General features: G+C 45.4%; 1 protein-coding gene across 1 annotated transcript; it reads right to left on the bottom strand.

Moving 5' to 3' along the window:
- Positions 1–38,056: 38,056 nt before the first annotated feature.
- LOC146170650 (riboflavin transporter 2-like) lies at positions 38,057–62,623 on the bottom strand. Its single transcript, XM_084586870.1, has 4 exons — positions 61,881–62,623; positions 56,264–56,524; positions 40,949–41,179; positions 38,057–38,277 (listed from the first exon to the last, which is right to left on the bottom strand). Exons 1-4 carry the CDS (start codon positions 62,619–62,621, stop codon positions 38,074–38,076), a joined length of 1,437 nt encoding a protein of 478 aa, XP_084442996.1. The 5' UTR covers positions 62,622–62,623; the 3' UTR covers positions 38,057–38,073.
- Positions 62,624–72,089: the final 9,466 nt, after the last annotated feature.

Below are 72,089 nucleotides of genomic sequence, written 5' to 3'. Positions count from 1 at the left end.
TCGCCAGTGTGAACCAGCCTTTACAGGCCCAACAAGCCTTAGTCGGACGCGCCCGAGCGGCGGCAACCGCCACTGGGGTCCCCAACTAGGGACCTCCACCTAGTGCTTGTAAGGACCGGGCCCTTATGGGCCGATCCAAACATCCTTGTGTAAATAAATGTTCTTACCACCACCACCACTAGACTAATAGATACTTGCAATACACTTTCACCGTAACTTATCCAGGAACTACGCGATCATTACTTCTTCAAGTACCCTTCTATACGACATCCCGACTATTCAGGGCCCCCTAACGACTTCCTCGATCAACCCATCACAGTATCAGAGGTGTAGACTGAGCTTCAGAGGTTTAACACATCAGCGCCCGGTCCAGATAGAGTACACAATAAGGCACTCCGGAATCTCGATTCCCAATCTATTACCACCCTTACCGATTACTGTAATAAGTGCTGGCAACGGGGAACCCTCCCACCACAATAGAAAGAGGCCAAAGTTGTGTTTATACCGAAATCTGGGAAACCTCTGCTTATTTCAAACCTTAGGCCCATCTCTCTCACCTCTTCTGTCGGCAATCTAATGGAGCATGTACTCCAGACCAGAATCTGTCAAAATGTAGAAGGAAAAAGTCTCATGCCCACCTGCGTGTTTGGATTGCGTCCTGGCCTTTCTACACAGGATGTCTTCTTACAGCTAAAACATCACATTCTGGACAGTCAAACCTATGACACCAAAGCCATCCTAGGTGTGGATCTGAACAAAGAAATAAAGATTAAGCATTTGATAAAGTTACACATTCAGCAATCCTTCAGAGTCTTACACCCCTGGGAGTCGGCGGAAGGTTGTGTAATTACGTGCGAGACCTTTTCATTTAGCGCACAGCTACACTTATCTTTGGCGATCACTGCCTTCCGAAGATCACGCTAGGTGCACGAGGTGCGCCCCAGGGCGCCGTCTTCTCCCCTATACTATTCTCATAGCACTTCTTCACCTACCTGAAAAATTAGCTGAAATCCCCGATATTTATTTCAGCCTCTACGCTGACGACATTACTGCTCCGGCTAACCGCGGCGACGATGCCGAAATAGAGGAACACCTACAAATTGCACTAAACCCCACCGACGCCTATGTAAGGGAACGTGGCCTAACTTGTTCCCTTTCAAAATCAGAACTCTTTCTCTATCGCCCCAAGCAATACGATACAGGCAGTCCGCCTATTTCCCTCAAGCTAGATACCCATTCGATTCCACTAGTGTCCAAAATCCGTCTGCTGGGTATAGTTCTTCGCTCCCATGGTGCACAAGGAGAAGTCATAAAGACACTCCATACACAATGTCAACAGACCACCCGACTGATTCGCCGCATAGCTAACAGCCGAGCAAGCTTACGTGAGCGAAACACATTTCGCCTCACCCAGGCTTACATTATAAGCTGCGCCACATATGCCCTCCCATATCTCCCCTTCAAACTAAAGGAGAGAGACTGGGTGAACGTGCTCCTACCTTTTTTCCTTTAGCAGGGAGGAGGAGGAAGATGAGGATGAAAGGCAGGGAGGTTAATCAGTAAAAGCAACCGGTTTGCTACCCTGCACTGGGGGAAGGGGATGAGTGGATATAAAAGTTGTGAGAGAGAGATAGTTGAAGTTAATACAGTCACATAATAGACACGCCACATCACATCACGTTACAGTCATGTCATAGCAAACTCACAGTCTTTCGATTAGGCCTGTGCTCCTCATAAAGCGGAGCAGTGCCTGGGAGGCCTTCGCCGCCGACGATCGCCGTGGCCAGGGACCTAAAATCTTAGTTTCACTCAATTGGCGTCCATCTAAATGCTCCAGCGAACGGCACATACACTTCCTTTCCTCCCTGTATATAGGGCACTAACAAAGAATGTGGCCTATAGACTCATCGCATCCACAGTTTGTACATGTACATGTCTTGGTGGGCGGTTCGTGCGACTTCGTCCGCCCGAAGATTGCCCGCTATGCCGCTGTGTCCTGGAAGCCACTGGAAGGTGATGTCATGTCCCCCAGTAATTGCACAGCGATGAATTTGTCGTATTTCCGCAACGAGTTGTTCATGAGTTCCACGGTGAAGAGACGCTTTTAATGCTTGCAGGGCTGCTTTTGAGTCTGTGGAAATAAACCACCGCTGGGGGCTCTGCTGACTGATATGCCTAATTGCGACACGAAGAGTGGTTAGCTCTGCAACTGTTGAAGAAGTCCGGTGAATTGTCCTAACTTTTATTTCAGTATTAATTGAGGGTATGACCATGGAGCATGAAGAACTCACGGCATTTGAACCATCCATGTAGACGTGCAAACGATTTGCATGGTACTCATGGAAGTATTCAAGAGTGCTTTATTTCAGTTCTGACGTCGATAGCTCGACCTTCTTCCTGATCCCGGGTATTGAAAGAAGCACGTGGGGTTTATGCAGGCTCCATAGTGGAGAGGACGGTCTAGATGCGGGTGTAAACTGGGACGGCAATATAGCGCGATGCGCATCAACGGTCTTTATAAATTATGTACGCGGCCTGGTAATGGGAAGACTGGCAAAATGATGACAAGGAACCCCAGAGATGTGTCGGAAATGTGCCCTCATGGAGTGAACTGTTAGGTAGGTAGATATGGGATGCTCCTGTGCAATTAAAATGGTAGCATTCGTAGAGACACATTTCGGCAATCCCAGGCAGGTTCGCAGAGCTTGAGCTTGAACGCTCTGTAGAATTCCTAAGTTGGTTTTCTTGATATTTTCAAGTGCAGGTAAGCTGTACCGAAGAAATCCCATAAATAATGCACGGTATAGTTGTAGCATCGACCACACGGACGCTCCCCATGACTTTCCCCCAATAAAGGCAATTACGTGAGTAATTGCTGTCAGCCTCTTTTTCATGAATGAAATATTGGGAGTCCACGAAAGATTTCGTTCGATGATAACTCCAAGAAAGCGATGGCTGCTTTCGGAGGGTATTGTTTTTCCATCAATGCGTACGGTTAAGATGACATGTTCTTGCGTGTAAATGCAACTAGAGAACACTTTTTAGTTGATATTTGTAGACCACGCAGGTGGAGGTAGGTCGCAACTATACTTGCCGCCTTTTGAAGCCTCGCTCTAACCTGTGGGCGCGTAACTCCTGATGCCCAGATGCAGACGTCGTCTGCATATATTGAAAGTTGCGCCGATTGTGGTATTAAGTAAACAAGCCCGACAAGAGTAAGATTTAAAAGCGTTGGGCTTAGTACTCCGCCCTGTGGGACTCCACTGGAAGTGAAATGAGAAGATGTTGGGCCATCATCAGTCGGCATAAAGTGGGATCTGTTGGATAAATAACTGCGTATCCAGCAAAAAACACGACTGCCAAGCTCGGCAGTTTCCAGAGCGTCCAAAATGGCCTGGTTAGTGACGTTGTCGCCGCGGGTAAGCGCTTCAAAATTTTTTGGTGTTGTACAGATGATGCCAGGTCCACCTCATTGTCAATCGAAGAGCGTCCAAGTCGAAACCCTGGCATAATATCCGGATATATGCGGTAGCGCTTTAAGCATTTTTTCAAGTATTTTACCAACGCATGATTTCCTTCAGCGAGGTTTCCTTCAAACCTTGCTTTGGCGCATGATGACCTTAGTTGCGTATGCGCCATAAAGCACAACACACAACACACACAACAACAAGCGCTCCTACGAAGTAGCACGAAAACAGTTCTACGACTTCCCCCAGTATATCTAATGCCCGACTCCTTAAACTCGGTGTACACAAACTTTCGAGGAACTTAGAGAAGCTACATTAACGGCACAATTATCCCGCCTATCCAACTCGGCGGCTGGCCACACTTTATTATCCCACTTAAACCTTAGCCCAGTTACACACCCCATTGAGGGTGTCCCCCTTTTTTCTAACTTCCGCTCTAACCTTGTCATACCTCCCAACCCTAAAATCATGCACCCTGAGCGAGAGCAGGGCCGCAAAATAGCCAGGGCCCACGCCCTTCACTGACAATATAGCGATGACCAAGAGGTGGTCTACGTGGGCACAGCGGAATATACGTCAGGCTCCCGTATGATCTCGGCTGTAGCCGGCAATCAAGAAAAGCTGCTTACCTCTGACTGTCTCTATCTGATTATCTATGACTCCAAACTTGCAATTCTAAATTACGCCAACGGCTATATATCCTGCACCACTGCTCGCATATTATGCTTCTGGCAGCCCCGGAACCCCATAAGCCTCATCTGGACGCGAGCACATGACAGCCTCCCTGGCAATGAGGAGGTTAATTCCCTAGCTCGAGGTCTTACTTTCCGGGCTAGATGAATGGAGCCTCTTCTACGTGCTAAGGAGCGCGTGCTCTCCTTCCGTGATATTCGCTTGTACTACCGGGACAAATGAAGGGAATATACACCCCCAGCCCCCTCTCTCACCATAGCCCAGGTTGTACACTTGCGAAGCTTGCAGACTCAGACTGCTCCATACTCTACACTACTGCATGCCCGATACCCAGACCAGTTTTCCTCATCACGCAGACTGCGGAAAACCAGGACACTTCCTACACATCCTTCTTACATGCCCCACCTTTCCTCATCCCCCATCACCGAACGTCGCAGAGTCCTACTGGGAGTCTCTAATGAAGAGAATCCTAAGTCAGGACCAACGGAAGATCTCTTCCGGTGCTATGAGGAGGATTGCTCTTTAAGGTCTTCCTTTTGCATTATAAGGGTGTCTCCCATGCAGTAAGGGAGCACCCAAGTGCCATGCAAGGGGCTTCGCCCTCACTATTCGTTCCAATGATAATAAATGTTTCTACCACCATTTTCTTTTCCTTCATCCTAGAGCCACAACAACAGGAAAGCCGAGCAGTAAATATTTCCTAGCCCCGCCGTGGTGGTGCAGTGGTAAGGTACGCGGCTACTGTGTCACTGTGAACCAAATATTATGTTTAATATTTCTTAGCACTAAAGTTCTTTTTTTTGCTTGAGATAGCACTATCAAGAAGCGAAAATTCAACTGTTAACTCGGAAGCATTGCAGTGACGAAAATGGAAGAACAAGCTTCTGGCATGTGCCAGTAGGTAGCTGTTATGGCCTTGCATTCATTTTAAGGCGAATGCTTTTCTAGGCTCTTGGAACGAAATCCCGTGCGCGAGATTTGTGCTCGAGATCCGTGCAAGAGATCTGTCATATTCTACGAGATGAGTTCATGTCTAGTGTTCCTGCCGTCTGCACTGCCACACCTTAACGCGTGCCAGGGAATGCCACGCGACAAGAGAATACCGTTCAAACACACTTACCGAAGAAAGTGTGACAGATACTGCGCCTTTCTTTTAATGTAAACCAGTTATATTTACATGTAACATTGCAACCAACGCCGATAAGAGGCAAACAACGAGAGGCAAATGATAGAAGAGGAGGGTTAGCCTTTCGGCATTCTCCTCTTTAGACACATCTAAGAGACCCTCTAATTCTATCGGAGCGAGCACTGCAGCGGCTAGGCTCAGTTACCTTCCACTTTTGAGCGTAATTGTGTGCGAAAAAAAAAAAGCCATCTAAAAAAGATCTCACTAGTGGCCTCGTCAAAATAACTTGAGTCCTAATACATTCTTTACTATGAAGGGTCTCATGCACTCTGAGTAATTTATCGTGTCTCTGAGTGCGCTTCATCAGCGAGTGTGGGCATGGGCAATCTTGCGTGCGTGTTTGTTTTTTATGCATATGTATGTAGGTTCTACCGTCGTGCGTGTCAGTTCCAACCCTTTAGCTCAAGGCCTTCCTGTGCGCTCTCCCCGAAATAGTACTACTCTGAAGCTCTTGCTCACGAGTATGTCATTAGTACATTTAAAGCCTATGGAAGCTCGACGGAAAACAATTTAGTTTTTTATCGTGCTTAAATACAATTCTTGAATGTTCTGTTTAGCTTTTGTTTAGTGGATGTAGAAATTCTCGTGTGCGACGTGTTGTAATAGAAGAAAAAATATGCAGTATTGGAAGAAGCAATTGTCAAATATTCTTCAGCTTTTCTCTGATGGCCGGCTACTCTGTCACCATTCTTACCTTTCACTCCTCGATGAAATGATTTTGTTAGATTGTAGATGCAAAGGACGTTCTTTTTGTCTTCTTTGTGTGATATTGAGCTAACTGCGGCGAAACATCACCAGCGGATGTAATAGGCACGTTAAATATAAGCAAAAACTAAGACAAATAAATTGAAATTTTTTTACATCACATAAGCCGCCGACAGAGTAGTGTCCTGCCACGTCACCTGGCAACTGTTTCCTGCCTGTGGTACAGTGGCGAAGATGACTGTGAAGGATGCTGTCCAAGTTTCCAAGAGGAACATACTATGCTAGCTTGAACGAAATCCGTCTAATTACCTGCGTGGCCTAGGGGCAGCGTGTGTTAATCGGGATCTATAGAAAGCTTGTATGTGGATTTCACGCTCCGTCTCATTGTGACGCCCGAGTTGGAAGCACCTGCCATTTCGGCCAACACAAGTTGTTTTGGAATGTCGCTAACACAGGCGGCCAATCAGCACCCGTTCATGTTAGCTGCCAACTGCCTTGCGCAAGATGCTCCACACCATTATCGGCTAATGCGGCTGCGGTACGTAGGTAGGGCCTTCGCTAAAAAAGAATATTTCGAAGCAATATGCAGTGGGCTGTCAATCTTGAATGTCATTGAAATAAAATAGGCAAAGTCTCATTTGTAAAATCTGCTGAATGCTAGGTTCGATACATATGTCAAAGCGGAATTGTTAGTTGATGCATATAAACGTACAACAGTGTAGCGGCAGGCTCAATGACAGAAAATATATACTTCCGTTCGAATCAAGTGTTTACAGTTCCAGTAGTACTTAACAGAACGCTCTGCCCTGGCCTCGAGCCCTGATGCACTTCACGAACTTGCAGCTAGCAAAATGTGCGCCCATTATTAAGCAAACTTAGGTAGTACTCGATTTAGGTAAATAGTGAAGTAGTACTTGATTTAGGTTGTTTTTCAGAGGAGCAATATTATTTATGCCCTAATCAAAATTATTGTAGCTTTATCACAGTATCATAAAGCTTTGACGTTTTTAAAACCTGAGTTCGGACATACTTTTAAGCGTGATTCGATTCTTTAATTAAGCTCAGCGCGTTGTTCACATAACAAAATCCCAGAAAAGGCTGGTCATTGCACAATTATTTGAAGTAGCAGAATCAGATCGCGCCAGGTAAGACTCCCATTTGTTTCCGAAGTTCCCTCAAGCAGCCCTAGAGGGAGAGAGTACGGAGCAGTTAGTGAAATCATTAACTTATTGGTCAAGATAGTCATTATGAGAAATGACCACGTGACCTAATCAGGAAAGGGAGCCTTTGCTCAACAAGGTGTGTTACAGCATCACACTATGCAGAAGGACAGTTGAAAAGTGAGCACGATGGCAGCAGCTGGCAAGTGACATGGAGATGCGATAATTATTTGTCTGCAATTGTAACCTTTTTCGACACCTAACCACCCAGAGTTCACAGATGGCCTGACATTAGGCCCTTTCGTGTGCGCTTGCTACGAGACATGGCTATGTCCAATCGGAATTGCAGCAAAAGTTGGTATCTGCATTTCCCATGAGCGTATAGTGTGTAGACATCTCCACGTGTCAGGTTGAAAGGAAGTAGCTATCTACACCACATTATAATACGACAGTATAAATGGGCCGTAAGTGCAGCTTATACCACGGGATGGGGCTGAAGGCATATACATCATTAGTGGCTACAAAGACTCAGAATGGGCGGCAAATGCTGAGCTGAGCGCATTTAAACATCGTCATTATCTGGACTACAACTACGGCAGGGCAAAGGCCTCTTCCATATTTCTAAAATAAATCCAATCGTGTGCTAACAGCATCCACTTGATCCCTGTAAACTTCTTAACCTCATCCGGCCACTTGACACTGTGCCGCCCCCTGCGGCGCTTTCCTTCTCTTGGTATCTAATGTGTTACCCTTTTCGACCATCGGGTATAATCTCTTCGCAGTATATGACCTGCCCATGCCCATTAGTTATTGCTGATTTCGGCTAGCATAAAACAAACTCTACCTTGCTCAGAGCCCCATTCTGCACACTTCCTATTTATTAAGGTTACAGCAATAATTATCAGTTCCATAGCTCTCTGCGTTGTCCTCAACGTAGAACCCTTTTCGTTAACCTCCATGTTTTCAGCGCCATAGGTGAGTATAGCTTAGATGCAACAGTTATGTACTCTCCTCTTCAGGAACACCGGCAAGCTGCTTGTGGTGTTCTGCGTGTTATTGTCAAATAAGCCACATAATCTCCTACTTATTTCTTTTCATGGCATGGATTTGTGGTTACTACCTGCCCTAATTAGGCATATTCGGCTAGCACTTCTGATTCTTCGCCACCAATTGTAAGCTGCTCTTCGTTCCCCAGGCTGTTTAACGTTTATTTAGTCTTTTGAATAATAATACTTAAGCCTGCCTTTCTGCTTTTCCTGTTGAGGTCATCAATAATTGCAATTCTTCTAACTTAGGAAGGCATTGCCATTCGCGAATTGTGGATTATAGATGTATTAACCCTTACGCCTACTTGTTCCCATTCCAAGTCTCTAAATACTTCCTCTAAGCAAACTGCGAATAATACTGGGGATATTGTATATCTTTGCCTAACACCTATCTTTATGAGAATTGTATTAATTTCTTTATGCATAAACATGGTTTCGTGCAGCCACTATATATGCTTCCAGTACATTCCAGTATCTTCCAGTACATTTCTACCGGCGTGAGCGCATTTAGAACTTAGCAAATATTTTTCACTGTAGCATTCTGAAAACGTTATGTGATTACGGGCATGTAAACGCTGTTCTATGTGCGCCTGTTGGATGGTGGAAACTGTAGGCACTGTGCCATATGCGCAATATAACACTTTCAGAGCGGTAGAATGTCCTTTATTGGGAAGGTATATAAGTTCAAATCGTATCTTCGTCGATTCTTACAAAATTGTAGTGTTAGTAGAACCAATTCAAATTACTAGAGTGCATCAAACATTTACAGTTCATAAATATAAAACCCTATCTGTTACATTCTATTCAACCGTTCGAGAATATTACAAAGTTAAACGGCCATTCATGCAGCCGCATTACTCGCAGCATCCCTCTTACGGTAACGACCCCTTTTTTATACGCTAAAATGTGGTCAAATCTCAGATTCTGAGTAAGTACTGCATCAGCCGTATTTCCGTTAAATCTATATCTTTGAAAGCAACAAAGGCTGGCATGTGGCTTCGCAAAGAACATCACATAAATGCACTCTTCTGCAGCTCTAGAGAAGCTCCCTGTGGCGTTAGAAGGAAACTACGAGGTCTTGATGGCAACTGTCACCTGTGCGGTACTTAAAATCAGTGTCATGGTGAGAGGTAAGGATGTTTTGTTTGCTGCATAAAACAGAAATATTTCTGAAACAAACTTGCACTCTGAATATTTCAAAATATCAAATAGGTAATCAATCAATATTTGGCGACAACTAAGCGTTAACTTAGTTATAAAAGCACATCTGCACACGTGCGCAGAGAAGACGAAAAGGATATTGTTGAATAAGAAATAGGCACCTTAGGACACACGTGATATCACATAATTTCTGTGTTGTTTCGATGAGCTAAACAATTCCGTTAATGAATTCATTATTTCAACGAGAAAATATTTACGTACACTAATATAAAAATTAACGTCTCCAAACACTCTGGAAAGACCACAATTTGACCCGTTCAACGTTTATATTGCGTTTCAATAAGATTAATGTTGTAAATATAAAATTATAAACTACTATATGGGCAAAGACAATTATGTTTGAAATGATTTTGTTGAAAATGTATGTTTTTTTTTTCTTACAGAGCATAAATAAGCCAGACAAATCTTTCAGTGCAAAAGAGCAGTAATATATAGGAGCAGCAATTACAGTAAAACTTGCAGATATGTGCTTACCCTAGTCGACGTGGTCACTCAGGACTGTTGACAATGTTCAAACGGTGGATGATCTTTGAAGATGTTCTCGTTGTATATGTTCCCGAGGAAACTTTTGTGTGACCGGGGCTCAAACTTCACGTCGGAACTAGTGGAGGAGGTTAACCGCCTTTTGTAAGTAAGGCAGTTAGTAACAACGCCAAAAAATCGCATGTAAAATGGGCTCGTGGAGCGGTTAAACGGCACCCTAAAATATGATCAAGAAATGTGTCAGGAGAGATTTATTGATTGGGTTAGATACCGCCCCGCTCTTTAGTTCGCTTACCGTGAAGTGCCTAATGAGTCTTGCTGTCTCGCCCTTCGAGATGGTGTATGGCAGAACCGTTAGTTCCAGTTTGATTACTCATGAAGCTGTGGGCTGATAAATAGATTTCGTCAGATCTCAATACAAGGTACACGTACGTTCTTGAGTTGCGGGTCAAGTTGGAAGAAACATGCAGGCTTGCACATGAAGGGCTGAAAAGAGTGTGCAAACACTATAGCGGGTTAGTATGACAAGGAAGCATCTCGCAGAAATATGAATCCGGGGGACAGGGTTCTCATCCTGCTACTCCGAGAACATAATAAGCTACTGATGCAATATAAGGGCCCATACCTTCTGACGCAGAAGAAAAACGACATGGTTTATGCATTATTGACAAATAACACCAATATGGTTTTCCAAGCAAATATGTTGAAATATATGAAGAGTTCAAGCACAATATCATTCCAAGGTAGCATGCTCGGTAGTTGCAGAGGAGACATGCTATTGCCGAGGTGCCCACGTTCAGCGGGAACAAAAGTGTAGGATGGGACAACGTACCGATAAATCCCCATTTGAACGAAGGCAGAAGATCACCGATAAAGGCTCTATTTCAAATCACAGGGGATGTGGTTTCAAATGTGGCAGGCAAAACTGATTTTATATATTGCCAATTAGATCTCTCTAGAGATCGACCAACTAGAGTGAAACAATCCCAACTACCTTTAGGAGTTCAATAATCAGTTGAACAGGAAGTGCGGGAGATTGTGAGGCTTGGTGTGATTGAGAAGTCGTGCTCAGCATACAATGTCCCTCTCGTGGTTGTCAAAAAGCCCGATGGTACTATCTTATTGTGTGTAGATTTCCGTCGGGTAAATAACAGTACAGTACCCTATGCGGAACCTGTATCAAAAGCGGACATGGTGTTCGCTAAGGTCAGTTCAGTTCAGGCGTTCAGTCGTGTCCGACTCTTCGTGACCCTATGGACCATGTGACGCCACGCTTTCCGGTCTCTCACTATCTTCTTAACATCACATAGCTTCATCTGCAATGCCTCGAGAATGCCATCTAACCATCGCGTTCGCTGCCTACCCCTTCTCCGGCGACCCTCAACCTTTCCCACCATCAAATCTTTCACCAGCGACTCCTCTCTTCTCATCAGATGACCAAAGTAGCTGAGCTTTAACTTTAGAATTTGACCCTCCAATGAGCAGTCAGGGTTTATGGTCGACAATATCGACTGATTTGATCTTCTGGCAGTCCAAGGAACTCTTAAGAGTCTTCGCCAGCACCACAATTCAAACGCGTCAATTCTTCGGCGGTCAGCCTTTTTCGCAGTCCAACTCTCGCATCCATACATCACAACTGGAAAGACCATAGCACGGGTTATACGGATCTTGGTTGGCAGACTAATATCTCCGCTCTTTACTAGGCGGTCAAGGCTAACCATTGCTCTCTTTCCCAGAAGCAGGCGTCTCCTAATTTCATGGCTGCAGGTAGCTCACAAAAACTTTTTTGCTCAATTTGATTTACCTGAAGGAATTGGCAAATGCCAATGAAATATTTGTTGAAAGAGAAGACTGCCTTGCTCGGCTGGATAAGTTCACTTTAAATTCTTGACTTTGGTTTGAAGACAGCATCCACAATATTCACGAAGCTGATGAGGAAGGTATTGGATGGGCTCCAAAATATAGAAGACTATATTGATTCATCACGATAGCTAGGTGGGCGAGTTGGTGATACATTTTCCAGCAAATAACAGCGCGAAAGGGAGACGAAGGGTAGAAAAAAAAGGACGAGTGCGGACTCTCAACTAAAGTATACTCATAAGAAACACGCCTTTATAAGGGAACAGGCAAAACCTGAACCACAAAACCAGAAGGCACGTGCTACTACGTTAGGTTAAGTTAGGCAGCCTCACCGTCACGCCGGAAATGGTTGGTTGAAACAAAATCTCGGTTTCTTTCTCATTTGGTAAGCGTTGACAATTTCCCTTGTTACTTCCCTTATAAAAACAGGTTTCCTATGATTAAACGTTAGTTGAGTGTCAGCGCATGTAATGTGCTTTTCTGCCCTTCGGCCCCGTTGTTCGCGCTGTTAGTTTTGGGGAAACTATATTGATAGCATCCTTGTGGCAACAGATACGTATGAAGAGCACGTAATTAAGCTGGAAAACTATTTGAAAAAACTCATAAAGCAGCTTGACCATAAAACCGGACAAATATGAGTTCGGCTTTGAAGGCATTTCTTTTCCCGGACACAAGCTGGGTTTGGGCCGCATCGCGACGAAGTACGGCATCGTGACCAAAATACAGAAAGCCCAGACACCGACGACCAAGAAAGAAGTAGAGTCGTTCCATGGTTTATCGGGATACTACAGGGACGTTATTGCCGATTATGCCCACATGCACATCCGCTTGTCGAACTCAGCAAGAAGGGTGCAAGCAATAAGCAATAAGCTGACCATGAAAACGCATTCGTGATGTTCAAAGGGCATAGGGCCAAATCGCCCGTTCTGCTTGCTTCGATCTTGGATAAACAATTTATTCTTCGCACTGATGAATCAGACGGAGTATTAGAAGCCGTACTTTTGCAAGAGAATTGCATGCTATATCCGATATTTTGTACCAATAAGAGATTATCGGTTAATGAACGCATCTACTCCACTGTTGAAAAGGAATGCTTGGCGGCTGTATGGGTAGTAAATTCATATCACATTTATCTTTATGGGAGACATTTCATAATTCAAACGGATCATCAGCCACCTGAATACTTAACAAAGGCCAAAATGAACAATAGTAAAGTCATGAGATTGGGGTTGGCCTTGCAATAATACTTATTTCAGGCTGAGTACATCAAAGGCAGAGGTAAAGTTGGAGAGGACTTCATGAGTAGAGCCAACTAAACGGCTTTAGTTATCTATGGAATGTGTCTTTTTGTTTTTGTTTTTGTGTGCTTATACAAGGAAGTGTGTTGTGGACATTACCGTGTTTATTAAGAACACCATACGGACAATGACAAGGGTGTGTTAGCGTCATGTAAATGCAATTTGGTGTACTTTCGGTGTGTTCTTGACATTTGCAATGTGGGTCCAAAATCGCGACAGAATATGATTGGCTGGAAGGCTTCAATATGGGTTGATGTGAGCAGTTTTTATGGAAAACCTCTTAAAAGAGTGGACCCTTGTCATTAATAATAGAAAGTTTGAAATAGAAATATGAACTAAAGAAGTTTGGAGAAGGCGACGGGAATGACGATAAGCATGACGTGTGTTAACTCAAGAATAAAAAAGATAAAGTATTCGGTGGGGTGGTAACAGATGATTGGTGGAGAAGAGAAGATGACGACGACGACTAGGATGACTCAACCAACGCCAAGTTTATAAAAGCGCGAGGGATAACGTGGCACGGAAGGGAAGAACGGAGAAGCGAGGGTTCCGGCGGCTCAGGGACACCTCGGCTGGAAGAGAGAGCAGCGCCGGCTACTGCTCCAGTGATCTCGAGTTCTACGGCGTCGCCCCTTAGACTTCCTGCCATTCCTGCCCGTTCCGGGAAGTGAACTACTAACGCAACCACCTGCTACGTCTGGGGTGGCTCCAGCGCTGTTATCACTAATCCGGGTGTTGGCCATAACGCCAATGTCACCAGCATCTCCTCCATGGGCACTCTGACCGGAAGCTCGTACGACGTCGCCAGTCACGTCAGCCTGAGCACTTCGAATGCCACCTCGACTCCGGCTACCTGGTTGCCACTGACTGGATCCATGCAACGCTTCATCAGTACCGAACCGCGAGCCCAAATACCGATTGCTAGTAGACAGGGTGCTCCCGGGTCATGTGTGTTGGTAGTCTTTGTGTTTTTGGTTAGGTTTGTGTCGTAGTGTTTGTGTCGCATAGGCTGTATAAAAGGTTCATACACACTGTGGCTAGTTCATTCTTTCGGTCCGAGCTTTCTGCGGGGACCCGTAACATTCTTCCTTGAACGTAACAGTGGTAAGCAGTTGGTTAACAGTTAAAAAGCCAATAGTTACTACTACGACTTGGAGCAGATAGTAAAATCTCCTCCCATTGCTGCACAGCACAGCAACTGCTGAAGAGGAACCAAAGAGCTTTTGTATACAGCGATGCGCTCCATGATTAATAAGAAGCAAGCATCAAATAGTATGAACTGTCAAGAGCCTCAGAATGACTAATAAGTGTTTGGGCATTTTGTGACGATTCATTACATTGTTGTGAGCGGATTTAGCAAGAAAGCCTGATTTCTGTTGGAAATCAAAAACAAAACATCAAACTACCATTGAATATTAAAATGTGACAATAAAAAAAGAAGTGTACACATTTTCATATGTCGGTAACATATTATATTGCATAATTTTCATTTATACGAAACAGATTACACACATTTGGGGACCGTCAAAAATCATTTTGCAGGAAGACCTCTCTGTGCGTTATGGGGAACAGAGGATGCAGAATGTAAAGAAACTGCGGAGGAAGCCTACTTGAAGAAATGATGCAAGTGTGTATGCAACCAGTCATCTTCATGCACACAGAAAAAACGGACTGCGGTGCAACGTCGCCGGCAGCTGTCAGGGAGACTCCGACCACTTAATGCGGACGATACAAAATGTTACATCTGATTCTGCAATATGTGTGTGATGCTACATGTCAATAATGCAAGCTCCACAAAACGTTCGTGATATTTTCAATGTTTCAAATAAAGAGGTTGTTTTATGTGAATAATTTATAGACTTCAGTTTGCACTTGACGGCCTTGTCGCATTTAAAGCGCAAGTGCTTTAAGTAGTATCTTTCAGGGAGCTACGTCTGCATTTACAAAGATAAAGACGAATGTTGTTCGAGCCTTCGAACCAACCATGAAATTCTCATCGATCCGTCTTTCCTAAGCATTTGAAGTGTGAAAAACACTTATATTATTTATCATGTTTATTGTATAATATGCATCGTTTTATTATTACAGCGACTATGAGCGTTTCTTCTGCTATATAAAGGTTTTCACGACGTCGTAATTAATCACAGTCAACTCATTACGATATATAGACTACTGTTACGTTTCTCCACCGACAAGTGGGACAGCTGACGCGGCCACCGCATAGCAACAGGCAGAACCGCGAGCGGATCGGCCATTTCGACGCCGTTCATCGGCCGCGCGACGCTTCCTCCCGCCGACAAGTCTCAGCGTGTTCCTGCCACGCGCCAAATGTGTGTGCGTGCGTGTGTGTGCAAAAGCTGGCCAAGCCTGGAGATCGAGGGAAAGTGCGTCGCCCTCTCCTGTCTGCAGGAGGTGGAGGAGATGAGGTCGGAACACCTGCGATTGAGTCATTCGTCGTGAACCAACATGTTTGGCTCTCCCTTTCCTGTGAGGGTTTACCCTTTCCCTGTGAACTGGAAAAACTATAAAAAGCAGCGGCCGACTCCGCTGGGACAGAGACTACTTTGACGCGCCGTTGGCACGACGCTAGACACCAGCTGTGTGAGAGTGTCTGTAATCTCTCCGGGTCAGCTTCACTGCCCGTTTCTTCCTGATGTTACAGTAAAGGTTGTTTCGTTAAAAGACGCCTCGTCTTTGCTGGGACCGTTCATGCCGTCCGCCGTCCACGGAGCCGCCAGGCCAACGCCACCGAGGGGCGCGCAAACCCCAAATGCAACAATTGGTGAACAGCGGTGGGACGACGACGACCAAGCCGTAACCGTGGTTGGAGGGACGAGCCAGGCGATACCGTCGTCTAACAACTGTTGAACAGCGGAGAGACGAGGACGACCAAGCAGTGACCGTGGTCGGTGAAACGAGCCAGGCCTGACCGAGGTGCAACATCTGGTGGGAAGAGCGGAGATGTCACAGGCGTGACTCGTGAATCAAAGCAGCTCAGCGGAAAGGCGGGAGCAGTGCAACGAGCCCTGTGTGATGACTGGTTGCCTGCAGCGGAACGACTGCGTTGGATTCTTGGCTGCGAGGTTTGGTGAGTGCGGGACTTTCTTCTACTGAGTTTTGCCAGGCTTTTGTTAAGTAGAGAACAGAGCTGGTAATTGTGTTGTCGTTGTTGCTGGGTTAATTGCAGCAAGGCAATAGTGGGCAGTAGAGAAGGCAGCATTCGGAACAGCCATGGATTTGGATTTGAAGTCGTTTCGCAAACCGAAATTGCTAGAGCTTGCGAAGGAGCTGGGTCTGAATTTGTCAGACAAACTCAGAAAACCAGAAGTGTTAAAGGCTATTCTTGAGTCGAAAGCTGAAGATGACGAGCTTTTGGAATGCCTTGAGATCATTGAAGAACGTAAGGAAAGGCTAGAGAAAGAGGAGCGTGAACGTGAGCGTGAACGTGAACGTGAACGTAAGGAAAGGCTAGAGAAAGAGGAGCGAGACCGTAAGGAAAGGCAAGAGAAAGAGGAGCGAGACCGTCAATTCGCTATGGAAATGAAACGTCTCGAAATAAACGCGGGACGCGCTGGCAGTGCAAGTCGGGCTCACGGTGCAGGAGAACGGGAATCGTTCAAAATGAGTGACCTAATGCGGCCGTTTAAGCTTGGAGAGGACATTGGTTTGTTCCTGGTTAACTTCGAGCGAACGTGCGAGAAGCAAGAGTTTTCTCGGGAAACGTGGCCACAGCGCTTGCTCACTTTGTTACCCGGTGAGGCGGCAGACGTAATCGCTCGCTTGACAAAAGAGGAAGCAGAGGATTACGACAAAGTTAAATCGAGTCTGCTAAGAAAGTACAGGCTGTCAGCAGAAGCATTCCGTCGGAATTTTCGAGAGCATGAGAAAAGCAAAAGTGAGTCGTATACAGAGTTTGCCTACAAGCTTATGTCAAACATGTATGAGTGGCTCAAAGAAGAAAAAGCGTTTGGTAACCACGATAAGATTTTGCAGTGTTTCGGGCTGGAACAGTTTTACAGTCGGTTACCCGAGAACGTGCGGTATTGGGTCATGGATAGGCCAGATGTTAGTACGGTGGATAGAGCCGCCGAGCTAGCTGAAGAGTTTGTGACGCGTCGGGCTCGTGGAGCTAAGGACGGTCAACAGGGGGAATTCGGCTCTAAGTTTGAGAGGCCGAAGTTCAAGCCCTTTAAAGCTAAGGAGAAAAAACGTGGTGCGGATGCGAGTCAAAGCAGTCCGGCCGGCGATAAAGCGACGGAGGTAACCGAAGCCGAACGGAAAAAGAGGTTCGAGGCAAGGCAATCGCGCGTCTGTTATACGTGCCAGAAGCCTGGTTATTTTTCGGCACAGTGTCCAGAGACAAAACCAAAGATCGTGTTTTTGTCATTATGCCGAAGTGACGAGAACATGAAGCTTCTCGAACCTTACACTCGAGACCTCCTCGTGAACGGGAAACAGTGTCGAGTGCTTCGCGATTCTGCGGCTACCATGGATGTGGTTCACTCCTCTTACGTAGAACCAGAGATGTTCACGGGTGAGTGCGCGTGGATCAAACAGGCCGTGGAAGCTCGCAGCGTGCGTTTGCCAATAGCCAAAGTGCTTATTGAGGGACCTTTCGGGGCACTTGAGACAGAAGCGGCGGTGTCATCTGTGCTTCCTCCGCAGTACCCGTACCTATTTTCAAACAAGTCCGATCACCTCTTGCGCGAAAATGGGCTTGTGTTTGGAGAGGGTAGCGTGCAGGCCTTGACCAGATCTAGAGCTCGGGAGCTAGCTGCAAAGGCGGTAGTACCGGAGAAGTGGTCAAGCAATGAGAAAGGGTCGAAGGTACAGCACGCTGAGATTAAGACCACGTACGCCGTAGACACAAGTGAGCCTGAAAAGTCAAAGGTACCAGAGTGTGAGAAACAGCTTCGGGAAGCGGCCGAGCAATGTGACCGCAGTAGCGAGCCGACCGAGCCTCGAACAGAAGAGCATGCTGTTACCTTGGTCGAACCACTAGCTGAGACGGTTAGCACATGCTTAATCGGCGAGAAGTCCGAAGTGACGCCGTTAAGCGAGGTGAACTGCACGCCGACCCAAATAGCTGTAGGAGATACAGTCCCATCATATGAGTGTGGGGAACTGGTAATAACTGAACCGCCTCTCGAGTCGAAAGCAGAAGCTTGTGCAGAGCGCGACGGAGATGAGAAAATTTCAGTCTCCGAAATCGACTGTGTTGTAGAGCAGGGCGCGCAGAGAAACGAAGTGCCGATCAGGGAAGCTGCGCAACCCGCGAGTTGTGATCAGCCAGGGCAGACCGACGAGGAGTGCGCGTCCGCTGTGGAGAGCGAGACTTGCGAAGGCGACAGTGAGCGACCAGAGCAAAGTCAGAATCGTTCGTGCCCCAATACCACGCTAGGTTGTATTCACGAAAGCAACCCCAGTGCGAACGCGGACGTAGCACACATGACCTTCACGCAATCCGAAGCGCCCCAGCTGTCGAAAGAGCTTGATCGTGCTCCGGTTAGCTCTGAGCGAGGCGACGCACTGCGTGGCGAGCCGCCAGAGCAAATGCCTAGAAGGGGGACTGACACGACTGAAGTCAGCCGTTGTTTTTGTTCGGACTTGACTGAAAGTGAGTCATGCGCTGCTGGCCACGATGCAGACGCGGCGCCGCACTTTGACCACTTTGACGACACCGGTATCCTACTAGCTCCGGTTACCGCTAGCTTGCCAGAGCTCGCGCCGAAAGAAAGTGGGACTAGAGTGTTCAAGCGCTGCCACCGAAAAACGCGGAAAGGCAGGTGCGAGAAAGAAGGCTGCCATCGTAAGGAGAGCAAACGCAAACGATTGCAGAAAAGAAGCAGAAGGCTAGTATTCCAGTGCTGCCGCCGAAAAACGCGAAAGGGCAGGCACGAGAAAGAATGCTGCCATCGTAAGCAGAGCAAACGCAAACGGTTTCAAAAAGAAAGCAGAAGGCTAGTATTCCAGCGCTGCCGACGAAAAGCGCGAAAGGGCAGGCACGAGAAAGAATGCTGCCATCGTAAGGAGAGCAAACTCCAAAGATTGCGAAAAGAAAGCGCAAAGCATGTGTTTCAGTGCTGCCGTAGAAAAAAACGGAAACGCAGGCGCGAGAAAGAATGGAGCAAGTGGAGGCTGTCGCGAAAAAGAAAGCGACTATCCCGAAGGCACAAATGCACCCGTGCAAAGAAAATGCGTGACTGGTGCGCCAAGCGTAAGGAGAGGGATAGGTTGTTTAGCAAAGCTAGTGACTTATGCTCATGCGTTTCTTTGCACAGAAACAGGAAGGTACGGTTGTTCCGTGAAACGGACAGCCGAAGCTTTAGTGAAAAAGGTGATCTCAATGGTAATGCCGATGGCTTAAGTCGAAGCCCATAACGTGAGAAGAAGCCTCAGTTTTCACTTCCTGGTGTTTTTCTTCCTGACATAGGATTTTGAACATTTGTATTGTATTATCTTTGTTTGAAGTGCTGTTTTGAAAATGCGATTTTCAAATTTGTGGACGCGTTCCAAGTGCTGCTGAGCTGCCCTTTAATACAGATGGGGGCATAAGAGGGAAATAGTCTGGCAAAACTTGGTGAAGTTTGTGCCGTGCTTGCTGGCTGACCAGTTGAGTTTTTAACGTGGTTGTGATGCTGTAGGTTGTCAGAAATCTCTTCTGAAGACAAGTTGCAGAGTGCCTTGGAAACCCGGACTTACCAAGGAATTCTTCAGGCTGATTGGCTCAAGAGAAACAGAGTCGGATGAACCCGGCTAGCAACATCCCGATCCCTCCGGACAGCGGATGCAGTCCCCTGCCCTTCGGGATCTCCCTTCCCCGGCGGGGCAGTCTGTTACGTTTCTCCACCGACAAGTGGGACAGCTGACGCGGCCACCGCATAGCAACAGGCAGAACCGCGAGCGGATCGGCCATTTCGACGCCGTTCATCGGCCGCGCGACGCTTCCTCCCGCCGACAAGTCTCAGCGTGTTCCTGCCACGCGCCAAATGTGTGTGCGTGCGTGTGTGTGCACAAGCTGGCCAAGCCTGGAGATCGAGGGAAAGTGCGTCGCCCTCTCCTGTCTGCAGGAGGTGGAGGAGATGAGGTCGGAACACCTGCGATTGAGTCATTCGTCGTGAACCAACATGTTTGGCTCTCCCTTTCCTGTGAGGGTTTACCCTTTCCCTGTGAACTGGAAAAACTATAAAAAGCAGCGGCCGACTCCGCTGGGACAGAGACTACTTTGACGCGCCGTTGGCACGACGCTAGACACCAGCTGTGTGAGAGTGTCTGTAATCTCTCCGGGTCAGCTTCACTGCCCGTTTCTTCCTGATGTTACAGTAAAGGTTGTTTCGTTAAAAGACGCCTCGTCTTTGCTGGGACCGTTCATGCCGTCCGCCGTCCACGGAGCCGCCAGGCCAACGCTACCGAGGGGCCGCGCGCCGCACGTAATAGCTGGCAGCGGTACGCTACCCCGGCACTCGCGACCCAAATGCAACACTACATAATAATTTTCAAGGAACAGTGTTGCGCACTTTACACTAAAGATGCCTTCAATCACAACTAGTTCCTTTCAAATGTAACTGATTACAGGGGCGCATTGCAGCCCCAGAAATGTAACTTAAATGTAGAGAACAGAAGTCTATTATTGATGTATTAATTTTATACCAAATTTGTACCATCGCACAACTTAGCTCCAACTGCATAGAAGTAGTGTGGCATGCTTGAAACATTTTTCGCGCGTTGTTAAGTTTCAACTGAAAGTTTTTTCAAGGTTGTAACTCGTTTTATCACTTTTTGTCGTGAAGACATCATTCGCTTCACTGAACACTATCTGAATCAACCGCGAGAGGGAGGGCGGGGTTATACCACTTAAATGGTGTCTTTAGAAAGACCAGGCTTATTTAAGACGGCTCGTGTTCCGAACGTCGAACGCTTTGGGTTCATGTTCACCAGAGTGGCTTCCCAGAACGGCCTCAGCAACCACTTGGAGCATTTTTCCTCGTAACACAATCTTAAGCCGCAAAAAACAATGGAACGGATTTTACACAACGCAAAATTGACGGAATGTGTACATCTTACAGCAGGGACAGTGCCAGCGCATCCCTGTAGTTCCCTAATTTCTCTACTTAGACACCTGGCGTCCTTGTGTCTTAACCAAGACAGCACTAGAGTCGTAATTATACAAGCGACTTATTCAAGTCAGGACTGAAGCCCAGTCTTGACTCCAGTCTTAAGCGGCCATGCTAGTGGCCTATTCTTTAGACTCCAGCTAAGTCTGGACTTAGCTAAGACAGTCTTAAGATTGTTTTGTGCAAGCGGGCCCTCGTAGTTGATGCAATCTTTGACACCCGTCTCTACGCCCTCTATTAATCACTATGCTGTTAATTGTTGGCACTATTAAAATGCGCTGCAGGAAGTGCCCTTTATACGTTGAAAAAGCGTTCATTTGTGTTTACTTAGTATCCTGTGATACAATATAGAGCGCAAAGCAACTTAGGCAAGCAGGACAACACAGCCTGCAGAAGACACTAACTTTTTCCTTCTCACGGTCTTTTGTTAACAACAATGCACAAACCAGCACACAACAAAGCAATTATACTTCACTGTGTAGTGTATTAAGGACACAGTCTCTCTTCTTAAGCAAAATTCTTCCGCCAAGCTTTCAAGCTTCCTCCAGCATCTGAACATTCCATGCAATTTCGTTTGCAGATTACCGACTCTTTGCTTTCCTTATTACTCAGTTTATGAAAAGAACTTAGCCTAATCTCATGGCAGCCGGGAAGAAGACACGACTTGAAGGTCAATGAAAGAAATTCTTAGAGACATCACTATGATGTTCTTCATTCACACTTTGTTACCTTCTCATTGAATGTTTTCCCACATAATTAAAAGAAGCTGTCATGTTCGCAACTAATTAACATTTGAGGTTCTACGCTGGTCATTGTGTACTATCGCCATCTTACGGTTAACCTTGAACTTCTTAAGAACAAATGTAGGTAAGCTGCTTTTCATGCTACGAAATCAGATCCTCACGTAATTTAATCTAAGTGTCAAATTTGGCAGTCTAGAAAACAACATAATAATCTATACTGGACACCAATGAGAACGTTGAGTTTAATCTTTTGTATCATTAGATAATTCCGGTAGAACTTTAAAGAGCAGCTGCATCACTTTTCGAGATTTTCGCGATATTCAAGGGTTCAAATCTAAATAGGCTGTAGGTAATGCATGCAAAGTGTTTTTGCGCTAGCATTCAAACTGATGACGTAATTGACAATTACACTTTGAGCTTCTCCTCACAGCACTAAAGTTCTGCGGAGAAGTTCAGTGATGACGTCACGGACGGTACTATTTCTGATGCTCGCTGCCTGCGTCCACGTACTGCTGCACATTTTCTGAAGGTGCTAATCAATATTTCTAGGGCTTTGCTTTCGGCAGCCTTCTTTTCATTTCTTCAAACCAAGTGTGTCTATGCAGAAAACGTACCGGTAGCGTCAACGACGTCATCATGCGTCGCTGTGCAGTGCAGTGAAGCCTGATAGCCGTGGCGATTTTAATCGCTAATTGCGTTATTGTTTCAAATGCTAGCGCCAAGATATTTCGCATGCTTTAGGTACAAGTTATATTCATTCAACCGCTCGAAACTCATCAAAATCTAAAACCGGTGCACCTTCCCTTTAAGTATCACCATGCAGACTATATCCACTGCAAGGTGAAGGCCTCTTCCATACTCCTCCAACTAATCTAGTCCTGTGCTAGCTGCATCCACTTTACCACTGAGAACTTCTTAAACTCATCCGCCCACCTAACTGTCTGCTGCCCCCTGCTACGGTTTCCTTCCCTTGGAATCCAGTTTGTTACCCTAAGCGACCATCTGTTATCCTCTCTTCGCACTACATGTCCTGCCCATGCCCATTTCTTCTTCTCAATTTCCACTAGAATGCCAGTAACTTGAGTTATTTCTCTGGCCCACTCTGCACGCTTCCCATCTCTTACCTTTACTCCTACCATTTTTCGTTCAATAGCCTTCTGCATTGTCCTTACCTTAAGTAGAACCCTCTTCGCCAGCCTCCATGTTTCATAGGTGAGTACAGGTAAGAGGCAACTATTGTATACTTTCCTTTTGAGCGATACCGGAAATATGGTAGCCATATTTTGTGAATACTTGCCAAACGCGCTTCATTCCAATCTTATTCTCACAGTTATTCCCTTTCACGGTCTGGATCTGTGGTTACTACCTGCCCTAAGTAGACATATTCGCCTACCACCTCCAGTGCTTCGCTACCTATTGCGAACTGCCGTTCCTTCCCGTGCCTGTTGTCCATTATCTTAGTCATTTGCATATTGATTTTTAAGCCTGCCTTTCTGCTATTCCTCTCTAGGTCATCAATGATTATTTGCAATGCTCTTTCGTTTTGCTTAGTTTGTGATTATGTTTTGTTAATGTATATGATGCCTTTTTCTATGCACATTGTGTTTAGCAAAATAATACTTGGTGATCTCAAAGGGCAATTTCAAAAATAAATCTTTAAATTAGAGCATGGGAATTACTGTACCATAGAAAGTTTGCAGTAAAGTATGACCATATATGACAATGTATGCAAATACTTGGATCTCGCATTTTGCTTGAAGCTTTGAAAGTTAGATAAATGGCGGTTTCTTTGTGTTTACTCTCCTGTTCTCCGGACTAGATAGCTTTTTCGACAAGCATACTCGCTATATAAACTCATTGGTGCCGCACACATAAAAACAAAATAATTCCAAGAGTACTATACATTGTGTCGTTTACTGTATTACGTTAGTGCCCTTGAGAAAAATCGTCTTCAAAAACACATTGTTAATCTTTACCAAAACAATAAAATTATAAAAAGAGCTGGGTAGAGCTGGGTTGAGCACCATTGCACCACTCAATAAAAAATGATAGCAATAAAATCTAAACCGACCCTTGCGTTTCTTCATGAAACAGTAAGAATTAGTGAATATATTCCCATTAAACTATCATCAATACCGACAACCGAGCAGAAGATGAATTTTTAAACCTTTAGAAGGTTTGGCTATTACTTAAGATAAATGTTAACAAAATTCAACGTACACTAACTCGACATTATGGCGCATATTATTTAAGAAGGACTAAGCATTTACATGGAATCAGAGCATGCGCGATTTACTTTTTTTTTTAAATGTTATAAGTGTACAGAATAAATCACCTTTTAGTGCCTGATGTTACTGAGCTAATGAGGATTAGAAGATTTTAAAAATCAACGATGGGAAGTTTTAAATTGGAATCAAAGTTACCATTCTGTATATTCTTCAATTTAGACTCCGTAATGTTAAAAAAGAACCGAACATACCATAGCTAAATAATTTTGCGTAATAAAGAGCCTGTACATAGCAATACCGAGAAAAAGATTCACTTCCAACTTAACGTTTCTGCTTGAATGCAGTGTAAATTATTCACTCTTTTCATACAAGCCCTCATGTTTCTATTTATATTATTAACATATTGTGAGACAGCACTTGCACAAACGTCTGTTCTTTTTCAGAACCAGCTGGCACACAGCGCGCGACGCTCCGAGCAGCAGTCAGCGATGGTCATGATGATGATGGATCTATACAGATGAAAGAGGTGAAAGTTCACGCGCTGCTTTCACAAAAATCCCCCCGACAAGAGAACGGCCACCCTGGTTGCTGATTACAGGGATGAGGGACGGCGGGCGTAAGGCTTCATGCGCGAGACGTGGATGATCTCTTCGAAGCGAGGACGTCGATCTGCGACGGTGTGCGAGGGACTAATGCGATAGTTAACCGGAGACGTTTGTTGGAGTACTGTATAAGGGCCAATGTAACGATGGAGGAACTTCTCACACAGGCCAGGAATGCGGATTGGTGTCCACAGGCGAACTTCATCACCGGGGTAAAAGGAGGGAGTTCGATGGCGTTGATCATACACGGCTTTGCGTTCTTGTTGAGCATCTCAAACGGGCAAGTTGGAGACACTGGGCCATACGAGTGGCAAACTCTTCGCCCAGAGATTGAGACGTAGAGGAGGGAGCAGAGAAGAACGTAGTGTCGAATACTGTCGATGGTTGACGGCCATAAACTAAAAAGAAAGGGCTATAACCTGTAGTGCGCTGAACAGCGGAATCGTAGGCGTATGTGGCGAAAGGTAAAACGTTGTCCCAGTACCGGTGATCAGGAGCGATATACATGGATATCATGTCGGACAAAGTGCGATGAAACCGTTCGATGAGTCCGTTGGTCTGAGGGTGGTAGCTAGAAGAAGTCTTATGGACGGTGTTGGCTGCGCGCAGTACTTCCTCAAGGACTTGAGAAAGAAATGTCTTTCCCCGGTCGCTAATGAGAATACGAGGAGCACCATGACGCAAAGCTATCGCACGTAGGAAAAAATCGGCGACTCAGAGGCGGCACCGGAGCGAAGAGGTGCGGTTTCAGCGTACCGCGTTAGATGGTCGATGACAGGGACAACAAAACGGTTGCCGTCTGACGTCAAAGGGAGAGGACCAAACAAGTCAATGGCGACCGTGTCAAAAGACACAGATGGGCAATGCAGAGGTTGCAGTAGGCCAGCAGGAGGGGATGTTGAACGCTTGCGATGCTGGCAAGACGGATATGATGAAATGTATTTGGCGACGCTGGCAGAAAGCCCAGGCCAGAAGTAGCGGCTCTTGATACGGTCGTAAGTTTTAAAATGGCCTAAATGTCCAGCAGTGGGGTCGTCGTAGTCAGCCTCCATAATTTTAAAATTAAGGGAGCGAGGGACAACGGGTACCCAGCGTTGACCCGTAGGGTGATAAACGTCGCGGTAAAGTGTTCCATGGTGAAATCGGAACCGACGAAGTTGACGGCGCAAGCGACTGTTTGGGACAACTGATTCTCCACGGAGGCGAGCGATGATTGTGCGGCAGTAAGGGTCAGTCAGCTGCAGGGACGAGAAATCAGCATTGTTCTCGAGTGGAGCTGTAGCGATGGATGCAACATTCAGGTGGCCAGCAGAAGGCTGACTCCGATGGCAGGAGGGAGAGGGGACCGTATGTGGGGCCGCGTCAGTAGGTATCAGTGGGTAGCGAGAGAGGGCGTCAGCGTCGAGGTGTTTTCGTCCAGATTTATAAGTGATGGTGAAGGTGTATTCTTGAAGACGTAATACCCAGCGACCCAGTCGACCCGATAAGTTCTTCAGCGATGACAGCCAACAGAGTGCGTGATGGTCTGTGACAATGGTGAAGTGGCGGCCATACAAATAAGGTCGAAATTTTTGAACCGACCAAACAACGGCGAGGCACTCTTGCTCGGTAATAGTATAGTTACGCTCGGCTGCAGTAAGCGTACGACTGGCGTATGCGACGACTTGCTCTTCAGACACTGCGTTGCGTTGCAAGAGAACCGCGCCAATACCGTGGCCACTGGCGTCTGTGTGGAGTATGGTGGGCGCGTCAGCGTCAAAATGGCGAAGCACAGGAGTGGAAGTGAGTGCCTGCTTGAGAGCTTTGAAGGCGTCTTCACATTCAGTGGGCCAGGTGTAAAATACTTGGAAAGACACAAGCTTGTGTAATGGGGCCGCAATTGTTGCAAAGTTCCGAATAAAGCGGCTGAAGTGGGAGGCTAAGCCAAGGAAGCTGCGAAGATCTTTATGACGTTGGGGCCGAGGAAAATTAACGACAGCCGCAATTTTTTCGGGATCAGGCTGGATTCCTGTCTTTCTGACGACATGGCCGAGTACTTTGATGGTCTTACTGGCAAAGTGGCATTTCTTGGACAGCACTTGCACAAACGTCTGTTCTTTTTCAGAACCAGCTGGCACACAACGCGCGACGCTCCGAGCAGCAGATTCTAGGCACTATAGGCAACCTGCAGTGGCCAGGCGGCGCTAGTGGAGCGCAGCGTTCAGCGCCGCCAACGGCGGCGCCGATTAATCTGAGTAGGCCGGCGCGGTCGGGTTGCGTTTGCGTTGTACAGCTGGAAGCATCTCTGCTCTCATTTTCTGCGGTTTTAAGGCAATCGAATGTCCGCAGACCTACTTCCGAAAACCAATACTGACGAAAGGACACCGCCTGTTCGAGAATGCTCATGTTTAAAACGTGAACGGTGTCGACGTCACCGCGAAGTGCGCGGCGCTCGCGACGGAACACCCGCGCACACAGCTTTGAATTTCGCGTGAGTAGACGGAATGTCTTTTATACGAAATTTATTCTCTCAGGGCATTAGTCGGATATGTGATGATGAATTAAGAAATAATTAAATGAATGAAAAATGTTGTAAAACGTAGCTTTTCATTTACCTATTGCGTTCACACCTCATACCCAAACATTGAAAGTGCAGAGAGAACCTGAGAAGAGATTGATCGCCGTTTCTTCTTTTTTTTTCTTGCTGTTTGATTACAGCAGCATAGTAATTTCCTCGCGGTTTTGCTTTACAGTTTAATACCATGACGAACACTTTTGTTCGTGGTGCACCTTTCGACAGTGCCGCGGAAGTTATTGGAGGCATGGTGCGGTACCCGCTACGAATGTCGTGACGATTGCAAGCACTGTGCGGTTGTAGCGTGTGTCATCATCGAGAACTGTGCGTGCCGGGGGCGGTGAGTAGGGGGCCTCCTACACCGTTGGAAAAATAAAGCTCTTAAAAACAACTGGCATGTATTTTGTACCTCCGTACCTCAATCTTGGGGAAAGCCGGCGGGTAATGATGGCACTCAACGGCAAAGCTTTCGCAAAGGAGGTCGTTAAGAGTTAGAATTTTTTACTCTTGCTACTGATGATAAAATAGTCTATCGTCTGGGACAAGAGACTCTTGAGTAGCTTGAGCAGTCGGTGAAAGAAATATTTGGCGCGGAACGATAGAACGAGGTTCCATTCTCAGCGTACACAGTATCAAGGGCCTCTACACTCCGCCACTTCGACTTTTTCAGCACCTTAAGAACTAATTTACAGATAAATATGCTTATTGAAATCTGTAATTGGAAGTTTTGAAGATATTTTGGCTTTGTGGTTCCGAATAGACACCGCATTAGAAATCCGGTTCACAGATCCACGAGCATTTTTTTTTTATTTCGCCTCCGTTGAAATGCGGCTGGAATACGATGCTGCGGCTGCGCGGCTTTGTTGCTTTTCTGGACGTATGCCACTCGATCTTGCACAGCATATACCAGTACACGCCAAATTTTACAGCGCGTACTGAGTAGTGTGCCCCAACCAGCGTGCGACTCCCCGAGTCAGAAGTTTATACCGTTTCCTCCGCTCACGGGCAATCGTCTTATTTTAGCTTCTTGGCGTCTGTACGCCATTTGATCCATAACAAAACGAATTTCAGTTACATTACTCTCTCGCAGCCATTATCTCCTTCTCTCATCATTCTGCCCAGGTTCTCCCAGTAAGCGGTACGCTTAAGTTTCCTTCGTGATTGTGGCAGTTTTTCTCGCCGCCCTTGCGCTTATTTTTATTCTTGTTGACATCCGTAGTAGTCGAAGCATCGCACGAGACCACTGAAGTCACTAAATGAGTAAATCACACTCACTGGGATAACAAAACGCGAACGCAGAAGGAACACAGCGGCCGCAACATATACGGCGTCAGATTCTGCGCCGCCTCAGTATTAGCTCCCGTCGGCCGCCAGGTGGCGCCACATGTCTCAGCAAACTCCACTGCAGGTTGCCTATAGCAGCAGTCAGCGATGATCATGATGATGATGGATCTATACAGATGAAAGAGGTGAAAGTTCACGCGCTGCGCTCACAATATTTTAATAGTAGTATGCAATGTAATGCAACACTCTTAATCCATAATATTTCTGAGGTACTGAAGGTTGCTTTGCGAGATTACATTAAAAATAGAAAAATGTTTAACCGAAATGAAAGTTGCCCTTTTTTGCTTTCTTCGAAATTTGGCAGAATACGATAAGTTGTGGACAAATATCTAATGGTCTAGAGATTGCAAATTTTGTCTCAGATTAGGATATGCGCAGCATGAATAAAGCAAAAACTAGTTTTACAGCCTAAGATAAATGATCTTTTCTTCAGCGCATCGTTATGAAGCAAATTTGAAATTTTTATTAAAGTAACTTAGACAAAAATATATATCCTAAATGGTTTCCTATACGTAAACGTCGCATAATGCAAATAGTAAAAATAATGAACATTAATATTTTAGTGCCCAAGTAGCAGGGCTGCAAGCTTTCTACTTTTAAAAATGTCAAAAGCGGTTTTTCCAGCTCTAGTGATATGCGATTTTTGTGCTGAAGCACTAATATACTCATTCTACAAAAATGCGATGTGATGTCTTAAGCCGATTTGACCTTTAATATGTCCAAGGTCTTTACGGGCCGCTAGAAACAAGTGTGACAGATACTGCTCCTTTTCTTTCTCCGTAAACAGTTATAGAACGTCGGTGAATTTTAATGTTTGGTTTGGTTTGTGGGGTGTAACGTCCCAAAGCGACTCAGGCTATGATAGACGCCGTAGTGGAGGACTCCGGAAATTTCGATCACCTGGGGTTCTTTAACGTGCACTGACATCGCACAGCACACGGGCGCCTTGCTTTTCGCCTCCATTGAAAAGCGGCTGCTGAGGCCGGGATTCGATCCCGCATCCTTTGGAACAGTAGTCGAGCGCCGTAACCACTGCGCCACCCCGGCGGGCGTGTTCAACGAAACGGTAGTTGTGTTCGACAAGGAGCGCGCTATGTAGCATACGCAGCAGCAACACAGACTCTCATTTCTCTACTGCAGATTCTGCAGTGCTTTGGAAAAGGGTTGACAGCCTTCTCGTAATTTGTATTGTCGAAAATGCGGTGGGTGCATTTGATAATAGACTTCATTAAAGAATATTAGAAAACCTCGTGGAACAAACACAGTCTAGCCATCTCTGTAGGTGGTTAGCTAAAGTTGGCAGGTTAGCATTGCGCTTTATTTCAGAGATGCTAATGTTATAATAACAGGCCGAGAGAAAGAATCGAACAGCGCGATTTTGTAATCCTTCGAGAGTAGCTGAAAGGCTATTGCGAGGAGGGTCCAGATGGCGCAAGCGCACTTTAGTTTAGGACGAATAAGTGTTAAATATGACAGTGGTTTTACTGATGGGGCTGCTTGACGCAAGGTTCGACGGAAGTAACCGAGAAGACAATTTACCTTGTTAGTGACGTAAGTTACGTGAGAAGACCAGCATAGATCGAGTGTTAAGCGGAGCCTAAATATCTTTAAGTGTTTACTGGAGTGATTTTAGTATCGCTGATAACATAACAGAAAAAAATAACAGAAAAAACAGAAACAATTCATTATATGACTAATGGTTTGCTTTGGTTTGGGGGGTTTAACGTCTCAAAGCGACTCAGGCTATGATAGACACAGTAGTAAAGGACTCCGGAAATTTCGACCACCTGGGGTTCTGTAACGAGCACTCACATCGCACAGCACGCGGGCACCTTACTTTTCGCCTCCATCGAAAAGCAGCCTCCGAGGCCGGGATTCGATCCCGTGGGAACAGTAGTCGAGCGCCGTAACTACTGCGCCACCCCGGCGGGGTATTATAGGAATAATAATGTATACTGTTTATATTTAAGTCTAAGAAATATTATATGAATAATATTTCTGAGATTTAAATTATAAACAGTATATAAGAGTAGCCTGAATAATTTAGGTATTGATAATTTACTATCGCCAGCAGCATTCTGGATACTTCAGAAGTTTTGAAGTTAGGTGGCTTCGATACAAATAGCAATCCAATTTGTTTTATATTTAGAGTGGTAATACTATAAGGGGTATGTGCGACCGTTGTTCCTTTCAGGAGTCATAGGCTTCATGCTTTCGTTTTTATTTACGTCTTTTGGTTGTCCGAACTAGTTGCTGAAGGCAAGACTATCGAACAATTGTAGCATGGGCCAGATGCAATGATGCTATTACAGGGGTTTGATTTGAATTGCGCAAAGAGAACACTGGTTGAGCTCATGACGACGATTATTAGGGAACTTTCAAAAAGAGAGGAAGAAACCGGAGATTCTAAATATTGCTGTAGAAGCAGCTCATATAACGTGCCTGTTTGTGTCGAAATGGGTATACCTGAAAAGGAAGAAGGACGACAACTAGAAGCATCCCAAAAATGTCTGTCTGAAATTCGTAGCATAGGGTGCCACTGGTTCGCAATTATTCACGTGCTACAGGTACAAGCTGGAGTTTATAATTTTGTTATAGAAAGCAGAAGGAATCAGAACTGGGGCATAGTTGAGCTAGAAGTAAATAAATTAGAACAGATTTTTAGTATAATGAGGATCAAAATCATGTGACTTTTTAACCGAGATCGGTAGTATAATTCAGTTATGGGATATTCATTTTTGAGTAATTTTATGCAGTATAACTGAAGGCCCATTTTCAGGGACATCTTGCATAACAGCAGGAAGATATGATATATAGGAGCCTTTTCCGCCCTAAAAGTTTCCAACCATTATTTAGTTGAAATATTACAAGTATTACATAGCTGTCCTCACACAACAGTGTCCGTTCAGAAAAGTTTGTTGTTTTGAAATATGGTTTAGCACCAGTGTGTCCGAGGTCTTTCTGCAGAACTGCTTTATCTTCACCTATATTAAAGTGCCAAATATTAGCTTTGGTGACAACTTTCACCAGTACCCAGGGCCAAAACGATAGAAACACAATTTAGGTGACGGCCTCGTGAGAGTAACTGCTTAATCAGAGGATGTCATTGGAACCGCTTTTGGGGCAAAAGTAAAGTGTGGATCGCTTCAGCTGAAACTGTTCGAATATCAGCACCGTATTTTGTTATATGCAAAAATTATGTGTGCCGATCTCTGCTGCTGATCTGGCACGACTACAGCGCTTGTTGGGACTGATTACACCAGCTTTGCACAGCAAGACTGTCATATGTTAGTTGAAGTTATCTCATCGCTGGTAGACACGCATGGACTAAGTCTGTATTTTGAAGTGGGTAATGTTTACGTGCTATAAAGCAGCAAGTGCCGCGACTTTTGATTTGAATGCGCTCAGCGCTTAGATTAACTAAACTGTCCTTTGAGGCACCTACCTAAAGTAATGAAATTCCGACCGCATGCCCCATTTACTTGCGTGGCCAGTTTCCACCACTGTTGAAGGGTTTTGCAGCTATGTTGTGAACCGAACCTACTTTCAATAAACTGCAAAGGTGGAATGGTGCATATTCCTGCCAAAGAAACACTATCTCCGAGGCAGATATCACCTGTCAATACCGTAGGCGAGGAACGAAGAGACCAGAATTGCACTGAAAGAAACTGTTTATTGGGCTGACTTGCATCCGCGAAAGAGTAAAGCAACGCGGTGGCGTCGAAGGCAGTAATCGAGCTCCATGGTCGTCGAAGTATGAATAACTTTTGCACTCATGAGGGCTGAGTTTGAAGTCGGTGCAGAAATATCAAGAAGAGCCAGCCAACCAATACTGGAAAGGTACGTAACAATAAGGAAGCAGTCATGCCTGCCTGCGATCATTCCAGACTAATCTCGGAACATATCGCGCTACAAGGAAAGTGATAGGGCGCGTTTCACGATAACGAGCATGAACAAAGAGGTCAAAATTGTTCGGGGCGCCGCCACTAAAGTGACAAGCCGGCAGCTGTTGAAAAGCAACAGATTTGAATTGTTCGCGGCATTACTCCACTCTTAAAATTGCAACGCCTCGATGCTTCCAAAATAACGGTAAACGAAAACATTAGAAATTTATTCTAGAGCCTTTAGCGCGTAATAGAGCTTAAGGTGTACAAAACCTGTACAATTCATGGTGCGTGCGGTGCCACTTGAATGCTTTCGCGTCGTAAAGAATTACCCCGTAGTCCGATTCTCCGATGCTGCGAAGAAAGTATCGGCGTAAAAGTTTTTCACGTGAGCCCACGGTGGCAAATCGGTGTTCAAGCCCACATCTGACCACCTAGCTTGTACTCTCTGTCGCGATGTGCAAGTTGTATCGTCGGGCATCGATACGCTGCTGGGCTTGAATGCGCAGCCGGGTGAGTCGCCGGGCATCCTCTGCCCGCTCTAGGTAGCCGAGAAGTCGAAGTTGTCTTCTTCTGTGATGTATGGCCGCCTTCCGTCGAGCTTTGTCGTTGACCGCACACAAGCTTGAATGGGGCTGCTCTAGATGTCCCTTGGACAGGTGCCTTCTACGCGATGATTATGTAGGGCGGGATGGCGTCCCACGTCTTGTGTTTGTAGTCACCGTACATAGCAATCATGGCCACAATCATTGGTTGAGGTTCTCCATAGGTCCATTGGTTTGGAGATGGTATCCTGTTGTACACTGGTGGCTTGTACGACTGTAGGTCAAGATAGCTTGCGTGAGCTACACCATAAATTCTGTTCCCTTGTCTATGATGAGCACTTCGTAGAGCTGTGTGGCAGGAGAATGCGTATGGCAAAGAACCTGCCGACTTCTGCTGTGGTATCATTAGGCGAGGCGTTTGCTTCGGCATAGCGGAGTATGTAATCGGCTGTAAAAATAATAAACTTCTAGAAAGTCACTAGAGGATTCATTACAATTTGCTGAAAGGGCATTGTCGGGGACAGTATGGGGTCCAGCAATCCAACTGGTCTGATCAGGGACGTCTTGCGTCACTGACCTTCGAGGGACATTTTCACGTCAAGTGCAACGTCGACGGTTAATCGCGGCCAATAGTAGCTCTAGAATTCGGTGCAATGTGTGTGCAAATCCGAGATGCCCTGCTGTAGGTTCATCCTGGGACCGCTAGTGGATTTTTTTCTGTCCGGTTTTCAGGAACAGGAAGATCAGGGATCCTACTGGATGCGAAGTTATTCGAAATGATGCTGCTGGTATAACGTGAATTGACGCTTGAAGATTGCCGGAGCGGAATCGGTTTTGCCTTGCAGGTAATCTACGACATTTGGCATCTCAGGACCGAAGCACTGCTCTTGTGCGAGATGTCTGGCGCTTACCGATGCCAAAAAACCGTCGTCGTCGTCATCCTTCGTAGTATTGTGGACAGGGGCTCAATATAAGCAGTCTGCGTCGAAACGCTTGCGCTCAGACTTGCTGCAGAACACGTGGTGGTCGCTTATCACATTGAATACCTGATGCACTTCTCGTAGTATCTTGAAATGCGTTATTACCATTTACTACAGCTCATAGCGTCTTAGCAACATAGGCTGCAGTTTACAAGGGGGATATGCAAAATAAAAAACAAACAGGTTGTTCAAGAACAATGGCCTAATCAGTGCATTGTAAGGCTACTTTTGGACAAGTAGCCAAGTCTGGGTCCATCAGCTCGATTGAAACAATATGTTCATACGCGATGGCTACGCCAGATGGTATCACCGTTACAAAATAGCGCGGCAGTGGCAACTCTTGACGCCGGAATAGTAGCTTTCCCACGCTAACAATCTTGCACCATAGTAATGATGTTATTAGAGGCAGAAGAATAAAATATTATTGGCAGTTATTTCTTAACCTGACAAAATTTCAAATATCACAATCACTACAAGAACACACGAATATTTCGTCAAATCCTCTGATACACTTTATGATAGCCATCTTCTGCCTTGGTGCGCGGAACCATGACGGTCAACATCAGGTGAAAAGTGTCTGTTAAATTCATTCCTGCATTAATTGCATTGATGCAGCTCTTATGGTGACCTATAAAGATCGGCTATTTTAAGCAAGAGCTTAGCAAGCTCCTTGGGCCTAAAGCTGTCGCATACCACTTAAGTGACAGTTTCACGGAATGATGGGAAACGTGCCGGAATTTAGTTGGACGCCTCCATGCGGCTGCCTCCTGAACTCCAGTGAGACCTGATTAGTCGTTGCCAATACAGATAACGACTGCGAAATCTTAGATTTAAAGTAGTGTTCGCAGTTCAGTCTTCACGGCTACTCGGATTTCTTGATTGGGAAACAGTCCAGGGGGCATCGGGCCGCTGTCGCATGATATTTATGGTGTATCTGAAATGCTCTCTTAGTGTTTCCGATGTGGATATAATGAATACGTTATAATATGAATATGTACATATATATACAATAATGGCGCCAACCATTCAAACCTTTATGGGCTGTTTTTCAACAGGCGCCAGAAAGCGGTCTTATCACTATGATTGTAGCACAGAAAATAATTTTGTAATCTTTGTTCATGCTTGTCGCGAGACGCGGCTTTTTTCTTTCTCCCTTGGTGCGAGATGCGCCGTTATTGTTAATAGAACGATTCTGGGAACTCGCGTTCGTCTTCAAAATATTCCTGGTTGCTCTGGTCGCCTTTTAAGTTTTTATCTAGATGAATCTTCACGCCCTTTATATTGAGCGCTGACGTGTGCAACGGGCATTAGTAATTCGACGACCAACGAGTACGTTTGTTGCTTTCGCCGCCGCCGTCGATTTCCTCAATTCCTTTTCGGGTGCAGGTCAGCCCAATAAGGGGTTGATTTAAGAGCTAATACGCCGGTCTGCTTCTTTGTTTTCATGGCACTGAACCGACGCATGACATAATTAATGACGATGAAACGTCTGCGTAGTTATCCGGAATAATTATTCTTTGTTCGTGTTACCTCTCTTCACACTACAATGCTATCTTTCTCTGTATAGGTGATGAAATGTAATGCAATAAGCAAATAAATAAATAAAAACAGTTTGATCACGCTTTCTAGCTTTGGAGAGCGTTGCGATCCCACGAAATTCACCTGCATAGTATTGAATAATGGTTATTTTAAATTATCTTTGATGAGATTATTACAAAATGGTGTTGAAAAGTTGAAGTGAAAGCAACCTTTTACTTTGATCTTCATATGGTTACAGCGCATCGCAATATATCATCATCATCATCATCATCATCATCATCATCATCATCATCATCATCATCATCATCATCATCATCATCAGCAGCAGCCTGGTTATACCCACTGCAGGGCGAAGGCCTCTCCCATATTTCTCCACTTAACCCGGTTCTGTGCTAGCTGCATCCACTTGACCCCTGCGAACTTCTTAATCTCATCCGCCCAACTAACTTTCTGCCGCCCCCTGCTACGCTTTCCTTCCCTTGGAATCCAGTCTGTTACCCTCAGCGACCATCGGTTATCTTCTCTTCGCACTACATGTCCTGCCCATGTCCATTTCTTCTTCTTAATTTCTACTAGAATGTCGGTAACTTGAGTTATTTCTCTGACCCACTCTGCACGCTTTCTATCTCTTAATGTTACCCCTACCATTTTTCGTTCCATAGCCCTCTGGGTTGTCCTCAACTTAAGTAGAACTCTCTTGGTTAGCCTCCATGTTTCAGCCCCATAGGTGAGTACAGGCAAGATGCAACTGTTGTATAGTTTCCTCTTGAGCGATATCGGTAAGCTGCTAGTCATAATCTGCGAGTACTTGCCAAATGCGCTCCATCCCAATCTTATTCTTCTTGTTATTTCCTTTTCATGGTCCGGATCTGCGATTACTACCTGTCCTAAGTATATATATTCGCCTACTATTTCCAGTATTTCGCTACCTAATGTAAACTGCTGTTCCTTCCCGAGGCTGTTGAACATTACCTTAGTCTTCTGCATATTGATTTTCAAGCCTACCTTTCTACTTTTCCTGTCTAGGTCATCAATCATTATTTGCAGTTCATCCCCCAAATTGCTTAGCAAGGCAATGTCATCGTCAAATCGCAGATCTACCCTTATCCCTAACTGCTCCCATTCCAAGTCTCTGAATACTTCTTCTAAACAAGCTGTGAATAGTACTGGGGAGATTGTGTCTCCTTGCCTAACACCTTTCTTTATGGGAATTTTGTTACTTGCTTTATGCAGAACTATGGTTGCTGTGCAGCCACTGTATATATCTTCCAGCACTTTCACGTACGGCTCGTCTATCCCCTGATTTCGCAATGCCTGCATCACCGCCGAGGTTTCAACTGAGTCAAATGCTTTTTCGTAATCAATGAATGCTATGTATAAGGGCTGGTTATATTCCGAGCATTTTCCTATCACCTGATTGATGGTATGGATATGATCGATAGTAGAGTACCGTTTCCGAAACCCTGCTTGATCCTTTGATTGATTGCAGTGACGATTGCAGTGCAGTTCCACCAGTGACGAAGGACGAGGTCAAGAAAGCACTAGAAACTACGAAAAGAGGGAAATCAGCTGGAGAGGATCAGATAACTACAGATTTGCTGAAGGACGGGGGGGATATCGTGCTAGAAAAACTGGCCACCCTGTATACGCAGTGCCTGGTGTCATCGACGGTACCGGAACCATGGAAGAATGCAAACATTATCCTCCTTCACAAGAAAGGGGACTCTAAGGACCTTAAAAATTACAGGCAAATCAGCTTACTGTCTGTTACGTATAAGATATTTACTAAGTTAATCACTAATAGAATCAGGACAACCTTAGACTGCAATCAGCAAAGGATCAAGCAGGGTTTCGCAATATATAGTATGTACTAATCGCACACGGCCCATGCCGGAGATGGCTGTGGTTGTTCTCATACAGCTTGCGGTTCTTGTAATCACGCTTGTTGACACACTTAATTGCTTCACACGTGGGAGAAAAGGCAACCACATTTTTCCCTTTGTCAGACGTTTCCTGCACGAAGCAATTGTCACAAAGTTCTTGGCATTCGGTCGCAAGATGGGGAGTTATCATGGTCTCAGTTTTTTTCCATTACACAAAAATAAGAGTAAGGAATATTCCGAATGCCACTGTGAACATACGCCTCAGTTCTCTCAGTTCTTGTGGGTGTAAGTTTCACATCATGCCTTGGGTTTAAGGACCTAACCTGCACCGATAAAGCTACAAGAAATGCTTTGGGAGAGGGCCCTGAGGTATTTTGCCTCGTCATACATTAGATTACATTGGTTACCATCTTTGTTGGACTCCACATCCAAAGATGACAACCAAAAACCACCATGGAGAGATCTTTGGAGGAACTTGCTCATGCACTTTTTGTGCAGCACGTGCACTCAAAGTGGTCGTGAAGTCCAAAGCTACTCCTCATGCGTCGGCGCAGTGCTCTCGTTCGGAGAAGAGTCGCAGGTGGCTGATCAGCAGGTATGGTACCAGGCTACCGACCAGGGCGCCCAGCTGCGTGCAAGCACCCACCCAGAAGAGCGCCTTCTCCCCGTAGGTGGAAAGAACCAGGGTCACCATGGTCTTGGCGTAGCTCAGCACCAAGAACGTGGCCACCCAACAGCACACCTGCAGGACCCACGCGGAAATCCAGTAGTTAGATACAGGCCGCGAATACGTTATCCGGACAATCAGCTGAAAAACGTTTGAGCCGTTGAAACAATTCTAATAAATATTTATTGTCACATCCGACAGCATCCTTTGAGGGTGGTGAAAACTGCACTCGCGGATGCTATTGGACAGAATGAGTTCCCACCACGATGTTTGATGCCAATAAAATGCATTGCAGTTTTGGCATAACTTTTGCTTCAATTTGTTGTTTAGCCAATTTAGGAGTCAACGAAAATGTGTTGTCCACACTGTATTTAGAAATACACAGTTGGTTGCGCGGCGCGACAAGTAGTTTCGCTGAATAGAAAATCGGTTTGCCGACTGTTGCCATGGGACCAGTATCCTTTGGGTAGCGATGTGGGCAAACTATAGTACACATCTAGACCATCCAGAAGCACTTTAGTATAATGTTCCTAAGGCACGACTGACATTTCGTTCATTTAAGCATTCATTCATTCATTCATTCATTCATTCATTCATTCATTCATTCATTCATTCATTCATTCATTCATTCATTCATTCATTCATTCATTCATTCATTCCAAATGCCTCCAGCGCTCTTACGGGCATTAGGGTATGGGGAATGCAATAAAACACTATGATACAGACATCAATACTAATTCCTTTTCGAATCGACGTCAGTGAAAAACTAAATAAACAAGTGCATAGTACAATGATTGCACGAGTCTCACACACTCTGATATTCTTTCCCCTGGCAATATTTTGACTATCAAGTAAAAATGTTGTATAACCATTACCTTCAATTATTACAAAAAAGCATTAAATGGAAGGGCAAGTGTTGTTGAAAAAAGTAGTTAAAATTAGAGGTACCAGCGACGAGCTCCCTATGACAATTTTCTCTAGCAAACCATTACATTCATGTAATCTCCTCGTAAAGGAGCTGAGTTTAATATATTTATTTTGCAGGCGTATTCACGTACCTAATAGGAAGAGTACTTGCGCGCAGGTACCAATGTCGGTTTATTAAGGTGTCTGCCCCAATCACGTGTCCCTGAGTTAATGTTGCAAAACAGCTAACAGGTCATCGAGGAAATCACTTCAACTACATGCTTACTTTTAACGTTTACATACGTACGTTTATATGGCTGCACCAATTAAGTCACGACTCTCAGTTCCAGCGTCTGTCATGCAAATAATCGCGGCAGCTGTTAGACCTGTGACTCTGCAGAGTATGCTCAGAATCTCTAGCTCCGGAAAAATTGCCATCGAAATTCAGTTTGCTGGCATTTACCCTATAGCATTATTGAATGAAGCGTCCTCATCAGTATGATTTAATAAACTACTAAGTATTAAATGAACTCTGGTTCAGGGTGAATACAGGTTGTGACAGCCAAAGACAGTGATCAGGTAGTCTAGAGCTTTTGGGAAGCGGTAAACCAAAAATAATCACAAGTTCAAACACAGTATACTACACAACTGAAAGGTTTCAATCGCTTACCTAGGCAAGCAAGTATGCGGCGGAAAGCTAAGTAGTCGGCGCGCATGCCAAAAGGTGTGCGAATAGCAGGGCCGAGGTTTTGTGGATTTGGCACAACGAACTAATTTGCGACCCTGAATACGTCTTTTAGCAATAGAAAGAACCGGAACTGAACATAGAAACGCACCATTTTGAGAGAAAAAATAAAAAAGATCACGCTGTGTTCTATCCTTCGCATTCAGAGGATGTGGATGTCATAGGATAGGTATGATTAAATGACCATAATATAGGAAGTTCTCAAAATAGAATTAGAAAAGTCATCAAGCCTGGAAAGGGAGCGCAAGAAGGATGTTAACAAGCTAGAGATAAACTGAGGAAATAGAGGAATTCAGGGTCTCGCTACTGAACAGATATTTGTTCTACCCGATGATAACTATTTAAGTGCTGAATGTAAGTTCTAGTGTTCCATTCTGGATATAATTACGCACCCGCAGTGAAAGTTCATGTTGGAATAGTTAGGCATGATACCGGTAAACCACATAAGGAAGCGAAACATCAGAACGAAAAACGGGGATTATAAAAATTTGAAATCCGTCAAGGAAATAAGGCCGCCTAAGCATGAAAGTTAATTAATAACCGTAAACTGACCGTGCTAACAATTTATAATTTGGCGAGAACTGAGCGCTGTTTAAAGAGCGGCGGTCAAAGAGGAAACTAGGCTTGGTAGAAATAAGATCTAAGCATTAAGAGACAAGGCAGGTAATATCAATATTATGGTTAACACAGTGAGAGTAGACGAAGAGTATTACACTCATCTCTCTAGTAGCCCAACTTATCAGGACGATAATGAGAATGGTAGAATAGTGAAGAGCCATCCGATCTACCAGTAACGACGAGAAAATCAATGATCGCAAGCTGTGAGAACATGAAACAGCTGGGGAGGTTCAGGTAAGTGAAGATTTGTTGAAGGCGGTGGAGGTATTATGTTTGAGAAACTGGCCATCCTATGTACTCACTGCCGCATGACCTCCAGATCAACGGAAGTTTGGTCGAACTGTCGTTGCCACGTTTTCTGCCTTTTCATGAATCGCTACGGGTTCTTGCTTTCAGCTCTGATATGGTCTCACACTGAAACTATAAAAACGAGCATGATGGTCGTGACATCACTGCTCACAACTACGCGTCACTTACCACGAGGACTGTGCCCTCGTCTGTGTCCACGAGCGGCGGCGTAGGACTGGTGGCTGCAGTGAGCGTGATGTAGGTGGCACCCAGTGTCCCCAGCAGCGTCTGCGCGCACAGCTGGTGCATCCGGCGCAGCACCACGAACATGGCGAGCGCGCAGGCCACGGGGTACGCGATCCCGCACAGCGTCACTGCTAGGTGCAGCGCCCGCGGACCATATGGGAGGCAGGAGTACGACTGCGATATGCAACAGAATATTATGATGCAAAATATGTTGACGAATAGAAACACGCAGTCGCACGGGATCGATTGCATCTTGAACCAAACCTTGACAGAAGGAAAAAAAGTTGATTACCGAGGAAATGCAGTTATGCAGTAACTAAATTACTTCGTGATGGATTCAACATTTGGTGCGTTACGAAAAAGGTCCAACGCAAGAAGCGGTAGTGTGCTGGGCTGTGTTAAGGGGTGATAGAAACTCCCTAATGGTTGAACGATCCCAGAGACGATGCCAGATATCCATTGATTGTTCCTTTCCAAACTTCTCTCACTCCCTCACAGCGCGGCTTTGGAATCTATAGCTTGCAGTTACACAGCTTCATAGCCTTCAATTCGCGTTTCCTCAAGAAAAGTTTTATTTTCTTTTTTCTGAAAACTGAAACAATTACTGTATCTCCTTAAAACCATTTTTGTAGGATGGGATAAAAGAAAAGAAAGAAACATCCCTGACGAGTGATCCATGGTAATTTCTTCCAGCTGGTTTATAACGGGGTTTTGATTCATTTTTGTACGTGCGAATATTTCATTGCTTAGAAGCATTTCCAAGACGGTGAATTACATGACGATGACATGATTGAAAGTAGTACGCAGAATTGTCCAGTAGACACCTCAGTTTGAATTCCGCAAATTACTCCCGTTGTCAAAACAACTGGATGACAGCAGATTGGCTAAGATAATTCCAGTCCATAAAGACGGCAATGCCATAAAGCATAGCAGGTAAAGTTTTCGAACATGTAATCTCAAAACGCCTAACTGATTATCTAGAGCAGGAAAACTTGCTAAACCTGACCAGCACGGATTCCGTCGACGACTATCGACCCTCACTCAGTTAACAGAAGTGGTCCAAGACGTGGCCCTTAGCATCAATAGCGGCCGTCGAACTTGCGTCCTACCACCACATTTTAGAGCGCAACTCTTTGGCGCCCTTTACTGGGTAACCAGCTCCGACTCCCTTTCAACCCCCCAGCTCAGCCCCCCTCTTCCTGCGTAGCCCCGACCGTGCGTGTTGTCTGACTGATGCGTGCGCTCCCCCGTTCGATCGCCGCTGCTTATACCCCCTCCCCCCCCCCCCCCCCCCCTCTTCCTGCGTGGTGGCGAGGCTGCTCTCCGGTTGCCGAAACACCGGCTCGCTATCAGCGGATCACAGTGCGTGCATCCCAAGCGGAAACGCAGAGTCACGTTCTCTTCACTCGCTAGCGGCGTCAGCGGCATCAGTCAGTCGCTGCTATCTTTTCGTCGCGCAGCATTCCTATGGGCCCATGCGCTGCCTCCCGCAGCCTCCCGGTGATTTAATTTTTCCAAACCATTGCGAGTGCCTTGACAAACTAATCCTAAAGCTGCAATACAAGATTGGGTAGGGGAAAGTTCTTGGCTGAACTAAAGACTTCATACCCGTTCTCAATTTGTAATGTCTGTAAATATGCCTTCCAGAATAACCCCGATAGTTAAGGAAGCTTCGCAAGGCTCCGTCCTTGTACCGCTACTATTGCTAATGTATATAAATGATATCACCGCTGAAATGAACTGTAACCTTAAGCTATTTGCAGACGACTGCATCATATACCAAAAATTAGAAAATCGTCATGACCCCATTGCGCTTTCGCAGTCGCTTGACACATGCTGCACTGGAGCAAGAGACAGCAGATGACTATTCTAAAACCTCTGTGTGTATGATAACAACTACAAAAAGAACCATAATGTTTCCATTACAGCATTTCATGGCACTCCACTTATTAAAATCCCACGGTATAAGTATTTTTATGTACCACTAACTTCTGACTTCACATGAGACGCACGCATAAACAATGGAACATCGAGCATTGCGTAAATGTTTCTTTTTGAGAAGGGGCATCCGGCTTGCACCTGACCGTCATAGCGTATAAAAGTTTATAAGAGCTAATTTAGCAAGCTCACAGTGTTTGGTTTCCGCACACAGAGCCGCTAACAGAGTAAACTATAAAAAATGCAAAGAAAGACACTGCTGTTTATTTATAACAAATATAGGCAGGCATCTCAGGTCTTATGACACATTGAATAAGAGCAAAGCAAGCGCGTTGGAAATGTTTATATCAACATCATAGCAATTATCACATTAATGTGTCAAATATATTTACCCTTCAGATAATTGATAGACACACCACAAACATGCTCGCGCATTAACTTATTATTCCTGTCATATGGATGCATTTACGAATTCACTTTTTTTCCTGTCGCCATCCGAGAACGGAACAAAGTGGATTCTTTCATCGCCCTTGCGTCAAGTTTAACAACAATCGTTACAAAGATCAAAGCCATTATTATTCAGAAGCCGGAGCGCATCAGTTTCCCCAAGGGGCTCCTAATTATTCAGATTATGTTTTTATTTTCGTTTACTTGATTTAAACAGCGCATGAGCCGTTGCGTATTCTTAGTTCATCGGCATAGGTTTGAGTGTCCATTCTTAAGTATTGATAGTGTTATCGTCATGTGCTCATTTTTTCTAGTCATGTTTTACGTGCATGTTGTTCACTGCTAACAGCGGTTGATTATTTCATATAGATAACGTCAGCAAGAGCCACTTCTAGATTGTTTTTTTTACTGAGTTAGACATTTCAAATAGTTAGTAATATTAGATTTATTTAGGCACATAATATTGCCCCAAGGTGAACATTTCTTGTGTTCTGTGCTCAGTGCAAATGTTTTGTAGGCCCAATTGCTTGGGCCGCATAAGGGAGCCTGCAGTATAGAAAATAAATATAACGTCTTGATCAGAATAATATACAAAGAGGTAACCACCATATTGCTTCGAGAAATTGTAGTGCTTTGGTCTGTTCAGTTAAGCATTGGGACCATCCAAGTAGGACACAGCTTTGTTTGCCAGGAACGCGCATGAAGAAGCAAAAGTTTGGCATGACTGTTGTATTCCTGTCTCAATTAGCAGTACCTTAAAACTTTTTATGGGGCTACCAGTGGACAGGCTGGACAAAGCGGGTACTCTCCACACAAGCCAGTCGATTGCCTATTGTCTCTCTCCCAGAATGACGCACCGGGCTCAAAGCTCATCAGATAGGTCGCAGCATGACGTCGTTTACATCGGCAACTTCGCGAAGCAAGAGAAGAGAACAGCTGTTGCACTTAGTTTCTACAAAAACTCGATTCTTCGGCAGTTGAGGCAATTCTGCAGTGGCGCAGTCGAATTCTGACACGAACACGTAGTGCAACACTAGTGGCCTGACGTGCTTGGTCCGCAAAGCAGCCTTTTGATATTTTACTGCGAAGAACGTTCCTGCAGTTTCATAACTACATGCATTTCGCAAACTCAATGTACTGTTTTCAGTCATCGGTTTCATAAACGACGTTATATTGTCCATCCTTTGTTCACACGATTACCATTCGCAAAAGTCAATATAGCGCGTATCTATAAAGTGTGGAGGAGAAATAGGACATTCCCTGTCCTGTTACGTCGTTTTAATAAATTTAGAGTGTAGTTTTAGCTGAACATTTCCAAGTTTATAGGGAGACAAGTTCATATTGCAATGTAATATTAACGAAGGCATACGCCCGATGACAATATATTATAAACATCTACCGCTTATGCTTATGTGCTATTCCTTGACGATGTGTCCCTTCTGCACCGGTAAAAATTCGGGCACACATAAGCTACGCGCTTAAAGTGTCTCTGAAATGCTACTTGGGGTAAAATTCTAATGGAGGCAATTCATAGGGGGAGGTTTTTATAAGTATTCGAGTCATAATTTAGAGCTTTACGTGTAGCCAATAATTTCTAAATATTTGAAAAACAACTACTATGGTTCAACGCTGCTAAACCAAATACTGACCGAAAATACTACCTGCGCGTGACCGAGCATTCTTCTCCTCGTTTTCTTTTTCCTCAGCCCACATATAAAAACCCGCTTTAACCAAGCCGTATGAACGTGCCTTAGTGTCCTATAGGGGTAACGTGAATGCCAGGGTCCTAGCAGGCTGATTCTGGCATAACCGTCCCATGGGGAACGAGAGATTCAAGTTGGCAGCTACTGCCGATCGCTGGAGTTGGTTGACCAGGTCTCAACCGAGTGTCACGCGGGGTGCAACCCTTACAAAAATGCATGTTGGGAGTCTATAGAAATTCGGATCAGATGTGTCAACATAGGCTGTTGAAACTCTATCGATAATCATCGACATCTTTGAAGGTGCCGTGTTGACCCCATGTTGAGGTCTTTTGGAATAGTGGCCCATGTGTTTCTTAAGAGCGCTTTTGGAATTCGCGCAACTGAAATTCTGTTGATTTTAGGCTCAAATGCTTCAGAAACTCTGCAAGTGACGCCTTTTTGATTTTCTGCTACCTTTCCACTCCTGAAAAACAGAAAATAGTACACGACCATCGGTTTGCCAGGAGCGGACACGGGGTGATTTTCATTAATGCAAAAGTAGTACAGTACATCTCCTAGCTGCGATAAGTCACCACATTCTATGTTCTGCCCGACCAATGAACAATCCTGTCTGATCTGAGGCATAAAAGAACAAAACAGACTTTGATCTTTTAAGCCCCATTATACTTACTCACTCATTAACCTGCACTAAACTGACTAAATTGTTGATTGGTCGAGCAGAACATAGAATGTGTTGACTGACCGCAGCAAGGATATGTGCTGTGCGACTTTTGCATTAATGTAAACCACTTCGTGCCTGCACCTGGCTAACCGTTGATCACGCAGCATTTTCTGTTAATCCGCAGCGGAAAGGGAACACAGAATAAAAAATGCGCGTTAATGAGAAAGAAAAAATATGCATCTTTGGTGAACCCATAACATGAGCTGGGTTGTTTATTTGCTTTATTTCAATTCATGTGCAAGGTATGACGCCAGGCTGTTCTTTGCGTAAAACGCTGATACGTCCGGGAACTCCTCGCATGTGATGCTGAAATAAACAATATAAATCATAATTAAGTTGCGGTATATACTAACCTAAAAATAGAGCAAAGGCATTTGTGCGCAGCTCCACGTCATAGCTCAAAAAATTTCTTGTCTAAAATGAGTTGTCACTGTCTTTCACTGCTTAGACGGCATCGACCGCCGCCTCCACAGCTCTGCAGCACTACCTCATCGTTCATTTCTCCCTGATAAACAATATATTCTGCCGTCAAAGATCCCATTGTGAATATAAATAGCAAAGCGCAGGTCACAAGCATTACTACCCAGAAAACGTGAAGCAAAATTACCAACTATAGGCACTAAAATGAGTGGAAACAAAAACAAACACTGCAAAAATGGCGGAGCTGCACAGATTCAATAATCCACAATGTGTGACAGAGGCATATTATGATCTCGATAATGTGTCCATCTCAGCGCGAGTAGCGTATCGAAAGAGTACAGCACTGTGCCGAACAATCCGTCAAAAACGGTCACCGGTTAAAAAAAAGAAAGAAAATGTCGCCATTCCAGCTGGCGTTCCATCGGCCCCAGCGTCCGCGTAGAGACTAAAGCCCCTTGATACTTTGAAAGTTACGCCAACGATTGGGTGGTGGTGGTGGTGGTGACTATGGTTTATTTTTGGGAAGGAGGTACTGGTCACGTCTTATGTTAGCCATCTTTGTGGCAGCACTCTTGGTGACCAGGGGGAAAGGGAAGTTGAGATTAGGGGAAGGTTGGGGAGGGGAAGGTTGCTGACGCCGGATATGTCGCCGCCATTCGCGCACGAAGCACTATAGGCCCGTGCAGGCCTACAGAACAGAGCTAAGGCCAGACTCCTCCAGATAAATCAGGAAGAGCCGGTGAGCAGAAAGTTGGTTCCGAGCTGGAAGGAGCAATTGCCCTTCCGTATCAGCAGGCAGACCAAGATTCCGATAGCCATTCAGGAGTTTCTGGCGATGGCCAGCGGAGGCTGGACACACGAGGAGCAAGTGTCCCAGTGTGCCAGTATTGCCGCAAGAGGGACAGGCTGGGCTGGGAGCTCGGCCACAGGCATACATGCGGGACGGAGTCCACGTGCAGCCTATTCGAAGTCGTAGGAGGAGGGATTTGTCCTTCCGTGAAAGTTTGTCAGAGAGCCGTTGAAGATGTTCACCAGCGGCAATACGACGGTCAGGATGGAAAGACCTTATCGACCTTCTCAAGAGAGATCTTGAAAAGTCAAAAGGTGTGACAGCCTCAGTGACTGGGGGGCCGTTGTCGTGCGCCGCTTTGGCCAGGGCATCCGCCTCTTCATTGCCCTGGACTCCAGTATGTCCTGGAACCCAATGTAGGGCCAGTTGATACCCCGAGTCCTGGAGGGCTAGGAGACGGGCTCGGAGAATGTTCACCGAGAGGTTGGTGCCGTGGTAGATAGTCAGGAGCTGCAGAGCAGATCTGGAGTCGCACAGAACATTCACAGGTCCAGGAGGGACACTGGAAGCAATTAACTGTGCGGCTAGATGTAGACCGGCCAGCTCAGCAGCTGTTGAACTGGCAGGGAATGACAGTCGGCAGGACCTAGACTGGTCTAGCTGCGGTGCTGTCATAGCAGCAGCTGCTTGGAAGGTAGCGGGTCGAACCGAGCCATCCGTAAAGAGGAGTGTAGATCCTCTACACTCCTCAAGGAGGGCTGCAGTTTCTGCTGGAAGGCAGCTGCAGGGGTGTGACGTGTGGTGTGACCATCCGTATCCAAAAAGACAGGAATTGGGGGTCGATTGGGTGGAGGGGGTAGGACTGAGAAACCTGGGACAGGACCGATGATTTCTCTGTACACTGTATACAGCTTACCCATACGAGAATGGGATTTGCTGTGCAGCCGTGCTAGGAGTGAGGCACCATCTGGAGCATGGCTGAGCCGATCAATGTGGGTCAGTCCCCTCTGGGCGAGGAGAAGATCCAGAGGGTAGATACCAGCTTCCGCAAGGGTAGCGGGAATCTGTGAGGATTGAGGGACTCCGAGGAATCTTCTAATCCAACGCCTTCGAATCGTGTCGAGACGAATGACTCGAGTCGACCGAAGGGAGACGAAGGGAAGGGCATATAGGATCACCGATGTCGCCGCTGCCTCGAAGAGCTTGATTGCCCAATTGGAAGAGCAACCATTGCCATTCGCAAGGAGACGCTGGACTGCTCTTCCCACACGATCAAGATGGGGAATGAGGGCTTTGTCAGCTGGGATCCAGGTGAGACGGTCGTCAATTGTGAGACCTAGGTATCTCACCTGGCGTTTCCATGGAAGAGGGGTTCCTTCGATATGCAAAGTTGCAAGACGGCGGGAACTCCGTGCTCCTCTGGGATGGTAGACGAGGGCCTCAGACTTAGTAGCCGAGAGGGTCAATCCCTTGGATGATAGGAAGTACTGGACGCCATCCAGTGCCTGTTGCATAGCCTTCCTAGCGGAGACAATACGTCTCTTTGGAGCTCGGATCCAGAGGGCTATGTCATCTGCATAGATGGAGCAGGAAACTTTGTGGATTCTGATCTGCTGAACGAAGTTCGGTAGGCCCGCTAGGACGAGGTTGAACAGCCAAGGACTGAGGACTGATCCTTGGGGAACCCCAGATGTAACAGGACGAGGAGAGCAAAGTGTTTGCCCAACTCGAACTTGGAAGGAGCGTTTGGAGAGGAATGCCGAGACAAAGCGACGCAGTTTCCCAGTCACTCCAAGGGCATCCAGAGCCTGCTCAATGATGGTATGGGGCAGGTTGTCAAAAGCGGACTGGACATCCAGAAGAACCAGGAAGACAACATCACCCGCAAATTTGGCTTCCGCAAGGGTGGAGACCACATCCGCTATAGTCTGCAGTACAGCGGTGCTTCCGAAATCCTGTCTGCCTCTCTGGAAGGAAGTTGGATGCTCTGGCGATCCATATGAGTCGTTCCAGGTCAATGAACTCCATGGTCTTGCAGGCTGCAGATGAGAGATACAGGACGGTAGGAGGATAGTTGTTTAGCCGGCTTACGGGGCTTAAGGATGGGAACAACGATGGCATTTCTGCGAGGAGGCGCTTCTTCTCTGGGGCATCCAGATTACGGAGCATCTGGAGTATAAGTCCACCAACGATTGAACTTTGCCGCCGCCGCGCTACCTCCTCGCCTCCTCCTCGCCCCCTGCGCGCCCCTTCGCTGAAGGCCGGCGCACCGCCAGATTTCCTGAGCGACGATTGGTCTCCCTGCCGTTGCCCTTGGAAACCAACGTCCGGCGTTTTCCTTGTGTTTTCTTTTTCCTTCGCGCCATTTTTCTCCTAGTCTCGGCGAGCGAATATTGCGCGCTGTGCTTTGATTGCAGCGTGCAAGCTCTATGCCGTGCTGTTGTGCGTACAACTGCAGCAAGCGGCCTGAAGATGGTTATGCGGTATTCATGATATCTCAAGGCAAGCGTGACGGCTTGCGCACGAGTCAATGGATTCACAAGATTAGTCGAAAGACGTTTATTCCTAGAAAGAACAGAGTTGTTTGCGACGTCGGGTGCCTTTCTCACTCCCCGAAATAACGCGTCACTTGAAGCTGCGTTTTTTATTCCTGCTTGCTCCTCAATATTTTTGCGGCGGCAGCAAGTTCATTGTATAAAAATAAGGTTGTCCTCTGCAGCATGCTGAATATTCTGCGAGGCTCCAAGGCTCCATCATTTAACACGCTTCGACTTCTGTACAGTCAGAAACAGGGCGCTATAATCTGCTTTTTGCTGTCAGAGATAACTGGAAAATTACAGTCTCTCGATTGCATTTGTCGCGATTATGCTAGGATCCCTGGCCTCCTTCACTAAAAATCAAAATTGGGGCTTGTAGAGGAGCTAGCCTTTCCAGCTTGTACTTGTAGTGTGCGTCGGTTACTCGGGAGCAATGAATGCTGGCACTGAAAAACTCTTTGGCAAGTAAACCCGAGGTATTGCGGGTAATCTGCACTAGTTAGGTCGTACGGCATTTTTTTTTTTCAATTCTTGAATGTGTTGCCATGCTTCGACGCACGCGTGGGTTAAAAAATATGCGTTCGTTTTATCAGGGATACGGCCAATGTGCAGGAGGTGTTCATATGATCACGCACGCTTCACTTTGACCATGACTACTAGGCGTTGTCAGGTTACCTTCGCTTTGAAAGCTGGAGCCCTAAAACCGCGATTCCGCGTATTCATTTATTGCGAGAAAAGTTACCCCATCGATGTCAAATCAGCCTGAATCATTGCATCAATTTTCTGCATTTACGAAACCTAAACAATCAATAATGATTAGAGTTATGATGTAAAAATAGGGGAACATTTTGCGAGCAACAATTCTTAACATTGTAACATATTACTCATTTCAATTGTATGCAAGAAGATTTTTTTTCACCTAGCCTGAGTGATTAACTCATCGCTCTATGTTCTAGCTACATTTCACTGAAGACCAGTTTGAGCGGCCAATATTACACGGACTCGAAAAAAAAAAACAGGCCAAACGCAGTTCCATCAATTTTCTCTCACCGACCTGTCCTGAAGTAAAGGAAGCCTCCTCGACAGAGACATGAACCTCGCCCTGATAGTAGTTAGTTATTTCTGTGCCTTGCTCTTTTCCCACCTCCATTTATGAGAAAACAAGAAATTATAAGAATTAAAAGTCAATGTATAGTTGTCTCGTCAGATATTATGAGATAATAGAGATATGACTTACAATGTAAGTCAATGAAAATTGAAGTATATCAATGGGTCATGGGGCGGCATCAGATTAAATAGTGATGGTTATGAATAGTGATAGGTAATGATGGTGACTGTTACGGATAACAATAGTAAATGATAGTAATAGGCCCGGATAGTGAGGTGATAGTGTTCGTTGCGGATAGTGACAGTTACGATAGGTCTCTGGCATTAGTAGATATAGTGATAGATGGGATAGCGACAGTTAATGAATTGGCAGTTATATGCTTACTCATTTCCGCACGTTGAAGACCTATGTGCACCTTGTAATTTTTTTATTTGATTGTTGCGTTCAATGAAATCAAGCTATTTTACATAGCGCATGAGACCACAGCATGCTTGCCCCAGAACTTCAGTGTGTCGGCAATAGGGCCCACCACTTCTCCCAGTGTACCCTGCTGTCTTTTAACCACACGCGAAGTCAGTGAGGGGCCGCGTACTCATAAAATTATTTAATTCCTCCATCAGCATCACATCAAAACTGCCGTGGCAAACCTGTTCCTTGCCTCGAAGCAGCAAGGAACAGCTCAAAATTTGGTTTTATACAAAATTAACTAATTAACGCAGATTATCGCGGATCGTTAACTAGCACAGTGCCATTACACCTGGCCTAAGTTTTCCAACGGTATACGGTTCGATGTTGCAGCTAAAATTTAGATTTTAATTGCAATTTACTAAGTATCAATTAGTTTGGCTCAGTAATTGATCGAAATACATGTACAATTAACCAATAATCCAATCTCATGGTTGATCACGTGACATATACTATGCTTAGAGAGATAGCTTGGCAGTATAGCGAAATAGACTAAGTCCTGCTTTGACCTTCTCTGATCTTGAAGTTCAAAGCACCAGCCTGGATCGTTTTCCGAAGTTTTACCGTGGTGACAGATTTCACGCTCTAAAAAAAAAACAAACACAAAGTCAGAGGCAGTACTAGATTAAGTGCACAAAGTAAAACCTTATCATGAGACTTAAAAAGTGTCTGTAGCACAGAACTCGCCTCAAAACTTTGTTTATCAGTATTCCCCATTCAAACAGTTCTAAGAAGAAACCAATCAATTCATGAACTTTACTTTCGGCATTCTCAATGCTTTTGTCGCAATTTTTCAAAAATTTTGTGCACTCCTAAAGCGCAGACCTGGCCCAAAAGCTCGCGCTTCACTCACTGCTGCGGCCGGCCGGCGGGCGTCAAGGAGAAAAAGCGTGTCGTGCGCAGCACTCGCCGCCGCCGCGCGAGGAGAATCGAGGAGGAAAGCGCGGCGCGGAGGAGAGTGTCGCTACTTTCAAATTATCAAGGGATTTTAGTAGAGACAAGCCTCGTTCTCTCTCTCTCTCTCTGTCCCTCCTTTTTTTTCCGACGAGGCTGGTTTGTCTGCTAGAAATTTTTACATGCGGGCTTCACCTTGTAGCACACACTGTACAAGACTGGCACAAACACGAATAGGAAAAAGTAAAACACTCACCAAAGTGCAGACGCTCCCTCCGCCCGCGCCGGCTTTTCGCCTAGAATCCAAACGCCTGCGACTGTTGAACTTGTTAAACACGTCCTCCTTGCACAGAAGCTGCCACCCAAGAGCGGATTCCTCCGAAGTCTTAAATTGGTTTAAAAAAGCTCTGTCCTGCTCTACATGGTAGGTTCAATCTAGGATCCTGTTTGTTAGTATGATGACTCACTGAACTTGTTTTATGATAAATATAAAATATATCATACCACTAAAGTTACCTTCTGCGACATACAGAAGCTGATCCATTACGGATTCTGATTGACATTCAACGATGTATTTGCATTATTAATGGAGGCTTTGCCATCATGAAGTTTTTAGGGCCTATTTTCACTGTGTTGCGAAGCTTGAGCTAAGTGTGCACCGTTAGTATGCACTTTTATATAACATGAACGAGCACGCAACTGCATGCTGCTCTTATATTTCCCTTTGCAGAATGTGGCCAATAGTTGATTACAAGTGAGACCAAAAATTCATAACGAAATTGTCACATCATGTTCTTATCATTTGTGCCTAAAAATACTTAAAAACATGGGTCAGCATGAACAGTACACGCTAATTGTTCGTGAACGTTGAAAACTGACAACAAAAAGCACATAGAAAAAATTGCACAAAAAGTCTATTGGGTAGAACACAATGAAAATTCTGTTGGCCCTGTAAAGATTGCATTCAGCTGGAGTTGAATGTCTATCGAAATTCAGTAAATTCAAAAGGCGGTCAATAGTCCAACAATAGAGTTTCAAAACTCATTTTTGTAAGGGTGTGACGTCACAACGTCACGTGGGTAAGACGTGGCTACCGGCCGCGCTACGCTGAAAACTCGAAACCTAGAGTAGTATTGCTTTCGCAATAAAAATGGCCCTGGCTACCGCTATCAGCCGATTTGGGCGATCCATTGCCGCACGCAAGCCTCACCACTGACGTCAGTGGAGCCGCTAAGCGCACCCGCTCAATGAACGCTCCCAAGCATGGAGGAAGGAAACAACTTAGGAGAGGCCCTAGCCATTCCTAATGCATTGGAGGAAATGTGGCGGAAGCAATGTCAAAATTTAAGGTTAGCCAAGTCGGGCCACTAGCAACTGCGACGCTGCTGGTATGAAAACTCGGGCCACTAGCAACAGCGCTGCTAAGGGCCCTAGGTACGTGAGCGCCCCGGATGAAGAAAACGCGGAGGGTAAAGCATGAGGAGAGACATTGCAGCATCTGGTAGCGGCGTGGCTGCGTCGGCTTCAAAAAAAAAAAAAAATGACGTCAGGGCCTCTTCTAAGTTCTTTCCTTCCTCCATGCTCCTAAGTTAGGCGAGCGGGGCGGGGCATGTTGGCGTGCCGCCTTGACTTGTTTTCTTCTCTTGTTCTTTCGCGATCGCGTGGGTTGATTTGAGAGGAAGAGGATGATTGATTTACGATCGCCCATGTGTCTGGGGCTAATGATGGGATACCTACTGCTAGTGCGCGTTTCATAACTCTAGTAAATCGCTTTTCATGGGTCCTTTAAGGGTTCGGCAAGAAAGCGATTATGGATGACCTTCGCTTCTACCCTTGGACATTCTTTTTTTTTTTCTATATGAAGTAGTTCAGACTATGTAGCTAAATAGGAGGGAATGGAACGACAAGCCAGCCGCTTCTTGAAATTCTAGGCCGCCAGCGGATGGAGAGAAAGGGGCGTTCAAAGGGTTGGCTCACGAGAAAAGCACAATGCTTGGGGTGCATGGTGCCAAAGGAATGTCTCCTTCCCCGGCCTCTTTGTTCCTCGATCTATTACTGCACGGCGTCCACGTGGCCTTAGCCATGGAAGAGAGGTCGTTAACTTGAGGAAATGTTTTAGAGCGCAGCTCTTTGGCGCTCGTTCCTGGGTTTCGCGTCGGCGTCGGCGTCGACCTCGTAACCAGCGCCTCCCCACTTTCATCCCCCCAGTTCGAGCCGGCCCTTGGCAACCGAAGCCTCACAGGAAGCGCGGAGCAGCCGGAGAACACAAGGAAAGGAAGGGGGTTTGGGGGGGGGGGGGTGCGGGAGGGGTCGCCGGAGGAAGCGCTAGCAGCGACTGTCTGATGCCGCTGCCGCCGCTAGCGAGTCAAGACAACGTGACCGCGTAGATAATAACAATAATTGGTTCACAGGAAGGGAAAGGCGCAGTATCTGTCACACGAGTTTGTGGACACCTGAACCGCGCCGTAAGGGAAGGGAGGAAGGTGGAAGTTAAAGTGCAAAGAGAGAAAGAGGAGCCGTAGTGGAGGGCTACGGAGTAATTTCGACCACTTGGGGATCTTTAACGTGCGCTGACATCGCACAGCACACGAACGCCTCTTCGTATTGCCTCCATCGAGACACAGCCGCCGAGGTCGCGTTCGAACCCGGGTATTCCGGACAGTAGTCGGGCGTCTTACCACTGGACCACCCCGGCGGGGCATGACCGCGTAGAAAAACTGATTTATTTTTTATAGGAACGGAAAGGCGGGGTAACTGTCTCACTTGTTTTCTGTGGACACCGCAACCAAGCCGTAAGGGAAGGGAGGAAGGCGAGAATGAAAGTGGAAAGAGAGAAAGAGGAGTCTTAGTGGAGGGCTACGGAGTAATTTCGAGCACCTGGGGATCTTTAACGTGCGCTGACATCGCACAGCACACGGACGCCTCTTCGTATCCCGTTCCTATCGCTCGTAACGCGTCCCACGGCTGTGACAACCTCGCGAGGCACTTGTATAGATCTCGTCTTTGAGAATCAAGCATTGGTGTACCAAGTCGAACATATATCAGTCTATTTCTCCGACCACAAAGCTTCCTTCATTACTGTCAAGAACTGTTAGTGGAGTCTGTTAAAGGAATACGTGTGAAAAATAAAAAAAAAAATCTGTGATAGCGCATACATGTGTTGCTCGATTTCTTTGCCTCAATCTATTGAAAAGGTGAAACAGCTTATTTGCTGCGCTCAAATTTCGCATTAGGAAGTAACGTAATCGTCGGTAATTTTTTCAGCGACAAGAAAACTATGGCAAGATGTCTTGCACGAAGTTTTAGCGACTTGCTCATGTCGGCCCTTTTAATTGGTTCCGCAGCGCCTTTTTAGTGGGCGAGTGAAATGAGAAATCGAAATCACCAAAAAATTAAGTTGAGGGTAATATTTGGTTTGACTGTGCTTTGAAAATTCATTCTCTAATATCTCCCGTTCTAGAGCGCCAATTCCTGCAATTCGTTTGACTTGGTAACACCGTGACATGAGGAATGCATCTAAAACTTAGCGGACAAGGTTGCAAGGCCCCATTAAAAGTAACCAGGTTTTCGAAATGTCTGCAGCTCCCCACAACAGCTTCTCTTGTAGCAAGACTCGCTTTGAGATCTCACTCTAGGAAATAGATTAAAGGAAATCAATAATATAAATTACCACGAAGACGGAGATTGCTTTTAAAAATGCTTGGATATTTAAGCTCAGTCATGATGCGACAGCTATAGTGAACCTTGTCTGCAGCTCCCCTAGCCAATTCTCGCTTGCGTAGAGGCAGTTTAAAGGTAAATTTATCACGAATTATTTATATGTGCCTAGATTTTATTGTTCATACTCACTTTCATACAGTCATAAGCCACTGCGTTATGTGAAAGACAAGCAGACATAAGTATGAAGGTCCTCTTTAAACAACCCAAGAGTATTTTGTTACGTGGTCTAGGTATTGGTACTTGACTCGGGATCAAGTCACGTCGATTGGTGGATTACTTCATGCTTCCTTCCCAAACAAGCTGCGCGAGCTTGAGCTACTAACAGCTCGATTATGCCACGTGGTCTCATGACGTCACGGAAGCTGACAACCAATCGGTGCCCTGCCATGTCGCGTGCCAGTTGCACCTTCCAGAGGTATGCTCGTGATGTTTCACTCACAACGCTGAGGCTGGAGTTCCTTAAGAGACTATCAAACATTTCGCTGTAATAAGCATTCATCGCTGCAGCAACCTACCTGTATTGCTGGCAGAAACCCAAAAGTCAGGAGGCTGCACCATGTCTGGATCAGCAATAGTGTCACGTAGTAACGTCGCGTTAGCTGTCGCGGTCGGAAGAGTGCATCACCGTCGCGGCGGATGGCAGGCTTTTTTGTGTCCTCTTTGGCTAGTGTCTCCTTGTGTTCTTCAGAATAGGGAAACAGGTCCAGGCGTACGGCTTCTGGCGACACCGGAAATGTCAGTGACCGGCGCGTCATCTCTCGGCGGAAGTCTTCTTGCTTCATATTCATTCGGGAAAAAAATAGCATCAGCATGACATTTTTTTCTGCTCAAAAGGTTTGTGCACTTTATATATAAGTCATCCTGTTTGTTTATTTTATGTGTTCGTTATTTTAACGCGGTTTAGCATTTAATAGGAAACACGCGTTAATGTAAGAACTTCATTATATTCAATCAATCACCTTCTTTTCTGCAAGACCCTTAGAGAATAAAGGGTGCTGAAATGTAATTCAAATGTATTTAATGATACGTTTTGTATTTTTTGTCTGTACACTTAAAAATCAAAATGAATACATTATAAGGACACGAGGAGTAAAAGTACATATTTTCACAAAGATGCTAATATTTGATTTTTTGCCTGCTAATTATAGTTTTCACATATTAGAAATATACTTTATCCAGTTCGATTTGTTATGCTGGTATCAAAACGATTCCATAACAGATTAAGAGTGTAGTCTCAAAAATTACTCATATGCTGATACCTTTTTGTTCATACTAGCAGAAAAAACACACAAAGAATATGTCAAAGACTTGAAAATGTAGCATCCTTGAAATACACTCAACTTGCACCTGAAAAAACATGCACGTCTTGAAACAAAAAACATATGGAAAATGCGCTAGATATGTACTTATCAATGCTGTAAGAAAATAAGAATACGCCAAGCATTTTCCTAGCTGTCCCACAAGAACAAAAAGGCTAACACTCAATAATTTCTTAATAATTGATCTTCGTATCAATTTCCATGCTCGTTGCTGTACAACCTTCAAAACATTATAGGAGTTGACCTATTAGGTGATAAATCATCCGTCTGTATGCAAGCCTGCGGGAACTAGATTGCACTTAACGGGAGCATTTCAATAGTCATGTTTGTTAGTTGATTGTTGCGACTGAAGAGGGAAAGGAAAATGCATGGGCCTGCTACTGGCTCTGTAGTTGAGCCACCTCTGCTGCCTCATGCGGACGGAAGAGAAAATAAAGAAGAAAGAAAAAGAAGAGGGAAAGAAAGACGCGCGCCGCAACAGCCATTTTCATCCACCGGAGCGGTGGCGGGTGCAATGACGGTCTGCAAGAGATACATATTTTATGACAGGCTAGGCCCCGCCGCAAGCGGCTTTGACCTACCTGTCCCAACCGCATCAGGGCCAGGATCAACCACCCTCCCCCAGTTGGGGAGTCTACCTTGCAATAGGCATCGTGTAGCAGTAGACATCTTCCCTGGCGGACGTCCCTGGGGTGTCGGTTTTGAGAATATTTGCACCAGATTTCTTAACTATCCTTTGTGCAGTGTTCTGAGTGCTGCAGTACAATTAGTAGTTTAAAGTAGCATATATCTGTTAGTGTAGCTACACGCTACTTGGGACAGAGATTAGGTATGAATAAAAAGTGCAGATTTTAAATATAAGCTTCAGCATCTAGCATTGCATGAAATATACTTCAGACGAATTAATTTCATATTTCCATAAGTGCATCTTTAATTTATTGCCAACAAGCTAAAACACAAATGTATTCAGGTATCCTAAATATTGTTGCGGACGAGGATGAAGTAAGCAGTGGCGCGGGCAGAAAGGGTCGCGGTAGGGCCGCCAGACTTCGATAAAATCATTTTATCGTCATCATCAACCTTCAATATTTCTTTTGCTTGCTGCCCCGTAAGATTTTGGCGGGAGGTTCGGAAAAAGTTTATCCCTCCACATTCCGGTCGGAAATTTGACACCTTTCGTTTGCTTCCGCCCTCGGCAGCGGATTTCTGGGACGCATTGCCTCGATGTTTCCTGGGCTGCCGGACTCGACGCGACAGCCGTTCCACCACGTCGTCCCGCGCCCCGACTGCCAGACACGACAAAGGAGAAGCACAGCTAAATGACTACAAAACACGAAGAGAGATCCTATCATATTACCCAACTGATTGGAGACCATAACCAAAAGATTCACTGACCAAGACACCACCACACATAAGGACATCACCCCTGCCTATGACATGTGTGCGTCAGCCTCAGCCATCATATGTAGGAGACCTGTGGCCCGAATGTTTCTCAGACTAACCTTCATTCGGACATCATCGTGGCGACAGGCCGTTATCTTGTTTCTGTTCTGTCTCGGCTCATCTAGTCACGCCTGGTCATTTCATGTGCCTGTTAATATTTGTGCTATCTTGGCCAAGCTCGGGATAACCTCTCGGTGGTCCCCGAGAGTGTTATAGACGAGGGAAAAGCCGGCTGTCGCACCGCCCTTCGCCTTATGCCGTTACGACGCTTCACTAGATGTCATGCTGCGATGAGCTGCGAGGAGCACTCGTTCTAGGCGCGCCGGCATTCAATAAAATGTTCTTATCGTCATCGTTCATACTGTGTCTGTTCTCTCGCTTGCCGCAAGTAATTATACACCCCAAAAACATTCGCAGGGCTAATAATTTCGACAGATTCAAAAATATATTCCGTGTATCTAGCAAGATTTCAAATCTAGTAGGATCGAAATAATTTCATATTTACAAAAGGTTTCTTCGAAACATTGTAAACTTCAAGCTAAAAGCGAAAGTGCAGTTTTCACGTTTTTAAAATAATAATAATTGGTTCACAGCAAAGGAAAAGAGCAGTATCTGCCACACATGTGCTGTGGATACCTGACCCGCGCCGAAAAGGAAGGGAGGAAGGTGGAAGTGAAAGCAGAAAGAGATAAAGGAGGCCGTAGTGGACAGTTCGGGAGTAATTTCCGCCACTTGGGGATCTTGAACGTGCACTGACATCGCACACCACACGGATGCCCCTTCGTGTCGCCTCCTTTGAAACGCAGCTGCCGCGGTTGGGATTGAACCCGGGTACTCCGGGGTAGTAGTTGGGCCTCTGAACCAATGCCCCTCCGCGGCGGGGCACGAAATATTCTCGGAGTGTACTTTCAAGTATTTTTGATGATTAAAAAATATATATATGCACGAAAAATTAGCAAACCTATTTTTAATCTCGTCTGAGGGTATTACTCAATAAAAAAAATATATTTAAATATATTGCGCGTATATCTATGCATATTCTGAACGCATTTTGGTGCTTACGTTGCTTATTTAACTCTACATCTGAAAAAAAAAAAAGGATTTTGTATAGCAGGAAATATTTCCGTATCTCCAATTTCTGTTCCCTGAAACTTTTTTTTTTATATGTTGTGGTCAGGCATTGGCGTTAATGCAGCCACTCGAGGTTCCCAGTTAGAAAAATGTGAACAAGGCGCTTAGCAAACCATCCGCGAAAGAAAAAAACGTAAAATCGCGCGAAATCACTCAGGTTTAGTAAAATGCAACGGTGCCTAGAATTGCCACCTCCCGCTCACAATAAGCGCACGGCACAAGGGCGCTGGTACCTAATATCAACTCCAGCGCCCACACAAAGCCGCAAGGAGAAGGCATTTCGCGGATGCAGTTTATCATACTTCACTGTGCGCGGCACAAGATGTTACTGCGTCCTCGATGTAAGGTGAAATTTGTTGTTCTTCTGTTCTGATCTCTTTCCTTATCAGGAATTTTTTTATCAGAAATACTCTTTGCGGGCACGTTCAGTAGACAGCTTTGTTTCCTAATGCCTTGGCATAGGCATGCTTGGCCCCTGTGCCAGGGGCTAATGCTGAAAAAAGTAGCTTCATGCCTATGCTGCGCCCGATCTCCTGGCATGCTCAGATCTTTGTTTCGAAACACGATGACAACAAATTTCTATTAACTGTAATTTTTTTCTGACATGCTTCCTGGTTACAGTTAAGCGTTGTCCGCTGAACTAACACAATATGCTATTGCGTAATGACCCCTTCCCTGGCCCCTGGGCTCTACGATCAGAGTCACATTGCCCTCATCAATGAAGACGTGAGAGTCGTTTTGTTTATTTCCCACAATTCCGCTTGCCGTGACTGTCGTTCCTTCTCCCGCTGAAAGGTTTTTACATTCAAAATAATTATGTCTGCAAGAAGTCCTCGGTTAGAGCTGAATTACACTACAAGGTTTCTTTGTTAGATATCCAGTCAGTCCTGAAAAGAAGAAAGACGCTTGCTGACGCTCCACTGCAGTGCGAGTTGCACGCACACCGCGTTAACGAACTGAAAGGGGGAGATGTCACCAACCTCGTCATGGAGATCATTGGCTTGTTGTGGAGATACAGTGAAAAATTTTCTACTTTCGCTATTCGCTTAAAGACCCACTGTCCACCCTCCGGTCGAAAATATTTTCTTCCCTGGTGACTGTGAGAATTTGCCCCTAGAACGGAGCGCCGCAAAATGTTTTTGAAAAGAGTAACTTATAACGCAGTTACAGCCACCGCAATCACCCGATTCTGTCGTGTTTCTCTCCTTCCGTTCCCTCGCCAAAGTTTTTCACTCTCCTGCCAAGTCGTCTAGCCTCCGCAAGACAAATTTCCCTTCCTCCTCCGCGTCAGGCGGGAGTTGGGAAGGGACCCTCCGCGTGCGCTGAAAAAAAAAAAAAAAAAAAAAAAAAAAGAAAATGGGCGAAAGAGCGCGCGCCGCTGGATTCAATCCGGCCGTGGAGAGGGAAAAGCGCGCAGCGAGCGATGGACACCCATCCTTCACCCTCAGGCAGCGAGACGGACCAATGGACGTCGTTTTCGACTAAGACGTCATAGCTGCGGCTCTACGGGCCAGCGCAGGCAGCGGGGAAGCTGGCTTCTCGAAAGAGAACATGAGAGAGCTTTGATTTGTATTTTCGTTGCTTCGTGGCGCGCCTGTCACTGTAGCATTTTGCACAGACTATCTCCGGCATCTGATCGAAACACTGGGCTTCTTCGCTTAAGAGGTCCTTCCCTGCGCTGGCCCGTCGAGCAGCAGCTATGACGTCTTGGCCCTTTAAGTTGTAATCAAGAAAAGCTTTTGAAAAATTGTAAAGGAGGAGGCTTGTATGTAGTAGATGACAAATGTGCCCTTCACATGTAGGCAACTATTTTTAATTATAAGTTGAATGTACGGGAGTACAAAAAAGTGTGCAAATAAAATGATTCATATCGACTGCTTAAATAAAAATCAGCGAAATCTCATTATTACATTGCAGTTTCCCGCAAACTACAAGCGTATTTATTTGCTGAACATAGGTTTCAGGCTCCTTTTCCTGCCACGTAAATATTTTATTTAGTAAGTTGGGTAGGGTTACAATAACTACGGATAGCACACTTTATCGTTTTCTTCAGAACCTGTCTGGCGGATTTGTCTCGTTTTGAAATAAATTACTTTCTGTGTGTAAATAATCCTATGATCAAATGAATGATAACAATTTATTGTAGGCGTTGATGGTGAAGCTGGCTATTTAAATATTGCCTACTTCTGTCGCAACTACTTAGTATGCAAACGTTTGATTGATTGAATGTGGTACTCACCCACTCTGTCTGTAAAGATTTGCAGTTGTCCAGAAGAAAGAAAGAGGCATAGCTTAACACAACCAACAGAAGAAGTACGCCGAAGAATACTTCAGGCTCGAAGTTCGTGGCACCAACCTTCAGCAATATGGTCGTCTCATTCGTTAGTAAAGAAGTGTTTAACGAGCCTTCGATGGACAGAATGTCGGTGTGGTTTGCACATTCTGGTTCACTCAGTCCTTGCGCAAGGGCTACGAGGCTTGGCACGATGCCCCCCACACCTTCGCCCACCAGGTAAGACGTCATATAGACCTCCCGAAAACGACCCACGAAAGGCAGGTACACGACGGATGAAGTACAGTCTACAATCGAGAGCGCAAACGCGGACACTAGAAGAACCAGGCTTGTTGCTTGTCCAAGCACAACGGTAGTGACTTTCCACCCGCAAATGAGAACAACGCAGGCCGCCAGTCCGACACAGAGTTGCACATGGTTCGCAGCGCTGAGGGCACGGGGCCCCGTGCAGTAGCGGGCACAGAAAAAGCGTCCAAGGCCGTACAACAGAGGGCCGACGTTTCCAAGCTGAATGGCCAAACTAAGGGAGGCGGACAGTGCCCATCCCTCGGGCAATGCGTGAACCAGCAGAGGCAGCTCCATCCAGAGGCCAGTGATGGCCAGCCACGAGCTCAGGCCGTACAGTACGCACAGCAGGTCAACCAGGGGACGACGGTCTCGGGTGAAGGACCACCAGGCAGTCGACATGGCCACCCTCTACTGAAGATAGATGCAGGGTAGGCTATTCCTAGTGCATGACCCGACAGCCTGAAAAAAGCACATGAAATCAATGTTTGAAAACTTTAGATTTAGTTCCCCATGGAATCCGACAAAGCAATTCCATTTCAACTGGATGGAATATTTGTTGATCCTAAAAAAATTCTAACTTCATGGCTTACTTATCAGGCATTGACTTTTTCGATAACTTATAACGCCCATGAATAGGTACAAATCCTACAGAATGGAAAAAAGTCAAATATATGATATAAAAGCGGCAAAAACGTGCATACTTTTCGGCGAGAGGTTAAGGTGCGAGCAGATAGGATAATATGTTTAATAAAAATATTTCAGTAATGCAAATATATATATATATATATATATATATATATATATATATATATATATATATATATATATATATATATATATATATATAGTGCAACTATATATATTGTCACCACTGAAGTCACAGGGAGCCGTGAAGGTACACGTAGCCGGTCGGCTTGTCGTTCCGATCACAGAGTCCAGCAACCAGCGCGCCGCTCGTGCCAATAACCGCTTCGTCGTCGTCGGCACCAAACACGGCTGTCGCGCGGCGCTAGGCACGCGGCAATATATATATATATATATATATATATATATATATATATATATATATATATATATATATATATATATATATATATATATATATATATATATATATATATATATATATATACGGCTTCCCTAGAAGACTAGAGACAAGAGATTAGAGACAAGAAACACTTCAAATAGCCTGTCGCATAGTTTCCTTATTTATTCGCCTTTTGTATTGTTCTTGCGCTACTTTAAATTGATAGATGTCCGCAATGGCCCCTGAAAAGGCTGTGAAGGGTTGTCGTGAGAATTTCGACCTGGATGATTTCTTTTTTGGTGCCATCGCTAGGCGTCAATTGTTCGGTCAAAAAGACGCCCTTCTTTTCGACCAAGTTCGGCTTCGGGGTCGTCGGGAATCATCTGAAATGATTTAAAAGTGGCAGGAAAAGTGAAAAAGTGCACTTTATTGATTAGTTCTACAAAATGAGATGGAAAGTGTGATGCTTTGATAATGATAAAGATATAATTGATTGTTTAATTAGGGGGCATAATAAATAAGAATAAATAAATAAACAGCAACTAAACATGAATAACATTAAAATGAAAAAACAGGATTGTGCTTTGCTTTTCTAAGAACTTAACAGCTAAAGCATTTCCGCTTTCTATTCATCTGCCTCTTCTCTTCTACTTCTATATTGTGTGTTTGTATACTTGTTATGATTTGATTTTTTTTCTTTCTCTGATTTCGCCGTTGGCGGCATCGGCATCTCAGTACTCCTCTCTCCGACATGCGAGACTGAACTGAGTTATAGGGGGCCCTAGCGGTCTTTTTATAGGGACCAGGACTAACTAGCCGAACAGGGAGATTATGTCGATGCCAGGAGCTAGAGTGACGTCTCCCGGACATACCTCGCGCAATATCGCCAAATCTCCCGAACACAACCAGAGTTAAAATGAGGGCGCGAGATTTTCATCATGAGCCTAGAAAAGCTCTCGCCATAAACAATAAGATCAAATACAAGCAGTGAGTAAGCGTAGTCTATTGCAGTCTATCGTAGCTAGAACGTCTAAAACGGTGTGTGATATCGTGCCATAGTCCACCATGAAATATCAAAACTGCTTACACAGTGTGGCTTAGTCCGTTGTACTAGATGCGCTGATTTATTCCGTTGTAGCCCAATGCTACAAGAAAAGGCGCACACCAACGATATTGTCTATACTCGTAAGGGAAATGTAAAGCGTCTTCATAATTTTTAGCGACAGATAATGCAGCTCTTTCGTCAAAAAGACGTCCATGGATTCGGCCACGCGTGCCGAAAATAATCAGAGGTTGCGTGAACAAAATCGCTTCATGCTAATTTGTGAACCCAGTGATTGATGAGTGCCCTGTGTGTGATAAGCGGCGAAGGTGTAATAAAATCATTGCAATTATTTGATTATTGCAAAGGGATGCTAATCAAGAAAATTTAGAGGGTCTTGTGTGCGCGCGAACTGTGACGTTGTCGCGTGCTGCATGAGCATGCGCTGTGTGCGGCTATTGGTTGTCCGATAGTCCGTGCTTACTGTAAAAGACGCTGGCATGAACGCTTCACGCCCAGAATGTAACCAGGTGGCAGCCTGCTTAAGTTTCAGGAATAAACAGTCTTTGTTGTTTCGGGAAAGCCGCTCGTACGATGCTCAGACATGAAATATTGGCGAAGAGGACGGAATTACTGTACGGAATTCGCAGCGTAAGGAAACTGCCTCCTGTGTCGAGAGATTGCTGCCTGGAAGATTGCTCGGTGGTGGAATTCCTGAAAGCAGCATCACGACGGCTAAAAGTTCAAGCGTGACATGAGCCATAATATTCATATGGAAGCTTTTGACGAGTCCACAAGCGATTGGTGCTCCTATAAGGAAGCTAAAGGCTTACTTTTTGGTCAACGAGGTTCTCGACAAAAAGAAAGTTCCTGCCTTGCTAAGTCTCATCGGTGCGATGACTTACGCGTTGCTCAAGCTGTTGACGGCACCAGACGCTCCGTCCTCAAAAGCGTTTGACAGTCTTTTGGCGCCGCAAAAGTCCGTCATTGCAGAGCGTGCGACGTTGTACAAGCGGTGACGGCAAACACGGAAATAATTTCCCAATTTGTCGGTGAACTTCGAAGCCTTGTGCAGAGTTAATAATAATTGGTTTACAGGAAGGAAAAGGTGCAGTATCTGTCACACTTGCTATGTGGACACTTGAACTGCGCCGTAAGGGAAGGGATGAAGGTGGGAGTGAAAGTTGAAGGAGAGAAAGGGGAGCCGTAGTGGAGGGCTACGGACTTTTTTCGACCACCTGGGGATCTTTAACGTGAGTTGACATCGCACAGCACACGGACGCCATTTCGTTTTGCCTCCAGGTTCCAGTTCAGAATTTTCCTCGGTGAAGCGCTCCGGGACTGTTTCGTTTGCGGCTGGCTCGGCGAAGATATTCAGCGTGTTTCGTTCCCGGAAGACAAAACGTTAACCTGCCAAATAGCTAAAGACAAGGCTTTAGCCATGGAACGCAATGAAAAGCGCGGGTTTACTCGTAACATCGTGCCCGCAGGGCAAGGTGTGAAGAAAGTGTGAGCTAGAAAACAGATGGTGACGTCGCAAAGCTGCTTCCGATGCGGGTCACCCAATCACTCTAGCGAAGAGCGCCCTCATATCGGCGATACGTGTTACAATTGTCACCGGAAATGGTAAATCCAACGCACCTGTCGCAAAGGAAATAGTTATGAGGACTAGCCTCGGAAATGAGTGAAGATGCTGGCGCCTGCACGAAACACGTCGTCTGCTTCCTTTCAAGCAGTCAACGCTGCCTTAATTAGTGTGCCCCTGAGCGTCGACCGCGTCCAGCTGACGACGGAGCTTGGCAGCCGTATCCGTCATTTTTTGGTGCGAATTGAAGAAGCTTTTTGTTCAACCGGCGTCGTTAAATATGAGGACTTACACTGGAACGATGGCGAAGCCGAAGGGACTGGCGGAAGTAGTCGTGAACCACAACGATCAGACCGCGCAGCTTCCTCTGTACGTCGTGGACACTGCAGGACCCACCGTTCTCGGCAGGGAATGTTTGCGAAATATACGGCTTGATTGGAGTAACGTGTTTTTTTTAAGCACATTGGTCCTTCTCATGACATCTCACAACACTGGGAACGAAAACTGCAAGACCTGCTAGATTGCCACTTCGAGCTTTCAAGGATGAACGAGGCGCTACCACAGAAGAGCGAGCCGTGCTTGTCCTTCGGGAAGGGTCGCAGCCGTAGTTTGTGAAGGCAAGGAGCATTCCATTCGCTCTACAGGGTGTAGTAGAAGCTGAACTGGCAAAAATGGAGAAGCTTGACATTATATCTCACGTTGCTATAAGTGACTATGCGAGACACCCTCGGTACCGGTCGTGAAGAAGGGTGGATTCTTCCTGCTGTGTGGTGACTATAAGACCACCATCAATCCCTGTCTGGAAGGAGACCGCTACCAGCTACCTCAGATACATGACCATCTAGCATCGCTTGCAGGAGGCAAGGAGTGTTCGAAAATTGACCTCAGTAGGGCGTACCAGCAGGTTGTGACGACGGACAACCTAAAAAAACCTACTGACGTTAACCAGGCGCAAGGATGTGTTCAGAACGAACCATTTGGCTTTCGACACTTCGTCGGCACCAAGCATATTTCAACAAAGTATGGACAACATACTGAAAGGATTGAAGGGAGTCGGTTGCTATCTTGATATTCTAGTCACGGACAAGACAAAGAACGAACCCTTCCGTAATATGGAAGAAGTTTAACACCACAGCCAAAATCACTATAGTTAACACTATAGACATTGACCCCTTTCCCAAATGTTTCACCCCAGAAGAGCCGAGCACCAGGCCGGGGGAAAGCTTGTATCCATTGAAAAACCGGTGGGTGCCCGGCGGCACCAGGGATCGAACCCGGTGCCTCCCGAATGCGAGGCGGATGCTCTACCATAAGGCCACCGCTTCGGTTAAAAAAAAGGGCCACATAATAGGTAGGCTTTTGCCGCACAAGGCGGACTTCTTGTTGTCCGATGGCGGAACTGATCACTGCCACATCGGAGTAACTATAAAAAAGGCCCACATAATCAGCTTTTGCCGCTCGAGGCGGGCGTATTGTTGTCCGATGGCGGAACGGATCATTGCCACATCGGAGCAACTATTTGCGACCTATGAGCCCTTTCCCAAACATTTAACCCTAAATAGCCGAGCACCAGGCCGAGGGAAACCCTGTACCCACTGAAAAACCGGTAGGTACCCGGCGGTACCAGGGATCGAACCTGTTACCTCCCGAATACGAGGCGGATGCTCTACCACAAGGCCATGCTTCTTTTTTTCTTTATTGCATGATGTGATACAAATACATCAGTAAAAGATCGTGATTGCCATGCCCCTTGGCTGACAACCGGGTCTAATGGACTTTGATTACCACAAGTTCGCCCATCAAACTCAAGACCTCATCCGCAGCGTCTTGCTGCTTCAAGATTGATTTTAGTTTATACACTTGTTCAACAAAATAATCACATACAGATCGTGCATCCACATCACAATGTCTATAAGCCATCATGCTTCTCCAAATACTGTGAAGGCCCTATAGCATGATGAGGTCATACTGAAAATCATCATTAACCGTTGTCAAGTAGCGAATTCCACGTGGCGTGAATGGCAGGTCTTTTTTAAGGGTCCTTTGTAACACATCCCAGTAAAACACCGCATCCCAACAATCCAGGAACACGTGCTCAACTGTTTCAGGTTTCCTACATAGTAGACAGTTTGAGCCCCAAGGTACAAAAAGGCCCTTTTCTTCCATCCATGTTTTGACTGGGAGGGTTCCTGTATGTAATTTAAAAAATAATGTTTTTACGCCCGGTGCAACAGTCATGTTTTTAACTCGCTTGAGCCCGTCTTTTCCTGGGCCTTCACAGTATAAGGTTCTGTACAATGGAGCTGGGAACAATTGTGAAATAAGATCCCTTTACAGCCGCTTAGGTGGTACCACCGCTAAATACTCTACAGAGTATTTAGCGATGCGCAAAAACCTGAACGACCACACCACTTCTCGCAGGAAGCGTGAGCGTGACGCAGTGTATCCCCGAGCAGAGCACGAAGAGATTATAAACTCTGGAATTGCACTGGATAGCATGACTTGCATAAAAGTTCGCAGGAATGCATCTTTATGGTCACGTAGAAAACAAAACCTTAAAACCATCTGCCGCACATATAGATGCATTAGAGACAACCCTTCGTCTTTAACTCGCCGAAAGAGATTATCTCTGCTAATTCGCTCCCAGTTGGACAACCAAATGAAGACCTAAATACACGATGGAACCTTTGGATATTGATTCGAGCACGATACAATACTTGAAGTAAATACATTATTCTTGCCACCAAAAAGGTATTGCATATAGTCGCACGGACGAAAATCGAGAGGTTACGTCCCATCCATCCTTTCGTCCTTTCCCGTATTTCTTCCGCATTTTCATTCCAGTAATTCGTATTTTCGCCGAATTTGTCAAAAGGAACTCCCAAATAAACTCCGGGTTTTGAGCTCATCTTACTCTACAGAAAGTTTCCGGTTCCTCTTCCCATTCCCCGTGCCAGACTCCAAGACATTTCTTTAAATTAATAGCACTACCGGTCTGCCTGCAAAACCTTTGTGTTACTTCAAAGCTTCCGAAACGCTTTCGCGGTATTCACAAAAACGCGCCACATCATCAGCGTATGCCAATATTTTCACTTCACGTACTCCCAGCTTAAAACCACGGATGTATTCGCTAGCAGTTACCATTCTACACAATGGTTCCAAATATATAGCAAAGAGATGCTATATATTTGCCGCACAGATGCTGTTACATCAATCTTTCAGATAACGCTTTCAGAAAAGGCATGTAGAACAACATGCATAAGTCATTTTAACTCCTTTCAATACAACGGCACCAACACCAATATGTTCCAACAAACAGTACAATATTTAATGAGACACACGATCAAATGCTTTTTCAAAATCAACTTGAACCATGGCCACTCTCCTGTTTAGAGCATCGCAGCACTCGAACACACTCCGCGCTACATAAATATTATTAAATATGCTTCTGGTATTTATTCCACATGTTTGATGAGGCCCAACAATATCTTTTATATTGTATTGCAATCTCTTAGCTAACACCCTCATCAGAATTTTATAATCAACATTTGTTAACGTGATTGGTCTATAGCTTGTAACTTTTAAAAGCATGGCTGGCTCATCAGTCTTGGGAACCAAGGCCGTATGCGCGTTGCTAAAGGATGGTGGCAGATAACCCACATCAAAGCATTTTCTTGAAAAGCCTATAGAGCATAATAGATAACTCACTTTTAAGGCTCTTGTAAAAGGCCGCACTCAAACCATCTGGTCTCGGGGACTTTCCGACATTCAATTCATCAATGGCTTTTTCTATTTCCTCCACACTTATTTCGTTCTAACTCTTCAGTAACTTCTTTTCCTAATATTGGCATCAGAGGCAAAAAGTTGTCCTAAACCCTTCTTCACTTGGTGCTTTTCTCGAAAACGGCTCACAGTAATGTTCCACGAAGGCGTTCGTAATTCCATTTTGATCATCATGCCTCTGCCCCTTGTATTCGATAACCGTTATCTCGTTCGCGCGCGCATATCGCTTTTCATCAGCGAGGGCACGTTTTGTTGGCGTTTCGCCACCGAGCCATTTTCCCGTGTGCGCTCTTATCGCAGCGCCTCTGTACTTCTGGGAATCCAAAGCTTCTAGCCTAGCTTTGATGCCTCTTATATCATGCATGAACATACCCGGCATTTGTTCTTCACGGCCTAAATTTTTTAAGAGCTCTTTCAGTTGCTTTTCTTCTTTCTTTTCCTCATACTTAATAATGAAAGAACGCTCAATTGCATTCATTTTACCATCCTGTTTAAAACGTTCCCAGGATTCTATACAGCCTGTTTCGTTCTCATAAAAAATATCCATTTTTTCCTTAACTTTTCTTAAAAATAGTTCGTCTTCTGTAAGCCTCGAGTTTATTTTCCATAAGTCCCAGTTCATTTTTGATTTACACTGCTTCGTTCCACCCAGCGTGACCGTGACTAAGCAATGGTCACTAAATGACACTTGCTTCACTTCATGTTGTTTACAGGTAGGCGAAAACTCCGGCGACACATATATTCTGTCAAGTCGCGCGTGACTACTACCTTTAAAATGTGTGAAATGCACACGCTTTTCACCATTCACCAGGACTGATACGTCCTCTAAGCTGCACTCATTGAGGACACACTTCAGCAATTCGGCACTTTGGTCTTTTCCAACATTTCTATTTGAACGATCCTTAGAGTCTACCACACTGTTGAAATCTCCCAAAAATATAAGCGCGCGACTGCATTCAAGGAAAGGCACCAACTGCTAAAAAAACTCTCGCCGTTCTTTTTGTGTCGTTGGTGCATACAGGACCACCACCCTCACCGCACTGGTTTTCTACTTGATATCGCACACGACGAAACGCCCCCTTGCACAAGTTATTACTTGCTCCACTGCTTTGCCTACACTTTTCCTCGGGAAAAGACAGCAACCTGCCTTGTCGACATGCAGTCGGTTTGTCGATAAGGCCATGCTTCGCTTCTAACACTTCATGAACCCCCAGAGTAACCAGCTGGCAGCCTGCCAAGTTGCAGGAATAAACGCTCTTTGTTGTTTCGTGAACATTTCCCAATTTTTCGATGCTCAGACATGACAGGTCTAGTTTATCACATGGTTAAGTGTAATATTTGAAAGAAAAAATATGCTTTCAATGGCATCAAACTGATAAGAGTAGAATGCCAGTGCTTTTTGATGCTGTCTATGCACAAATAATTAAATAGGTACACCTTCAAAAACAGGACGAAATAAAACATATAATATGCAAAGAAAGAAAAAAGATATCAGAAGGCTAGTGAAGTAACGAAACAACGTCTCGGCGCGTTAAACGAAAACGCGTCGTAATCTTCAAAACCAATAACGGTGGCGTTTAATGGTCCCAACCTCGCTTTTTCCAGTCTTTTATATTGGAAATATTTCTTTTGTAGCGAGAGCTACAATACGCCACCCAGCCGAGCATGTTGCTGTGTTTGGGAGAGGCCACTAGGGCGCATGCGAAAACCGAGAAGGAGCAACTGGTGTGCCGCGCATGACGTCCTAGATTGCGGTTGCCCCGGCCGCGTGTCGACTCCACTGCCGACGCAGCAGAGATGCCAGAACAAAGAGTATAACGTCTTGCCAAGCGAAGACGTCAAGATGTCGAGCGTAAAAAAAAAAAAAAAAAAAACAGCGCATAGCAGCAGCAAAAAGGAAACGAGCCTAAGAAGGCGAAGAAAGCAGCGAAAAAGCCCGAACAAAGAGAGGAACGACTTGCCAAAACGGTGATGCCAGACTGCCGAGCGTAATAGGAGCATAGCCGCCATGATGGGGGCCTATGGAAGAGTTCAATCAGCGGGAACCAACAAAAGAGGCGTGAAGGTACGTCGCGTGAATTATGACTTGTGGCTGACCCGGACATTTGAAGCAGGCTTTGCGAACAATCTGCTTGAACACATGTGTGGTGTGTGCGAGAGATTGGCACCAAATTAACTTGACACCGGTGAGTAATCCAATGTACGAGACTTTGCTTTTGGAGACACTAGCAAATTGAAATAATGCATAGACAAAATTGAGGCCACTGCATGCTACTTCGCAGATCATAGGATAGTATTCGTCTCTGTCAAGCAAATAAATAAAGGATCTGTATACCCAATGTCTCTCATTGTTAAATATGCATGACCACAACAAGCTCAACCAGGGAAACGTACCTCTTGCTACGTATATCCTGGCATAGTCAAGCTAAG

This window comes from Amblyomma maculatum, unplaced genomic scaffold (assembly GCF_055883805.1).
Source record: "Amblyomma maculatum isolate TAMU_Amacu unplaced genomic scaffold, ASM5588380v1 scaffold_100, whole genome shotgun sequence".
Taxonomy (NCBI): domain Eukaryota; kingdom Metazoa; phylum Arthropoda; class Arachnida; order Ixodida; family Ixodidae; genus Amblyomma; species Amblyomma maculatum.
The sequence above is the reverse complement of the archived record's forward strand: the minus strand, read 5'-3'. Positions and strand labels throughout refer to the sequence as shown.

Bases quoted from the DNA above. Each gene is read 5' to 3' on its own strand.
- LOC146170650 (XM_084586870.1), bottom strand. From the start codon at position 62,621: ATGTCGACTGCCTGGTGGTCCTTCACCCGAGACCGTCGTCCCCTGGTT. The intron at 56,525-61,880 runs GTGAGTACCACA...ATGAATATGAAG, and splicing joins AATCTTTACAGACAGAGTGG to CAAGAAGACTTCCGCCGAGA. The intron at 38,278-40,948 runs GTAAGTGACGCG...TGGGTCCTGCAG, and splicing joins ACGAGGGCACAGTCCTCGTG to GTGTGCTGTTGGGTGGCCAC.